At 42.4% G+C, this 72,089-nt stretch overlaps 1 protein-coding gene and 1 non-coding gene across 2 annotated transcripts; both read left to right on the top strand.

Annotated features, from left to right (window-relative positions):
• The first annotated feature begins 22,933 nt into the window (after positions 1 to 22,933).
• On the top strand, positions 22,934 to 23,040 carry LOC145151746 (small nucleolar RNA R71). The gene has a single exon (XR_013732303.1). It is a non-coding gene; the product is annotated as a small nucleolar RNA R71 (small nucleolar RNA).
• Positions 23,041 to 24,223: 1,183 nt separating this feature from the next.
• Positions 24,224 to 27,388, top strand: LOC145149948 (carotenoid cleavage dioxygenase 8 homolog B, chloroplastic-like). Its single transcript, XM_079075245.1, has 6 exons — positions 24,224 to 24,642; positions 25,256 to 25,999; positions 26,094 to 26,287; positions 26,428 to 26,617; positions 26,725 to 26,827; positions 26,938 to 27,388. The coding sequence occupies exons 1-6, from the start codon at positions 24,355 to 24,357 to the stop codon at positions 27,081 to 27,083; spliced, it is 1,665 nt and encodes a 554-aa protein (XP_078931371.1). The 5' UTR covers positions 24,224 to 24,354; the 3' UTR covers positions 27,084 to 27,388.
• The last annotated feature ends 44,701 nt before the right edge of the window (positions 27,389 to 72,089 follow it).

Here is a 72,089-nt window from a genome sequence, read left to right as displayed (position 1 = left end):
TCAAGCAAGTAATTCAAGGTATTCTTTCAGATCTGATTTCATATGATTAGATTCAATATATTACATTAGATCTAGTATTGCAAGTCTTGGATTCAATGCATGTTCAATTAGAGAAACCTAGATCCAAGCAATTAGGGTTTGCATGTGCACATAGGAAAGTTCTTATGGCTCAAACCCATCAGTGGTATCAGAGCTTTGATTGATTTCTATTGAATTGATGCATTGGTTGATTGCTTGTTGCTTGAAAAAAAATTCGATTTTGTGATTCTGACTGCCGTACTCGGCGAGTCCATAGAGGTACTCGGCGAGTCCATAGAGGTACTCGGCGAGTTCGAGCGTCAGAAGGAGGAAGTTTCGGGATTTCTTGCTCTTTTACTTGAGGATACTTGCCTTAACTGTTTTGGGTCATTAAAATCCGATTTTAATCATATATATGAGTATATTCTTGACCTAACAAAAGATAATTACCAATTAGTTGAATAATAATTTCCTTATATGATAATTGCTGATTATTTGAATTGAATTGGTAAATTGTTTTGCAAGTAACATTAAATAAGATCAAATTGAGATAATCTAATTAGATGATTTATATTATTTGCTATTTGATCCTTATGCTTTGAAAAAGTTCAAGACTTGTCCTCAAGCTTTGAAATTTTAAATTTTGTGATTAAAAGTTTAATTTGGATAATTTTAAATTTCAAATCCCTAGAATTTTACAAGTTTAAAATTCAACCCTATACTATTATATTATTACAAGCTTAATATATATATATATATATATATATATATATATATATATATATATATATATATATATATATATATATATATATGTATGATTTACAATGCTATTCTTACCGTTAGTAGGCCTCATTCACGAAGTCGGTCTATAAGGTAGGTATAAGGTTGCTGCCTATAAAATGGCGCTTAATGGGTGTACATTCACACCCACCGCTTGCTTGACTGGTGGAGGGTCGTTAGCCGAACGGGTAGGATAGGGCAAACCTCCTCTCATTAATAAGTATAATGAATCTATATAAAGTAACTAAACATGTTTTATAAAATTCCAAATCTTAGTTACTTTAGGAAAAGTGAATTGATGCAATCCCATGAAATTACACTTTGTACCCTTGCTAAGACATTAATGGAGCGCGTGTGGTTAACCGGCACATTAATTGGGTTCTAAGCAAAGGTGGCAAAGGGTGACTCATTGTTTGTTATAGTTCAATGGAGCGTGTGTGGTTAACCAGCACATTGAATAGGTAACTGTAACAGTGGGGGCACCTTGTACATTTGCATGGTTATTCACACCCACTTTGTGATCCTCGGCATCCCAGTCACAAACGAGAGGGGCATATCGAGATTTAAACATGTCATTGAAAGTTTCAATGAATCTCAATGAAATCTAGGAATTCACAATACATTTAAAACTTAAAGCTTATGTTTTTCATGGTGAAGAATTAGTGAATCGTCATTCACTTACCTCCAAATTATTTGCATGTTGGATTACGGCATCCCTTTTCTAATGTGTAAATAATGTTGTTGGGTCCTAGCCCTAATTTTCTTTTTGGGTGTTAATTAGGGACTTAATCTAATCAAACTTTGTTCTTTCTATTTGTAGATGTCTAACGCAAACAACACAGCTGCTAGCTCATTTCCTCTAATGAGCCTTTGTCAAAAGGTGACATTCGATGGAACGAACTTTAGCGAATGGATAAGATACATTCGCACAATCGCGCGTTACGAGGACAAAGAGTATGTTCTCGATGTGAAGCTCGAAAAGATCAATCCAGAAACTGTTACTCCTGAAGAAATGGCTGTCTTTGAGAACCATGAGCGTGATGCAACGAAGGTCCATTGCATCATGATAGCCACAATGAACTCAGAATTCCAAAAGTCCTATGAGGACATGTATCCTTATGAGATGCATCTAGACTTGATGGAGAGGTATCACCAAAGCGCGAGGCAAGAGCGCTATGAAATCATAACGAATATGATTACTGCTAAAATGGGAAGTGGAGAGTCTCTTACTGTGCACTTGCAAAAGATGCAAAGGTATGTTGATCGTCTTCGCAAGTTGAATGTCAACTTTGGGGAAGATTTGGCTATCGACATTGTTCTTCACTCCTTGCCCTCATGCTACAACCAATTTAGGATGACCTACCACATGAACAAGGAAGAGGTCACCCTAAGCAAACTCCAAGGGCTCCTGAGGACTGCTGAGAGCAACCTCAAGGACAAGTCTATTGCACCAACTCCCAATCCCACCGTTGCTCCTGTTTTGGCTATTGGACAGGGAAGGGGCAAGAAGAGGAAGGCTTTTTCAAAGAACCACCACAAAGGAAAGTCCCAAAATGGTTCCTCTTCTAGTGGGACCAAGGTTGATCCTGCTAAGCCCAACCCAAACCCAAAGGAGGCAGAGTGCCACCATTGCCACAAAATAGGGCATTGGAAGAGAAGCTGCCCGGAATATCTGCAAGCCATCAAGGATGGGAAGATCAAGCCATCTTTCGCAGGTATTTACACAATTAAATCTAATGATTCATCTCATGCTATTTCTTGGGTTCTTGATACAGGGTGTGGTTACCACATTTGTTCTGATTTACAGGGACTAGGAAGAAATAGGGATGTGGAGCTTGGAAGAATAAATCTGATCATGAGAAACAGAAGAACGTCACCTGTCACCAAGATTGGAGTGTATTCTTTAGAGCTTAGGAATGGTTTGAATTTAGAATTAAATAATTGTTGCTACTCGCCAGATATGGCAAGAAACATCATTTCTTTTCATGGTTTATTTAGACAAGGATTTAGATATTCGTTTAATAATGAGAATGGTTCGATTTATGCTTATCTAAATGGTGTTTTATATTTTGAAGCAATGCCTTGTAATGGAATTTATGAAACTGTTATGGTTGTAGATAACCTAGGAAATGATGTGTTGTGTATGGATTCTTCCAATGGTATGGATAAAGCATCCTTGTGGCATTGTCGTCTTGGACATGTCAACAAGAAGCGCATAGCCCAACTCCAAAAGGATGGAGTATTGGAGTCGTTCGACCTTAGGGAAGATGACACGTGCGAATCTTGTTTACTTGGAAAGATGACCAAGTCACCCTTCACTGGCACTTGTGCGAGGGGTGAGGGTTTATTGGATCTCATACATACAGATGTATGTGGACCCTTTAGATCCACCACAAGGGATGCAAATCGCTTCTATGTGACGTTCACAGATGATTATAGCAGATATGGGTATATCTACTTAATCAAGCACAAGTCAGAAACTTTTGAAAAGTTCAAAGAGTTTAAACAAGAAGTGGAGAATCAATTGGGCAGGAAAATCAAGATGCTTCGATCTGATCGAGGTGGAGAGTACCTAAGTCTTGAATTCCACGACTACCTCAAGGAATGTGGAATAGTTTCACAATTGACGCCACCTAGGACACCACAATTGAATGGTGTAGCTGAGAGGCGTAATCGAACCTTGCTAGACATGGTTCGTTCCATGATGATTCGTGCTTCACTACCTATCTCATTCTGGGGGTATGCCTTAGAGACTGCCGCCCATATCCTTAATTTAGTACCCACAAAGAAGGTTGCCAAAACACCTCACAAGATGTGGACAGGGAAAGCTCCCTCGTTGGCACATATCAAGGTTTGGGGCTGTGAAGTTTTCGTAAGACGAGAAACTCACGACAAGCTCGAACCTCGTAGTGAGCGATGTATATTCATCGGCTACCCACAGAAATCCTTTGGATATCTCTTCTATAGACCGAGTGACAATGTTGTCTTCGTTGCGAGGAAAGGGGTTTTCCGAGAGCGAGAACGCATAAGCCAAGGAGACAGTGGGAGGCAAGTCGATCTTGAAGAGATTCAAGAATCTAGCGATGAAGGAACCTCTAACACTGGCGCTCAACCCGAGGAGGAAACTCCAGTTGAACCAATTGACGAGTCCTTACCTCTTAGACGTTCCGAAAGAGTTAGAGTTCAACCCCAGTTTTATGGTTTTCATATTACTACCGAAGGGGACACGTATATTAGTGATGGTACACTAATAAATCTAGATGAACCTAATAGCTATGAGGAAGCCATGGCAGGCCCTGAGTCTGTGAAATGGAAAGAGGCGATGGACAGCGAGATCCAGTCCATGTATGACAACCAAGTTTGGAATTTGGTTGACAATGTACCAGGTCGTAAGACGGTCGGGTGCAAGTGGATCTTCAAGAAGAAGACCGACATGGATGGAAACGTGCACACTTATAAGGCGCGATTGGTTGTGAAGGGTTTCACTCAGACTCCTGGAGTTGACTACGACGAAACCTTCTCACCAGTTGCGAAGATAAAATCTATTAGGGTGATGCTAGCCATTGCTGCATTTCATGACTATGAAATATGGCAAATGGATGTAAAAACCGCTTTCCTTAATGGGAAGTTGGCTGAGGATGATTACATGGCTCAGCCAGAGGGTTTTGTCGATCCAAAGCATCCCAATAGAGTGTGTAAGCTTGAGAAGTCCATTTATAGGCTTAAGCAAGCGTCTCGCAGATGGAATCTTTGCTTCGATGAGAAAGTCAAAGAGTTTGGATTTGTACGAAGTGAAGATGAATCATGTGTATATGTCAAGGCCAGTGGGAGTATAGTTAGCTTTCTCATTTTGTATGTCGATGACATACTGCTCATAGGAAACAACGTCCCGACTCTGCAGGAGGTTAAGTCCTGGCTCGGGAAGTGTTTCGCTATGAAGGACCTCGGAGAGGCTTCCTATATTTTAGGAATAAGGATAGTGAGAGAACGAAGTAAGAGATTAATAGGACTTAGTCAGAATACTTACTTGGATAAGTTACTAAAACGTTTTAGTATGGAAAACTCGAAAAAGGGAGAACTACCGATACAGAGTAATGCCAAATTGAGTAAGACTCAAAGCCCGAGTACAGAAGCCGAGATAGCTGAGATGAGCCGAATACCCTATGCTTCCGCAGTTGGCTCAATCATGTACGCTATGACTTGTACTCGCCCTGATGTGGCCTTTGCTTTGAGCATGGTCAGTAGATATCAGGGGAACCCAGGTAGAGCTCATTGGATTGCAGTCAAGAATATACTTAAGTACCTTCGGAGGACCAAGGAATGGTTTTTAGTCCTCGGAGGGAGTGATGACTTAAAGGTACGAGGGTATAGTGACGCCAGCTTTCAGACCGACAGGGACAACTACCGTTCACAGTCGGGCTGGGTCTTTACCCTTAATAGGGGAGCAGTGACTTGGAAAAGTTCCAAGCAAGAAACAGTAGCTGATTCAACGTGCGAATCAGAGTACATTGCAGCGAGCGAAGCGTCAAAGGAGGCTATGTGGTTGAAGAACTTCATTGGTGATCTTGGAGTTGTGCCTACCATAAAGGAGCCTATGGAAATTTTCTGTGATAATGAAGGAGCGGTTGCCTTGACCAAGGAACCGAGGGATCATGGTAGATCTCGACATATCGACAGAAAATATCATTTTATTAGACATCGAGTAGAAGAAGGACACCTCGTGGTAAAGAGGGTATCGTCAGAGGATAACCCAGCAGATCCGCTTACGAAGGGACTTAGCAGGGTTAAGCATTTGCAGCACGCTAGGAGCATTGGACTAAAGGACGATATTAGTTTAGATTAGATAGTTTGGAAACGTGTAATAGATAAATGTAATTGACATTTGATGATTAAATAAAGGAGTATTATTTATAAGTAAAGCTACTGTCTTATGTTAATTGTTTAAGTATTGTTTCATTTTGCATGTTTTGACTTCCTGAGTAATTAATTATTTGATAATAATCGAATTATTCGAATAGTCCACAGTCGTTCATATGTTGGAAGTAGGTATGAATGAAGACTGTCATGAATTGGTGTGTAGATTGTCTAAAGTGTATTAGACATTGCAAAGATTTGCTGCAACGTTCATGAGTGCTTATGAACTTGATTTGAGCATTGGAATAAACCCGCACTTGTTGGAATCACTTCATGGAATTTATCACGAGTGATCACAAGATGGTAATATCATATAGTCTTAAAACCTAGATATATGGTTTATTGTTTGTTAATTGGTTATGCATTGATAATACGCAAACGCATCAATAACTTGATGTTATAAAACGTATTGTTGTGTGTAATTTGATTAGTGGATAATAAATGCATATAAGTCGAAGTTTATCTGTTCCTTTTATCCTAAGAGGGTAAAAGCGATATCAGGGCCCCTCGATGATTTGATTTGACTTATGTGCCGGGCCTGGTTAGAACTAAATTGATGTGTTCGATTAAGTTCTATGTCAAATGAATCTGAGATCGAGAAACAAATTGCAGGACAATAAGTATGACCATGTTCCATGTAATTGTCCGCACGATATCTAGAACAGAGGATTATACGATCCCTTATCTAAAGGACAGGATACTGATAATATCAGAGTTTGACAGCGTCTTTGAGAGCTACGATTGCTAATCGGATTATATTTGCATATATAGTTACTAGACTTATCCAAGTGGGAGACTGTTGGATTAGTGTCTAAGGCTATAACTATATTTGGTAAGTACTTGACCTGGTTATGCATGGTCCTTTTGGGTTGCCTTCACCATAGCAACTTGACAGGATGATTTGTTAAGAGAGAAGAGATATTATTGTTAATATATTATGAGAATAATATATTGAGGAAATAATAATATTATTATTTGATTAATATAAGTCATATATTAATTGAGAATTAATTTGGTGACTTAAAGAGGTTAATTGAATAAAAGGGCATAAACTGTCAAATGTGTGATAGTTGTATTTTGGGCTATGTATCCTTATGGATATTAGGGTGAACGAAATTTAGGGGATTGGGAACCTTAAATTCGTCCAAGCCTTGTATCTAGAAGGATCTTGGATTGCTTAGGGCCTAAGTCATCCAATTAGGGTTAAAGGAGAAACACTAATAGCTCATAGTATAAATAGGACCCCTGGGATGGAGAAATCGACACTCTTGCAAGCCAAGGAACCCTAGGGCCGATTTCTATCCCTTCTCCCTCTCTCTCAAGATCATCTTCTTGCTATTTGGTGTTTGTAAGCCATTAGAGGAGTGACAATTGTGACTCTAAGCTCCAAGAAGAAGAAGTATCAAGCAAGTAATTCAAGGTATTCTTTCAGATCTGATTTCATATGATTAGATTCAATATATTACATTGGATCTAGTATTGCAAGTCTTGGATTCAATGCATGTTCAATTAGAGAAACCTAGATCCAAGCAATTAGGGTTTGCATGTGCACATAGGAAAGTTCTTATGGCTCAAACCCATCACCTTGTTCAGCTCCCGATAATCTATACACATCCGATGCGACCCGTCCTTCTTCTTTACAAACAGAATCGGGGCTCCCCAGGGTGAACTGCTCGGTCTAATAAAACCCTTGTCCAAAAGCTCCTGCAGCTGTGTAGACAACTCCTGCATCTCAGGAGGAGCCAACCGATACGGTGCCTTGGCTATCGGAGCCGCACCAGGGACTAGGTCGATCCTGAACTCCACCTGTCGCTCCGGAGGTATCCCAGGCAACTCCTCGGGGAACACGTCCGCAAACTCTCGTACCACAGGTACATCATCCACCGTAGTCCTACCCGTTTTCCGGGTATCCATAACATACGTAACATAACCTGCGCAACCCTGTTGCAGGTAACGTCTAGCTCTCACTGCTGAACATATAGCTGGTCCTCGCTGCGGCCTCTCGCCCGAAATTACCAGCTCTCCCCCACTTGGGGTCTTGACCCGCACCAACTGTTGCGCGCAGTCGATCACTGCCCCCATTGGGGCTTAGCCAATCCATACCAATAATAACCTTGTTCCCTCGCAAAGGTATGGGAACCAGATCCACCAGGTAGCGCTCCTCGAATAATCTCAACACACAATCTCGGAATACCGTCGATGCTCGCACTGATCGGTCATCCGCAATCTCTACCTCTATAGGGCAATCCAACATGCCCGACGACTCAGAAAACTTCTTGCTAAGCGCAAGAGAAACAAACGATCGGGTAGCGCCCGAATCAAACAACACCTGAACCGGGATGCCGTTCACATGGAACGATCCTAAACAGAGCACATATCAATAACATAAACATCATAAAAATAAATCAGAGGTAAAGAATCATACCCGTCACCACATCAGGTGCAGCGCATGCCTCCTCGGCTGTCAGCTGAAATGCTCGGCTCCGCACCACTGGAGCCTCTGCCTTGACCTTCCGGCCATCTGTAACCCGCGCCGTCCCTGAGACCGGCGCCGCTGCTGGCGCTGCTGTCAATCTCGGGCAATTGGCCCTTTTGTGGCCCCTCTGATTGCAATGGAAGCAAATCAGGTCTGTCATCTGTACCGCAGGGGCGGGGGCAGTACAATCCCTACCAAAATGCCCGACCTTGCCGCACTTATAGCAGCCCGAACCCGGCCCAGTGCGACAAGCTCCCTCGTGTGACCGACCGCATTTCCCACAGCGGTCCCGTCCAGACTGGCCCTTCGGCCTACCATCAGATCCCTTGGGCTTCTTCCCCGAAGCCCCAGTCGTCAATCCCTCCACTGCCTTCCTCTTCTGGATGTGCTCCAGATCAATCTCCCTCTCCCTAGCCCTGGCAATCATGGAATCCAAGGTAGGGCAAGCTGAAAAACTAACATGCTCCCGAATGTCATCTCGTAGCATGTCGTGGTAGCGGGTCCTCCTCATATCCTCATCTCCCGCATACTGGGGCACCAGCAATGCCCTCTCCCGGAACTTGGCGGTGATCTCCGCCACAGTCTCCGTAGTCTGCCTCATATCCAAGAACTCCCTGGCCAGCCGCTGAAGCTCCACAGCTGGCACAAACTCCACCCTGAATCTGGTCACAAAGTCTGACCATGTCATAGCCTCAACAGCCGAGGCTCCCAATGAGTCACCAACAGACTCCCACCAATCTCTAGCCCTGTCTCGCAAGCATCCTGCTGCATATCTCACCTTCGACCCCTCTGGGCAGAAGCTCGTCAGCTGCGCAGACTCAATGTCTGCGATCCATCTCCTCACAGCAATGGGGTCTTTCACCCCATGGAAATCCGACGCACCACTCCCACGAAAGTCCTTGAAGGACAGTGTGCGCGTACCCACCTGGCTAGACGCCATATCACTCCTGAATGCTCGGAGGCGATCCTCCATCAGCTCAACAATCCCCTCCTTGATCGACTCGAAGATGATAGGGGTCGACTCAAGGATGCCTCTCGTGATCTCAGACGCGATGAACTCACGCAGCCCGTCATCGACCTGCTCGGATCCTGCACCCGAGCCTGATCCCGATCCTGATCCGGAACCTCCTGCTCCATGACGTGTGGTCACCATGCTGAAAATACACACATAAATGTCAGGATCATATATATCCCCGAGAGATCTAACACACTCTCCAAGGTTCCTGGTTCCGTCTAGGCCCTCCTTGATTCGGGTACAGGTCCTCTGCTTTCAGTAGTACGGGCCCATACTACCTTCCACATCTACCTGTACTTTCCTCAAGGATTGCTTCGACTTCACCAAATCCCTTTTACCGATACCCTTTCCACTGACCTCATCCTAGGCTTCCCTAGGGCACTCTCCGACCTACCCTCCGCCATCAGCTGCACTAGGAGTCCCTACTACCTCTCCCTAACTAACTTGCAGATACTGTTACATATCCACTCCTTAGTTAGTTGTAAATAGTCAGGACCCCCATAGCACAAAGCAAGCATCATTCGTGCATCGAGTAACCAAATCAGGCATAACCTATTCAGGCCATCCTACTGCTGACTAAACAGTCCTAGCATACAGCTCATACAACAGGCATATAAGGCATCCTCCTAGATCCTTAGCCCTAACTAGCATGCAATTATCAGAATCATATATCAGGAACACAAGGCATCTTCCTAAATCCTTAGTCTTATTCTAGCATGCAGTTTCCTGAATCAAAATCATATAGTATAACATAACAAGTATGGGTATCTTGGGGAAAACTTACTTGAGCCCGGCCGGTCGCATGCATCACACACCTTGTCTTTCTTAAAATCCTTCCGTTTAGATTTTTAGAAAACCATTTATTGCAAAAATATCTTAGCCCCTCAGTTTGAGTCCAGACACCCCCGAGGGTGTGTCCGAATCCCTCAAACCAGGGCTCTGATACCAACTTGTAACATCCCAAAAATCAAGCCCAAAAATTTCATTTTTCATTAGTTAGCTCATAAAAAATTCATTAGAAAACATTGTATAAACACGTCACTTCATAAAACCAAGTATCATGTTTGAAACCCACAACATAAACAAATATCATATCAGAGTACAATCCCAAAAAACACCGTGCGGAAAATCAGATGTGTGTGTGATGTCATGCTACGCCGCCGGCTCCTTCCCCTTAGACGACGAGGTACCTGAAACCAAAACTGAAACCGTAAGCATTAAGCTTAGTGAGTTCCCCCATCATACCACATACCACACAAGTCCTCGGTATCTTTCAACCGGTAATCATTCATCGGTATCTTTTAACCGGTAATCGTCATCGGTATCTTTCAACCGGTAACCATTCATCGGTATCTTTCAACCGGTAACTATTCATCGGTATCTTTCAACCGGTAACTGGGGACTATTCCACCCCCTACCACTAGCATACAATCAACAAAGTATAAGCATACAGTCAGGCATATCCGGGTACTGACCTACCCCTTGGTCCTAAGGACCACTATCAGGGAAACTATCCCTATCATGCACGCAACATATCATACAGATATAACTCATAACCAACACATAACAAGAACAAGATAATTATCACAGAGACAATCATCTTCTAGATACTCCTCATTGGTGGGCCGGCATTGTGGCCTTAGACCCACCCCTACTGGAAGGTAACTCACCTCGAAAAGTAGCTGCTGAAAGTCTGCTCGCTAGACGTCTGACTGCTGCACCGGTAATCCTCCGGCTATAAATCCATAAACATAGATTAGACACTCATAAATACCCTTAGGTCAAATGACTGACCTACCCCTAGTCCAAGGTCAACTCCTTGGTCAAAGTCAACTTCCAGTTGACTGGACTCGCCGAGTCATAGCACAGACTCGCCGAGTCCCTCTCCTACTATCCCAGTACTAACTCATCAAGTCCCTCTTCCCACTCACTAAGTCACCCTTAACTCACTACTTGGGACTATTAGACCGACTCGCGATCCGACTCGCCGAGTCCGAGAACAACTTGCCGAGTCCCTACGAGCAGATCTCCTACTCGCTTCCAAATCCTCACCAGAGCATCCATCTTGAGGATTTGGGTTTCTGGGACTATTGCTGCTCGATAAATTGCTAATTCCGCGTGCAGCTACGAAGGGTTGGACCTTCTACACTTAAACCCCTCTTAACTCAGTAACAGTTCATATGACTCGCCGAGTTGAAGAACAACTCGTCGAGTCCCAGGCAATCTTCATAGGACTCGCCGAGTGGTTCATCCAACTCGTCGAGTCTAAGACCATCTTCATAGAACTCGCCGAGTGCACTTTGGCACTCGCCGAGTCCCTTCAACCCTCCTCCCACACAGACCAAATCTGAGACATGCAACGGTTCCAAACCATAGATCTAAGCTCCTAGGGCATGCTTATCACGTAAAGTTGCAAACTTTACATGCATGCATGGCCCTATGAGCTCCAAAAGGCAATTCCAAGCTCTTTATGAGGTCAAACACTCAATAGGGGCCTCCATCACTTCAACCATAGAGACTTTACACTTCTAAGATGTCCATAAGGTCTAGATCTGCAGTCCTTTCAGAACATAGAGCATAAACACATGGAGTTTGAGGTTTTATGACTTGAAAACCACAAATTAGGGACAAAAAGGGAATCTAATGAACTAGTGATCAAGGTAGGAAATTTTCTACCTGAATGGAAGCTTCCCACAGTGTAGATTTCGGATCTACTTCCCCTCCTTGCACCCTACAACCTCCTCTTTCTTCTTCTAAGCTCCAAACTTCCTTCACAAAGCCAAAAATCACTCACAAGAACAATATGGGGGCTAGGGTTTCGCTCTACAGCTCTCTGGAAGTGTTAGGGACAAGGGAGGCCGAGTTAGAGTGTTTAAATAGGGTGCACACTCATGAATTAGGGTTTTTGTCCAAACAGCAGCTACTCGCCGAGTCCGGGACCCGACTCGGCGAGTCCACGACTTAAACCCCGTGCCCCTTCCCGCTTCTACTCGGCGAGTCGAGCCTTTGACTCACCGAGTCCAAGGCCAAAATGCAAAATACACAAAGATTTAAATAAAAGAATACGTACCAAGAACCAGGTGCTACACTAGGGGTAGGTACGATGATGGATGATCATTAGTCTTAGAGTATGGGTTTTGAGATTAGACCTATGGGTTCTCGGTTTTGGGGGTTTATTGATGGAGTTAGTTGTAGTTCCAGTTTTTGAGAAGTTTCCTAGTTAGAGTTGTTTTCACTGGGAGTGGGGCCTTACAGTTAGGGTGAGGAGGATAGTGATTTCGGTTGAATATTTTCAATTCATTAGTTTGTTTGTTGATATTTGTGGGTTTTCGAGTAATCTCTCGACTTCTCTGTATAGATGTCTTGATTTTAGAATGGTTAGAGGAAGCTTATGGAGGATGTTGGTATTGAGTTCGGAGATTCTAACTGATGTTCATAAAGTATACCTATCAACTTTTAAATTTATAACCTAACAAAACTTAACTAACTATGAACTTATAGGCAGTATAGCTAGTAGGTTAATAAAATAGTAAGTAAGTCGGGTGTCGATCACAAGGAGCGGTATTTAGTTAATAAAATAACTACTAAAAGTTAAACTAAGAAAAAAAACTAGTAGTAGGGGGTTTTAACTGATTTTACAAGTTCGGATTAACTTAATTAAAATACTCAACTAATTACTAAAGTAAACAACTAGAAAGACGATTTTAAATCAAGAATAAAGGATACTTTCGTTTAGTTTTGAATCCCTCCTGTTTTCTATGGATGATATCAAGACAATGGATTAATTATGTTAGTTACCAAATAAAAGTTACTAGTCATCATGAACAGACTAACTAGCATAAGTCAATTCAATAACTTTAACTCCAATGATCATGCAAGTTAAGGACACTAAATTGATTTTAAAGATAATTTGGACTCTGAATGTTAGAATCTACAGACTACTATTCTATAGTCAAGTCAAGTAATCAAGAAAATATTATGATCAAATACTACTCTCTGACACAGTTAAGTAACTAACTTATCACTTATACTATGATATGACTAATCTCTAGCTTTAGCAATTTAATGATCATAAATAACAAGGTAAATAAAGTTCATGAAATTAACTGTAGTTTAACTACATAATCTTGATACAAGACAATAAAGATAGAAACTTCAACAATCTAGGTTAAGATTTATCAAACAATATTTAAAGAAAAAACTAACTTCATGAACCCATCAAATAAGGTATCAACACATAGTATTCAAAAGTTCATCTAATCTAAACGAAAGAAAGGGTTACTAGCCCATAATAATGACTAGAAAACACATAAACAAAAGGCAAACTAGGTTAAATGTGATTAAACTAGGCAAACCAAATGAATATGTTTGAATCTTTGCTCCAATCTCTTTATCCTTTAATCTCTAATCGACTTTTTCCATCCTAGGGGTCTTGGAAGGGTTTTTCTTCGTCAATTGTTGCATCCCTCTGGCCTCTCACCTCTTGAAACGACCTAATATCCAAATTATATATATACTTGCCTAAAATCTTGTCACCACGTTGTGGTGATTAGGCACCACGTCATGGTCTTCTTAGATATACCGTATTCTCCAAGTCAACTCAATGATCGCGAAGTTTCCATTTACCACACGTGGTGGTTGGATTTAACATTTTGGCCTAAAGTCGAAAGTCGTCCGAAATTTTGCCTAGTTTTCAAATCATTTTGAATCTCCTAAATCGAAGTTACGTGTCACGATATATGGCAAAATCCTGACGATGAGTCAAGCTGTCCAACAACATCCTTTTTGTGTCTTTTTTAGCTCCTCTTCGTCCAAGTATCCAAATTTTGTCGTTATCAGTCCTTTTCTATGAACCAAATTATAGCTTACAATGTATTAAAATATTGTCTAGAAATGTGTCTAAATATGGCACCATCAAAACCCTAGCTACCAACATCATACAAGACAATCTATTTTGAGCCTCGTCATTACATCAAGACTGCAACGCATGTATTTGTGTCTAAATTTTCCTAAGAACTTCTGCAATCTTGAATACTCACAATATTTATAAACACTTCCCCATTTCTTTTGAACAACATTCATTTTATGCACCCCTCTGAATATATCCTTAGAAAACTTTCTTAACCTCAAGGTATTTTTGGTTAAGCACCCACACATACATATGTAAAAATAACATAGAAAAAAAATTATAATAAAATTAACTTGGCAAATTGTCTTATTCTCGAGTCTTCGATTTTTGAACATTTCTTCATATTTCTTGATCTTGTTAGCTTTGTAGACTCTCATTCTCCCAAACTTTTGCAACTTTTTTTTTCTTTTCTATTTTTTTTTCTTTTCTCACTTTTTTCACTCAAAACTTAAAATCCATATATATATATATATATATATATATATATATATATATATATATATATATATATATATATATATATATGCTTAAGCAAGGAAACTTAACTTCAACCTTTATTGGTTAAACGTATTAGTCTAAAGTGTAATGACTAAATAAGTTATTCTGGATACATTTCTGGTACACGATGCTAAACGTATTATTTCCCTCAAACTAAGCAATGTCATGTTTTTATTCCATTATTTCACTAGGATAGGGAAGCTACAAATACACTAGAACATATATTGGCTCAAATAAACAATGAACCTCACATCGAATCATCCCGCACAACACTAGTAACCTAGGTCCCAACTCAATAATATAACGATTTTTAAACTAGATTCAATTTTAGATTATAATTTCAAATCTTTCTCATAATTTTTAAATACTAGTCATTTTTCCAATTTTCATCAGTATGCTTAAATTTTTATATTTAACCTCCTACCCCACACTTAATTGATGCAATGTCCCCATTACATGCTTAAGCAATAAAATAACATAAAATTAAAGAGGAGAAATTGGAACAGACTCCCTTGCGATAATAGTGGTGAGATCGAATCTTGAAACATGTGTGTTAGGTCATAAATTGTGGTTTATACTTTGCTTTTCATAAGCTATTAGATTTCTCGGTCTAGGACCGAAAACACCTTGTTTTGGTGTTGTTTGGGCCGAAATCACATGTGATTTTGGTTAGGCTTAATATTGTTTTGTTTGGGTTTTGGGCTTGGGCTTGGTTATTAGGTCTAGGTATAAATAGTGTCATTTGAGCGTTGTGAGCAGTGTGGGACATGTTTGGGGGCTGCCATAAGCCAAGACAGAGATCTAGAGTGAAATAGAGAGAAAACTATGTGTAATCGGAATCTTGTGTACCAGATGATTAATCAATATATCGTGTGCATTGAACATTCATTTTGTGTTCTTATTCATCTTATATCTTGCATTATACACTTTTATTGGGATTCCGCACCATCAAAGTGAATCCGATTGATACGTAGGAGAATTCGGGACTTACAAGTGGTATCAGAGCAAGGAGCGGTAGCAATCCGGTTATTGCAAGATATTTTTAAGAGTTTTTCTCGGAGATTCTTGGTGTTTTTAATTTATTTTTGACGATTTTTTGCCCATTGTTCGTCGTGTTCTTCATATTTTTTAGTATTTGATCGATTATGGCATTAAAAGTTGAAAATTTTGTGTTTTTGGCAAGTTTTGGGGTGTCTTAGGTCAAAAGTTGCGAGATTTCGGCGGCCAGCTTCGGATTCGGTCAAAACCCTAGCAAATCTCGGAGCCAGCAGCGTTTGCGGTCGGATTCACAAGATCTCGGTCCGAAGTCCTCGGCCTCGCAAGTTCTCGGTCCGCTGTTCCCAATCTACACGGTTCTCGGTCTCACAGGTTTACGGTCTCGCGTATTCGGTCAGCAGCGGTTCTCGGTGCGAGATTTCTCGGCCAACATTAGAAGCTTTTCGGTGCGAGACTTCTCAGTCAACATTAGAAGCCTCGCATGTTTGGTCTAAAAATCACGTTTTCGGTATTAAAGCCTCATTTTCGATGTTAAAGCTTCGCATTTGATCAAAAAGTCTCGTATTTCGTCAAATACTCCCGTTTTTGGACAAATACTCTCGTTTTTGGTCTTGAAATTTCATTTTCAATCTAGAAATTTTTGTTTTCGGTCAAAGTTATTTTTTTGGACAAAGCGTTTGACTTTCAACTTTGACTTTTAGTTTTGACTTTTCAAGTTTGACTTTCAAGTTTGACTTTTCTTGGTTTCACAATCAGATCTATTTTTGGTAAATTATTCTTTTTGGTGAATAATGAGTTCATCAATCACAAAAGAGGTCAATGAAACTTCCTGTTCTTAAGCATGTAGTGATACAATTAAACTTCTTCGTGATCAAATTGATATATTACGTAGAGACAATGAGGACCTTAGGTATGAAGGATACACTCTCAGGAAGGGCCAAAAACCTTTAAAAAAAATCAATTAGAGGCTAAAACCAAGGACTTTAGAAAACTTCAAGAAGAATACAGCACAAAGTGTGTACGTTATGATTATGCTCAACAAAAGATTTCCACTCTAACTGTCGAGCTTGACACATTGAAAAATAAGTTTGAAAATGGTGACTTTAATTTTAAAAAGTTTGATGTGTCAAGTAAGAAAGTTGAGTCCATGATAGAAAAACAGTTAAAATTCAAAGATAATCAGAATAAGGGTCTAGGGTATCACAGTGTTCCACCTCCCTTCAATGATAACTATACCCCACCCCTTGAAACCAATGAGGTAGAGATACCTGCTCAATATGGCCATCCCCCTGTACCAGTTTCAGTTAAGACTGAGCAATCTGGCCCAACTGAGAATATTGAGGTGAATTATACTAATTCTTCTACTTCATATGCAGGTAAAGTAGTGGAAGATGAGAACAAGGAGAACATAAATAATTCTAGTTGTGTTAATTCTGCTGATTGTCAAACCAATGTCTCTTTGAACTCTGAATCCTTTGCTTCTAATTCTATTACTTCTAATAAACCTGCTATTGATAAATACAGGCCACCAAAACAAGCGAAACAGACTGCTTGTTGTAAGTGTCTTTGTAGGAACAATCAGAGACAAAGCATGGGCACGTTACCAGGGACATGCATAAACAACTTCTACGTGAAGAAACATACATGTTTCCACTGTGGAACACCTGGACACATTGCCATAAATTGTCTAAATCGTGCATATATCCCCTTCTATGCACAAGGTTGGCAGAATATGCCAAGAGGGAGATCTTCCAAAAGAAATCCTTCGAGTTCACAATCACGCAATGATGACTGGAACGCTATGAAGGGCGAGAATCAATCTCCCAAGGACAAGAAGGGAATGTCCGACAAGAAGCCAAATTGAAGAGATGGTTCCGTTAGACAAAGATCGGTTAGGTCGAAGTTATCCCGGCAGTCTGTTTCAAGTTCTAAAGCAAGTGCTGAGGCATCCATCCGATCAAACAAGAAATGGGTTAAACCCGACTACAGATGGGTACCAAAGGTTCATACTCCCAAATCATCTAATGATTCTAACATTTCTTCATCTTCTGTGTGTGACAAACAAGATATGTCATGGGAGAGAGTACCTTGTGCAGATGATAATGGTCAACCCAACTTCAAAATGGACTGGGTTCGAAAAGGCAACTAATCCCATACTATGTGATGGAGCAGCTATTGAGGAATATCATCTCAGACTTAATTTTGTTGATAGTGGTTGTTCCAGGCACATGATAGGAGACATCTCTCATCTGTACGACATTCATAATCTTCATTGAGAGCATATGACCTTTGCGCGAAGGAAGAAAGAAGAGGATCACGAATGGGGATTGTACTTAACGGTGTGAAGAATTTTTGAATCTGTTTCGGAATTGAAACACAACTAAGGTTAAATGTGTTGATGTATATGTGTGTTGTTCTCAGATCATCTGAATGCAGCTTAAATTGTTGAATTACGGTTTAAGTTTTCTTCTCGATACTTCTAAGTTTTTCATAAAATGATTCGTTTTGAAGACAATTTTTTAAATTTGCGCATTTATTTTGTTTCCTTTCTTCCCCATGCACAAATTAAAGAGGAGAAATCAAAATATAAAAATATTATAAAAATCAAAAATACAAAAATATGTTTTCTTTCGTAAGTATTCTTGGGAACTGATATGAAGTTTAGTAATATGATATGTGTGTAATGAACTAAAGCTGAATTGTTTAGACTATGTATACAATGTGCTGGTAGGCACGAAGGATGCAAAATTAAAGGACTAGACACAACTGACAATGAAACGACTAGACAATGTTAACTCATTTGCACTTAGATAGATTCATGTGGACTGACCATACGACGCTTGGATAGATTGAGCAGTGAGATAAACAAGGGAGCATGTGAGATACATTAAAGTTACTTATCATCTAGAACTGTGGCTCAACATTTCTTCGGCGTATGGATTTATGTCCTTAATTATGGTGTTGATAGGGTGACTGGGGGGTTCTGATAAAGTAGGTTGGTATGAAATTGTTTTGCTTCCTTATCCTCTCTGTCAGTCATATGTTGTCCCCTTTGCGTGATCGGAAGATTCGACCTGGGACGCAACATATGCACCTCTATTTCTATACATCTCTATCTATTCTTCTTTCTATCTATCTATGCCAGTTATATGCTGCCCCCTTTGCATGATTGGAAGACATCCGACCTGGGGCACAGCATACGCACCTCTCTATATCTCTAACCCTTTATCTATGTCCGTCATATGTTGTCCCTCTGCGTGATTGGAAGACATCCGACCTGGGATACAACATATGCAACTCTATATCTATATTCTCTCTCAAATAATTGAGCACTCACCTAAAGTAAAGAGCTCTTTGGAATTCCTTAATTGCTAGGGTATGTCGTGAAATGGGGAACACGTTCTAGTGCACTTAAAAATGAATTAACTAAAGGTTGTCTGTAGATCTCGCTGCTGAATTTAAGTGGACAACAATATCCTTGGTCGTTGTCAGCAAAATGGTCTATTTAGGAATATAGGTGCAATGTCTTGTCACTTATAATCTGTCCAACTTACAAATATCATTTGTGTTTAAGTGGACCACAATATTGGTGATTGACCCAAGCTAAACATGCAGGTGTGTGCTGATAAACGATATTGAATTGCTTGATAACTTTGATCCCAAAATTTTCTGTTTTGTATATTTTGTATCTTATTTTTGTTTTTGTTAAATTTGTTCATATTTTTCCTCTATGCACAAATTTAGGGGGAGAATTAAAAAAAAAATTGAAAAAATCATAAAATTTAAAATTATAAATATATGTTTATTTCTGTTTTATTTCCTATTCAGAAATTTAAAAAAATCCAAAAATATTTTATTTTTGTTTTGAGTGTATTTTTAATTTTATTTTTATTTCTTAGTTATTTCTATTGTGTGCTAAGTTTATTTTCACTTTTATTTTTTATCTCAAAGTTTTGTTTGTCTTAAAAAGCGAATTCAAAAAGAAGAAGAGACTCATGGAGACTGTATCGGAATTTTCTGAGAAAGGAAAAGAAACTTGGAAAGGAGTTGATGGTCATTACACTTCACTCTATTTTCACAATGAATTGAAGGATTGAAACTGTACAAATTTTCAGTTAGGTAGTATCTTTCTAAGAACTGTCGTATTTAAGGAATTAAAAGTCTTAAACTGTACAATTGTCATGGCACCAGGGCGATGCACCTCACAAGGCACGATTATCGCTGAATGTCTCGCCAAGGGCCAAGTTAACTTGTTAACTTGAAAAACTGTATTGAGATATTTGATCTAGGATATACAGGGGCTAACATTTGTAGGCCATGAGTAGTTCTCCGATACTCAACAAATCGCAGTGCGTTCCTCCGTGTTCACACGGATACTGCGAGTAGTCTCCATCCGAGCCAAGGTTGGGTCCTTGAACAACTATGGTGAGAATGGTCTTTATGATTCTGTGATCCACATGGACTTTTTAGTCATGATTACTTTTCAAGGCACAACAGTGATCGTTAAAGAATACTCATTCTAAGAAACAAGAAGCAAGGTGAAGTTGTACTTGAAGTTATATGATAGATCTCATTGAAGCCTCCTCAATCAATTTGTTGCTATGTATGAACTTGCTAAAGTGATCCAGAAGAATTGGTCTCTCTGTTATTATCTCTATAGTATTTCAAAGCTACAAGTGCTGATTTTACAAGAACCTTACAAGAAGCCTTGCACCCACTGTCGTTCAATGTCAAAATTTTTGAAGGAAGTCCAACTGTTCAAGATAAAGTCATTCATGCAGAAATTCATATGTTCATCTTGAAGTTGTGAAGAAATCGAAGTTAAAAGCTGAAGCAAAGAACAAAGCGAAGACTATAGTGAAAAGAAAGCAATAAAACAAGGGGGAGATTGTTATGACTAAATTATGGTTTATTCTTTGAGAAAATAAAGCTATAAACCAAGGGGATATTGTTAGGTCATATATTGTGGTTTATACTTTTCTTTTCATAAGCTATTAGAGTTCTCAGTCTAGGACCGAAAATACCATGTTTTGGTGTTGTTTGGGCCGAGATCACATGTGATTTCGGTTAGGCTTAATATTGTTTTGTTTGGGTTTTGGGCTTGGGCTTGGTTATAAGTTCTAGGTATAAATAGTGTCATTTGAGCCTTGCAAGCAGTGTGGGACGTTTTGGGGGCTGCCATAAGCCAAGAACGAGATCTAGAGTGAAATAGAGAGAAAACCATGTGTAATCGGAATCTTGTGTATGGTACGATTAATCAATATATCGTGTGCATTGAAGATTCATTTTGTGTTCTTATCCATCTTATATCTTGCTTTATACAATTTGATTGGGATTCCGCACCATCAAAGTGAATCCGATTGATACGTAGGAGAATTCGGGACTTACAATGTGTGGTTGACATCTCGTATAATTTGCTAGAAAAATAGTACTTCTAAGTCTTCTTCTTGTAAATAAAATGGGCCAGGTATAAATAAACCAAAGAACCATCTTCTAGAAGTGTGCTGACCCTCAGCCACGACGTGGGAAAGCAACACCACATCACGATGCCACATCGTGGGTATTGGTCTGATGGAATTGAGTCGTGATAAAAACAAATGCCACGGTGTGGAGGTGATGCCCGCGTCGTGGTGACTTCTCTGAATTTCATTAAGAGCCAAAATTATACATCATTTCTTCTTAATGGCTTAGGACCATTCCCGGCCTTTTCTTTCTGTAAAATTCCTTCAAAACTATTCTTGTTATCAGGTAGTTACCCCACACTAATTTAAAAATATGGTCTTCAATTGTAATCTTCAAAAATCTCATGAGTTTTTCCAATTAAGCTCTTTCACTGCTTCACTTCCGTTCAACACTACAAAATAAGATTAAAAACTAGAGACACATGATCATTCAGTTAAAATAAAATAAAAACAAAAACTAAAAATAAATCAAAAAGAAAAGAAAATGCAAACTCTTAAAAATCAGGTTGCCTCCCGATAAGCTCTTCTTTTTGAGGAGTCGTGAGTCGTACTCCTTCCCACTCTACGTTGCGTCAGGTGGAAGTGTAACCTCCCCGTTCTCCACCATCTAGAACCTTTCTCGTTTGTAGGCAACCCTTCTATTTAATACCTTTTGTGAGCTTTCTGGCATTTTCTGGGTGACATCTTCATTATGCTTCCTCTTGGGTTCTTTCTTCATTTATGTGTCTTTAGCTTTTCTCTTGTATCTTTCCAGTTTTTTTCTTGTCAAAATGAGACTCATCACTCTCTTCTTCTTTTTCTTCAACTTTCTTGGTGACTTTTCCTGGAGGTCTTGTAAAAGAAAACACATTGAAAATCATAGGCGTTGAAAATGGAGGTTTCCAATGATTTTCTTCTTTTTACGATTGCTCTTTGGGTAAAGGTCGTCCCTTTCTTCCCATGCTTCTTCTTTAACGCCTTCAAATTCATCATCCTCTAGGAACTTTTTATGTTCTTGCATCACCAGATTGGCATTGGCATGAGATGGGTAAGGGAGAGGTGGTCGATACGACTCAGTAACTGAGAAATCATAATTTTCTTTTATCTCCCATGACGTGGCACTATTGCCTCCACGTCGTTTCGACTGGGCAACTTCATGACACTCTTCTTCTTCTTTCATATTCACATCGAGTGACAGATTAAACTGTTCTTCCATTGAATTAAGGACCTCCATATTCACCAATTCGTCTTCTTCTTCATAAACAACCATGACTTGAGATATTGGTATTAGCTCGGTTTTTTTGGAAGGTTTATCCAATAGCTTTTCTTGCACAAGCTTTGTTAATTCCCCGAATGGTGTGTGGATGCTCAAAATAGATTCTTGGTTTTCTCTAAGTGTTGCATCTGTAGCATCATTTCGTTTTTCTCTAGCTTCCATAAATCTAAGTAGCATTGACTCTAGAGCAATTATTTTCTCGGATGGAACTTGTTCTATTTGGTACAGATCTAGCTTTAGTTGTTGAATTTCTTTTGTATCTTGATCTCTCTTGTACTCCACTTCACAATCCCTTGTAGAACGGGGTCCCCCACAAGCTCTGCATCTATCTTGAATTACTCCTCCCATTTTTGTGATCCTTTCTTGCATCGCGTCGAGCTTTGAAATTATTGAACTGATGGACTCTTGACCTCTATCTTTACTTGATTTTCCTCTAGTGAAATCCTCTTTTGGGTTGTGATACTCTCTTGAATGCTTAGGAAATTCGTCAATCAAACCTTTTTTTGATGTCGGATTCTGCTTTGTCATGGGCCCTTGAGAGTCTAGAAGTTGGCGAGTGCACACATTGAGTGCATCATAAATTATCGAGATTTCTTGTTGCACATTGAAGTCATGTTGAGGGCAATGTCGTAAGAATCTCTTGTAACACGCCCAAGCTTCGTATAACGACTCCCCTTCTAATTGTTGAAAATGTTGTATGTTTCTTTTAAGCTTCGCCATTTTTGAAGGAGTGGTAAACTAGTTTATGAACTCAGTCTTAAAATCAGCCCATGTCGTGATTGCTCCAAACGGAAATGATTTTAAACATTCTTTTTCTTCACCCTTTAGTGTGACTGGAAAAAGTTGAAGCATTACTGCATCTTTACACACGTTTGGTGCATGAAAATAATTAGAAATTTCCACCACCTCTTCTATATGCTCATAAGCATCCTCGTGCTCCTTTCCCATAAAAAGGAAGTTTCTTTAGCATGCCAACAATGTCCCCCGGAAGTTGAAAACTTGTCGTGGTTGGGATTTTTGGTTGATATAGACCTTATCTATTGTCGTTCCTCATATTTCGCTTGTATTCTTCCATTGCTATTGTCGTGATGTCCCCCATAATTTCTGCTAAAATAAAACTAGAAAACACGCATAAAACGAACAAAAAAGAAATAAAATCAAGTAAACTAAATAAAAACTAACAAAACTTAATTCGATCATTATTCTATGTATACACATTACTAGAAATATAAAGGAGTACAGCACCGATCAAAGCACTAAAACGCTAGACGAAAACTAAAGGAACCTCAAAGCTTGCCTTCGTATTCATAACAAACAAGTATAGATAATTATCCTAATATACACAAAATGCTTCTTACTATTGATCATTTGATTAAATTTAAAGTTATATATTAAAATGCTAGCAGTTTAATATATAGCTTTTAGTTGCTTCAATATATAGTTGGAAGTACTTAGTTATTAAGTAGCCTTCAAAACCTTCCTACACGATATGCACGAATATATACATATCACACCGGTATATTCATTTGCCGAAAGGATAATTCAAGTACAACGGTTTGACATTAGCTTCTAATTTACTATTTTATTTCTTCGAACTGCGAAGCATTTTATTGCATTATAACCGAATACTAGCAAGATGCTAGTGTTAGAGCCTTGGTTATGTACGTAATTTAGCTAATTATGCTAACTACTTATTTATATAGGTTAACTATTTAGCAAAACATAAATAAACAAACAACAAAGGACCACGATACAACTTTTGTGTTTTCCAATTAAGGTTTTCTCTTATTCATCGAAGCAATCTTGTCATTATTAAATTCTATTTTTATCTTTAATACTTGTATATAAGCAATATTAATTGTTGAGTCTTGTCTACTAGTTAAAAAGAATTGTTCATTCAAGATACCAATATGAGCTTCCTCACTAAGTGTGCATGTATACAAACTCCTATATATACCCTTCATACCACGCTATGTTTACCCACATATTTTATACCATTCCTACTTATAGCACACCTCTTTCTTTCCTATGACTTCCTCCTTTCCATTTTCACCCACCAGAAACTATGGTCTGCCGTCATGCATGGTTTCCAACCATGCTAGTGATGGTTGTTCCTTTGGGCAACCTAGTTTCCCTAAGAATAAGAAGAGTAGGGAGTTAAATATTGTGAGTGTAGCAACTGATCTGCCTATGGTTGTTCAATCACCGTTGTGGAAGGAGGTGGCCCAGGAGCGGAAGTTGGCGGCATGGACTAGCATCCAGCAAGAACGGTGGGAAGGAGAACTTTGTGTCAACGGAGAGATACCACAATGGCTGGTATGTGTTGTGTTTGTTGCAAGATGTGTCAAATTTTTAATAATGATTCATTGATTGATTGTGTGCAATTTGTTAGTGCAAATCTTTGCGTAGCAATTGTAGTGCACCACTTCGACACCCATGATACTCTTTGAGTAATATTATAATCTCGTACCCGATCCTTTTAAAGGAAAACACAATTATGAATACGATATAATTATGTCTCTTGTCATTTAAAAATTGATAAAAATTTATATATATATATAAAAAATTAATTGAGCTTGTCATGTCGGTAACGAGAAAATTGCAATTTATGTGTTTGTAAGTGTATTTTGTTATAATCATTTGAAGTTTTAACAATTTGTTTGATTAATTAATAAGGTTATCATATTTTATATCAAATAAAAGTTATATCATTTAATGTTCTATTCTTTTGCGTACACTAATGTTGGACAAAAGATTTACAAGAAGATTCCGTTTCTATGTGCTTACATTTTTATATTCTACGTAATTAATTTGTTTCCACTTGCCACCAATTGTTTTGTCTTTCTGTTTGTCTGCTACAATCAAACTTTTTTACTATCTGAAATCCATTAATTTTAATATTTATATTCTTTGATGGTAAACCATGCAGAATGGGACCTATTTGAGGAACGGACCAGGGTTATGGGACATCGGAGACTACAACTTCCGCCACCTCTTCGATGGTTACGCCACCCTCGTCGGCCTCCACTTTCAGAACGGCCACCTCATGATGGGTCACCGGCAAATTGAATCCGATGCATATAAAGCCGCAAGAAAAAGCAACAAGCTTTGTTACCGTGAATTTTCTGAAGTCCCGAAACATGACAACTTCCTAGCATATATCGGAGATTTGGCCAATCTATTTTCCGGAGCATCGCTAACTGATAATGCCAATACTGGTGTTGTTCAGTTAGGAGATGGCCGAGTGGTTTGTCTCACTGAAACAATTAAAGGGTCCATTGTGATCGACCCCAGTAACTTAGATACGTTAGGGAAGTTTGAGTACAGTGACTCGTTGGGTGGGTTAGTCCACTCTGCACATCCTATCGTGACTCAGTCGGAGTTTTTGACCTTGTTGCCGGATCTATTGAACCCTGGTTATTTGGTGGCAAGGATGGAGCCAGGAACAAATGAAAGGAAGGTGATTGGTCGGGTTGATTGTCGTGGTGGCCCATCTCCGGGATGGGTCCATTCTTTTCCGGTGACTGAACATTATGTGATAGTGCCGGAGATGCCATTGAGGTATTGTGCACAGAACTTGTTAAGAGCCGAACCCACACCATTGTACAAGTTTGAGTGGCACCCTGAGTCCAAAGCGTTTATGCACGTTATGTGTAAAGCTAGTGGCAAATTGGTAAGATCGAATTCCTGTATATATATTAAGAAAACGAAACGTTTTGCATGGTGTAGCAATAAATTTCTAAAAGACCTTGTTGTGATTTTTGAAGGTGGCAAGTGTTGAAGTTCCTTTATTTGTGACATTTCACTTCATCAACGCTTATGAAGAGACAGATGAAGATGGAAGGGTAATTGGAGTTGTAGCCGATTGTTGTGAACATAATGCTGATACTACTATTCTTGACAATCTCCGGCTTCAAAACCTTCGATCATGGTCTGGCGAGGATGTTCTACCCGATGCTAGGTACATACATATAATTACAAATAGGCTTATGCACATGACATTAGTTAGTCATTTTTGACATATATATCATTAAACATCCATCTATTTTTGCTTTTATTGAAGTGTGTGGTTGAATTACATATATGCGTGTATAATTGCAGGGTCGGGCGTTTTAAAATACCATTTGATGGGAGCTCGAATGGTGAATTGGTAGAAGCTCTAAACCCTGATGAACATGGAAGGGGGATGGATATGTGCAGCATCAATCCGGCTTATTTAGGGAAGAAATACAGATATGCGTATGCTTGTGGTGCTCAACGGCCTTGTAATTTCCCCAATACCCTCACCAAGGTACAGTTTTCCATTAAATTTTGTTTGTTTATACGTTGTTAAAACTTATGTGAAAGAATTCAATAAATTGGTAACATTTTTTTTTTTTTTTTTGCAATTTTTTACAGATAGACTTAGAAAAGAAAAAAGCAAAGAACTGGTACGATGAAGGCGCAGTGCCCTCTGAACCTTTTTTCGTTGCAAGACCTGGTGCAACAAAAGAAGATGATGGTAAGTCACTATGTTTAATTATATAGTTCACATCAACATCAAACCATGATGAAGATAATTAAAATGAGTCTTTTTATGCTCTTAATAAATACTAATGATCATGTGAGCAGGGGTCGTGATTTCGATGATAAGTGATAAAAATGGTGAAGGGTACGCATTAATATTAGACGCATCAACATTTGAAGAAATCGCAAGAGCAAAGTTCCCTTATGGGCTCCCATATGGACTTCATGGATGTTGGGTTCCCAAGTGTTAAGAAGGAAATACCGGAAAAAAAATGCGTATCTATAAGAACGGCATTTTTTTTTACATCTTATTCGCCTATTTTGTACGTAGGCATGCATACCTTGTTCAAAAGTATAATTATATGTCATAGTTAGTGTACATAATGATCATATATGTTATATAGGAAATTTGTAACATGTTTGCGTTTGTGTAGATTAGTTTCTTGTATTATAAATTTTGTCCATAAAATTATGTATCTCGCTGTGAATTTGTATACTGGGAGCTACTCTTTTAGAATTTGATAAGAATTAGCCAGCTATAAATTTATACCTTTATATATTTTAAGAGGGTGTTTGGAATTGTTTATGTAAAATAGAGTAAATTACACGAATTGTCCCTGGTTAAAGTGTTAAAGTGCACGTTTAGTCCATATTTTTAAATTTTAACTCGGACTGTTGCTATAATGTTTTTTCTCACTCGGACCATCCGACAGACATGAAAGTACTATTTTTCTCTTATCTATTTCTTTTTAGATTTCTTTTTTTGTTTCTTTATTATTTAATAGCTTTTTTGATATTTTTTTTATTTCTTTATTATTTAATAAAGATATTAACGAGAAAAAGCCCACCCTCTTTTGACTTTCAAGAACCACACCTGAACCCGTACTATATCTTATCGCAATCTTTGAATCATCATTGCCGGCATCACCAGCGGCATCACCGGCCTTCCCCACTCTTTCCTCTCTCTCTAGTCAAAGTGAAGAACATCTACAACCGTGAAATGAAATCTACTCTGCGGAATCTGCAACTTGCTCGACTGGAATCCCGACTAAATCTACTCCATGGACCTGCAACTCTGTCGGCAACCACATCTCCTCTATTTTTTGGATCAACTTCTGATCTGCTTGCTTCTGTAACTACAAACTTTGTTGTTGTAGTGTAAAAAAGGGCTGTTCTTGTCGTACCCTAGATCACAGATCTGAACCCTAGACGTAAAAGATTTGTTGCCTGGGATAGCCTCCAGTTGGAAAAGAGAATGAGGAGGAGCGCTTGTGATCTAGGATGTCAGGTTTGGTGTTGGATCTCGATAGGGGTTTGGGTGGTTGTTCGAGAATGGTGAGAAAGAGGGAGACGGTGGCGGAGGACGGTGTCTTCAATGGTTGCAGAGCACTGATGGTGTAGTGGTGGTGAAGCGCCGATAGGAGAAGAGGTGTCAGCCGGTTTAGGTAGAATGATAGATGGGCGGAGGGAGAAAGATGTAGGGAAAAAGGCAAAAAAAAAAAATATTGGTTCTGTGATGGTGGTTTCCGATAGGAGAAGGGGTGGCAGTCGGCTAATGCGGCGCCGACGATATCGCCGGAGATGGAGAAGAAGAAGTTGAGCGTGAGAGAGTGTATCTAGAAGGCGAGCTGGTGGGGTGGTATTAGGGACTATTTTATTTTCTAGAGAAATCATAATTAATAAAATATAATAGTTAAATTATAAACAAATAAAAAATGAAAGAAAAAGAAATAGAAAACGGTATTATAGTCATATCATCTTTGTGGGGACGAAACGCTGCAAATTTTAAAAATATAAGGGGCGTTCTGAATTAATTTTTGAAAATAATGATTAAAGTGTAATTTGATATTTGGACGAGCGACAATTAGTGTAATTTACTCTTTAAAATAATTTTTATCCTTTTTAGTAAAGTGGTTATTAATTTTGTGTGAAAATTGACTTTCATAAACAAGTATTTGAATTAATTTATTACATAATAAATTGATAGTTATTTTTGTGTTTGACAAATTGTGTTTATATATGTAATAAAAAATAACTTACTGAAAACTCTTTAAATAATTCAATAGGCAAAAAGGAAGTAACTTATTATTTTAGTCGATAAATACTTATAGAATTTTACTATATAAAAACTAACAACTACTTATTACCACAGTAATACAATAAACATTTCAAATAAACAAACACAAATACTCTTTAAATCAGCGGCTTATTAGTGTGTGTGCACACACATACACATAAACAGTTATCATAAATTATGTGATAAGTATAATCATCAACGCTCTTTGGACAAAGATTTTTGGAAATGGAAAAGAGATGATAGATTCAAACGTATAAAGAATCATAATGAATCGTGTATGCTTGATATGGAGTATTGATAGGAATATGTGGGTTTGTTGGGTGTAGTGGATGATTAACAGTTATTATCACCATGAGAACCATCAAGGTCACAACCATGACATCCATTTATTAAGCAATAACTACACTAAAGATTACAAAGCTAAATAGTGTCTCAAATATTCGCATATAAAAATAAACATGAATTGATTCTTTTGCCCACTTTGTCACACGTCACAGAAGGAACAATGATAGATGGACTTGCAAGGCTATTGCATGCAGGAAAGGCAACAAAATCCTCCAAAGCGGAATCTTTACATTGGTAGGCATTCACTTATTCCTCTTAGTAGATAAGGTGGTACTAGAAATGTTTTGTCCTTAATTTCGTTATGCACGAAAGAGAACTCCCTCATGTGATTTAACGATTATGCCTACCCATCGTCGTTATTGTTTAGGTTAACACCATTTGGTATATTTTCTAGGTTCTTCGTACTAACTGGCATTGATCACGTCGCAATTAAACCCAACATAATAATAAAATATATTATTAAAATCAAATTCCTAAAAATGGATGTTGAGATTTAAATATCTATCATTATCTTTTGATTATTTCTTGTTAAAAAAGATTATCGTTATCTTAGTATACATGGCTTCCTTATCAGATAAGGATTCCTTAATTATAAAAGGATCACATTGTAATCGTTTTCCAATAATGCAATTCCAATTTGATCTCGATTTTATTATGGTATCCGAGCATTACCTTACCTGGGAATACAATAATAGTGTTCGTTAATAATGGCATTCGGAGACAAGCCGGAGTCCTCCACAGGAGGAGACAAGTCGGTTCTAGACATATCTTCGCCCTACTTCCTCACAAGTTCTAATCACCCGGGACAAAAATTTGTTGGAGAAAACCTCCTACGAGATGGGAATTATAATGATTGGGAAAACGAGATGACTAATGCTCTTTTTTCCAATGACAAGATAGGGTTCGTCGATGGAACCCTACTCATGCCACAGGAAGATTCTGCAGACTTAACCAACTGGAGGAGATGCAATATGATGGTGCGAGGATGGCTCGTGAGCTCCATGGAGAAAGAAATAAAGAGCAGTGTGAATTACGTTGTAACAGCTCGTGACATTTGGTTAGATCTGAAGGAGAGGTTTGGAAAAGAAAATGCTCCACGAGCATATGAACTTCGACGTGCAGCCACTAGCATACAACAAAACAACTTGAGTGTTTCCTCCTATTACACGAAGTTAAGAGGTGTGTGAGAAGAAATTCAATCTATCAACGAAATTCCATTGTGTTCATGTACTGGGTGCAAGTGTGAAATTAATAAAGAGGTCACCAAACTTCGTGATAAGGAACATTTATATGACTTCCTTATGGGATTGAATGAAGAATTAATGCAGTAAGAACTCAAATCCTCAGTAGCAGCCCACTTCCCACTCTCAATACCGCATATCACCTTGTCAGCCAAGACGAACAACAACGAAAAATCGGTATTGCACAAAATACTAATTCAGAATCCTCAGCATTTCAAGCAGCGGGAAAATACAATCATTGTCAATCTAATAAAACTAGTTCACAATTGAAAACTAAACAAGATAATTGCAACAAAACCGTTAGGAATGAAGACAAATGGTGAACACTTTGTCAAAAATCAGGACATGTGGTAGATGACTGTTTTGAGATAATTGGCTATCCAGAGTGGTGGAACACAAAAACCACAAACGTGAGAAACCAAACAGGAAAACAAGGGACGCAAGCTAAGGTTGTTGCTGTACGTTACAGAAGATGTCGGTCACCAAACGATCACAAAGGAAGAGTATGCCAACCTTGTAAAAATGATAAAGGCTGCCAAAACAGTTGATGATCATCCCAACGCTAACATGAGTGGTAAGATTAATTCCAAAGCCTACATGACTGGTAAGAATGAAAACCAAACGTCTTGGATTATCGATTCAGGGGCTAATGACCATATTATGCCTCATAAAGATTGGTTAAAAGCTGTCAAAACCAATTGACATAACTCTTCAGTCACCATTCCTAATGGTGCATCTGTACCAATTAAACATGTTGGAAACAGTCACTTGCCAAACGGGTTTGATCTAAAAAACGTGTTGAATATTCCAAATTTTAACTATAACTTCTTATCTGTGAGTAGGCTTGCAAATGATTTGAACTGCTCGCTAAATTTCTTACCAAAAACTTGTTACATTCAGGACTTATGTTTGAGGAACTTGATTCAGACGGGTAAGGAACATGGAGGACTGTATTACTTGGACTCGTTCAAAGAGAGCAAGGTGGCAGTAGCAGTTTTGAGCAAAGAGATAGTATCGCACAAAAGATTAGGTCATGATTCAGAGGGAGTTTTACGAAAATTACAACAAGTAGATGTAGGTAATTGTAACCAGTTTTGTGACTCTTACCTTAGAGCAAAACAAACCAAACTTTTGTTTCCTATTAGTTTTTCCAATACTTATGAGATTTTTGATTTAATACATGTTGACATTTGGGGTCCATATAGAAATGCTACTTTGAATGGAGAACGTTATTTCTTGTCTATAGTAGATGATTATAGTAGAGGATTTTGGGTTTATTTGATGAAAGAAAAGTCTAAAGCCAACTATTTTTTGAAATCCTTTTGCAACATGATAACCACGCAATTTGATAAGAAAGTGAAAAGGATACGCACTGACAATGGTTTGGAATTCAACTCAAGAGTTATGCTTGAATTCTATAAGGAACGTGGCATAATTTTGGAAACATCTTGTGTTCCTATACACCGGAACAAAACGGCGTGGTAGAACGAAAACATAGACACCTTTTGTAAATGGGTCGTGCACTACGATTTCAAGCATCTCTACCGATTGAATTTTGGGGAGATTGTGTCTTGACTGCATCATACATCATTAATAGGCTGCCCACGAAGGTTCTTGAAAGCAAGACTCCATATGAAATGCTTCTTGGAAAAATTCCTTCATATAACCATCTCAAGGTATTTGGTTGTCTCGCTTATGTACATGACAGTGTGGGGAAGCGAGACAAATTTGGTGAGAGGGGAAAACCTTGTGTCTTTTTGGGCTATCCAATGGGCCAAAAGGGATACAAATTCTTCAACATAAAGGAAGAGAAAACCTACATCATTTGCAATGCCACCTTCATTGAACATATTTTCCCGTTTGGAAATGATTACAAGATCAACAAGAATGTGGATGACGCAAGTTTTTCAGAAAATATAAACGAAATGCAAAAGGAAGTCGATGATTTGGATGAAGGATTACAAACTTTCGAGAAGCAAGTCGAACCTGAAGTTTAGATTGAGACCATTGATGGACCGTCTAACTCAAATAATGGATCTGATCGTGATGATGACAACCAAAATCATGATCAGGATGTCGTTACGAATCATGAAGAGACATATTTTTTGTCTCGTTACAGAGCTCCAAACCAGATTGATCAAACACCTCAACAAGAAAATTGGCGAAGTACCATGACCAAAAGCAAACCGAAACATCTCAAAGAGTTTGTCACAGACCTGTCACCATTTCTTGATCATCACTCCAACGTTCCTACATCGGACTCCACTACTGTTCCCACATCAGGTTCCTCCACTTCCTCCACGGTAAATTCGATCTCTAATTTTATCTCCTATAATAAATTATCTAAACCTCATCAAACTTATCTTGCGGCCATCACGTCTGATGATGAGCCTAAAAATTTTTTGCAAGCTGTTACAGATCCAAATTGGCGTGAAGCTATGTGCAAAGAAATCCACGCCATTGAAGAAAATGGAACTTGGATTCTTACCTCACTGCCACCAGGAAAGAAACATATTGAATCAAAATGGGTATACAAGATTAAATATAAACCAGATGGCCAAGTTGAGCGCTACAAAGCACGACTAGTGGCTAAAGGATATATGCAGATTAAAGGAATAGATTTTCATGAGACGTTTGCACTGGTTGAAAAGTTGGTAACAGTTCGATGTGCTTTGGCGGTCGCCTCTAAAAGGCAATGGTTGGTTCACCAAATGGATGTAAACAATGCATATTTACATGGTGACTTAGATGAGGAAGTCTACATGATAATTTGTCACACCACCAGCTACCGGCGGAAACATCGAGGTACGCGACGTAAATCAGTGATCACAGTTATTGAACATACATTGAACATTACAAATATAATCTCCTATTATTACCGAAATATAAATTACATTGACAAGGCCACTGCTAAATCGAGACACACGCCTAACAATTCGGCTTTTACAAAGGTATAATAAAACAATGGAAAGTCTTCTATGAAAATCTTTCCAACCTGTTAATAAACCTGAGAATACATGCATTAAGATACGTCAACAAAATTGTTGGTGAGTTCTACAGGTTTTGACATAAAATATTTTTATAACCAAAAGTGTTTTATAAAATTTATCTGGTGACCCAGCTTTTATAAATATGTACTTTTCTATCAAAAGAATAAAATAATTGAGTTATAAAAATGTATTTGGACTCATTTATAAATACCATATGTTCAAATCTATAAGTACAAAGTTTGGTAAAATAAACATAAGTAAAACAAACTTATATCAAACTTTACGGTTCCCATGACCAAAATGCATTTTATATAAGGATTTTGAATACCAATTTATATAAAGTAAAGTCATATCACCATTTGTGAAATCATAAAATGTCAATTTTTACTCCAGAAACCTTGTACAAGCGTTCATATAGTTTGTATGTAAAAAAAATAAGTTTCGAATTTATAAACTTTGTAAAATCGTGTCGTAGTATTAATTGAGTGTTATCTTACTTAACTTGGGAACTGACACTTAAAAATTGGGGCGAACTCATCCCACATAACTATGGTGTTTTCGCATAAAAACAAAGGGTTTATATAGATAACTTATTTGTTGTAAGTTATTAAACCTTAATCAGTCGTGTCATAATATTAATTAAGTGTTATACAACTTAATTTCTGGTATTGACACTTATCGTTTTGAGTCATGACCTATCCAACTACATACAATCTCTTTCAACTAGTATAGGTGAATAAAAACCCCGTATAAACCCAATATCGATTCTATACGGTAAAAAGGCAAATCTGGGATCTATAATGAGTTCAAAATCGAATTGTGACGAACACATCTGCACCAACACTGAAAGTTTGTGAATGAAACGCCAGCGCCCATGCTCGACTCTTCAGTCGATGGTTGTAGCTAGCAACCGATAGCGGGATGTCAACCCGTATAAGTATGTGATCCAGAGCTTATACTCGACGTTCCTCGTTCCATACGATGTCACACCCCGAAACCGTTGGCGGAAACATTCCGGGGCGGAGGACGTCATGTATAGCATCACAACCAATGAATAACAGCAATCATAGCAACACAACCATTACAGTGAATATTTGTATAAAAACGTTTACATCGGTTTGAAACTCAGTTTGAAATACATCCAATAGTTTTGCAAAATAAAAGCTTAAGACTCTAAATGCTTTGATTCCTCGAAAATCCCGCAAGTACCTGTCTACTGATTTCCTGAGAATACAAGCAGTTTGAAAAATATCAGCATAAAGCTGGTGAGTTCATAAGCAGTAATTTGTAATGAAAAACTTGTTGATGAGCGAGCCGCAATGTTTGTATAATCTCAAGAAAATCCGATATTTTCTTTAGTGAAAAACGTAGTGTTATCGATTTCGTATACAACCATGAATGTTCGTTTCTGAAAAATCGTAGTGATATGCAAAATACTACTTCATGTGACTAGCTAAAGCTAATCATGAAGTATATGTATTTAAATGTAAAACCGTAGCATAAATGATTCGGTTTTGAAAACCCTGGCTCGGCCAGTATGCATAGTGTGTTTAGTTCTACTTGGTATAAATAAAACTATTGAAGAAAACCAGGTTGGTAAACTATCTGTGATTTATACATAATGTGAGTCGTATAACCATGCTTGATATGACTAGTGACCTTTCCAACGTTCTTCGGGCGTTGATGTTAAATGACATTTGTACATCTTAGGCGTGCCCGCCAAACTGTAGCTAACAGTCCAGATGTGGGATTGTCAGTCCCGAATAGATCTATTCACAAACCTCACGCTCTCCCTCCAGGAGACTCTGGTTATACAGTGGTAGGATTTATCCCTGTACACCTAAGGTTACAGTAGTGAAGTAGCGCCTCACAGTATCGTACAATCTAGTTTACAAGTAATGCAGTAGCGTTCTATCGTAGTGAAAATCCGAGTGTATACCGCGTATATTAATAAATTACAGTTATGTAAATCATGATAAAGCAATGATATGAACTGTAAACGGTTTCTGTTCCAGTGCGTATGTTTAGTAGAGAAAATTTGCATGTCTGATAAGTTTTTAGAGAGATCCCAAACTATACCGATTATAGTTTACATGTATAACGTAGCGAATAGCGTATCCGTAAAAACTAAGCAACTTTTGTAAAAACGTCCCTTATGCTCGACATGGTACAAAAGGGAATTTAAGTATGAAATTTGCATAAGTTTTATGTGTATTCCGGAAAAACATTTATGTTTAATTTGTGAGAAAACATTTATGTTTAGCTTGTATTCCCCCCCTGAAAACATTAAAAATGCGGAAAAATGTAGGGGTATGAACTCACAGTTCTTGTTGTGAAATTGTTGACTGAGATGAAGATCCTCGAGTTGTTGCACGCGACACTTAACGGAATCCTATTATCAAATAAATACGTATATACATCTAAATTAGCGATTTCGTTAGATAAAGTGTCGGAAAACACTTGAACTTGGTTGAGGAATGTTACCGAGACTTGCTTGAATCGAAGGAATGGGTTTACTGCCTTAGAACACGAGTTTACGGTTTCTGAGAATGGGTTTACGGTTTCTGCAGTTGAGTTTACGGTTTCAGCAGATGGCTGAGTTTACGGTCGTAAACTCAAGAACTAAGTTTACGGTCTTTGAAGCTCGAACCGTAAACTCAGAAAACGAGGTTTTGAATGCTGATTTCGATGCGAGGAGTGATTCCAGACGTTCCAAAGTGCTCCAAACGCTGTTTTTCGACGTTTCCCGGAGTTTAAATGCGTTTTAAGGAGTTTACGGTTGAAGAATCTTAGAGAGAGAGAAGGAGAGAATGTGGCCAGAATGTTCTAACGAGGGTGGGGGTATCATATTTATAGGGGTGAGGTGGGGGGTTCACTCGTCACCGACCGTAAACAGGTTTACGGTTGTAAACGAGTTTACGGCCGTAAACACGTTTACGGTCGTAATCCCATTTAGACCAAAAATGTTGATTTCTCGAGATTTTCGGGTTTTCGCGCGATTTTTGGTTCCGACTCGTAAATAATTTAATTAAGTATAACTAGATTATTTTATTTAAACCAAAATTTTGACGGAAGGTTAACGGATCTGAAATTTTATTAACGGAAATGCATAACAGGAAACGGAAAAAGTTTCGGGTTGTCACATCATCCCCCCGTTAGAGGGAATTTCGTCCCGAAATTTTGAACCTAGAATACAAATCATGGATTTGGAAAGAGATGCGGATATTTCTGCTTCATCTGGTCTTCGCGCTCCCAAGTGAATTCAGGTCCTCGCTTGGCATTCCAGCGAACCTTCACTATCGGGATGCGACTTTGCTTTGTTCGTTTGATCTCTCTGTCCATGATTTCGACCGGTTCTTCCACAAAGTTAAGGTTCTCGTTGATTTCAATCTCGTCGAGTGGAAACACAAGTGTCTCATCGGACTGACACTTCTTTAAGTTCGATACGTGGAAAACAGGATGAATGTTGCTGAGTTCTCGCGGTAACTGAAGTTTGTACGCTACAGGACCGATCTTAGCAAGGATCTCGAATGGTCCAATGTACCTTGGGTTTAGCTTTCCACGCTTTCCGAAGCGTATCATGCCTTTCCAGGGTGAGACCTTCAGGAGGACGAGGTCGCCAACCTGGAACTCCAAGGGTTTAAGTCTCTTATCGGCGTAGCTCTTTTGTCTATCTCGTGAGGCTTTCAGTCGTTCCCGGATTTATACAATCTTCTCAGTTGTCTCTCGGATGATCTCAGGACCAGTGAGAGTACTGTCGGAGATTTGACCCCTGGCTAGCTGCGTGTCGCCCACCTCAGCCCAGCACAGAGGGGATCTGCACTTGCGGCCATAGAGGGCTTCAAACGGCGCAGTCTTGATGCTGGTATGATAGCTGTTGTTGTAGGAAAACTCCACCAAAGGAAGATAAGTGTCCCATGACGCGCCAAAGTCAATGACGCAGGCTCTCAACATATCTTCCAAGGTCTGGATTGTTCTCTCACTCTGTCCATCGGTCTGCGGATGATAAGTCGTGCTCATATCCAACTTAGTTCCAAGAGCCTTCTGCAAAGACTGCCAGAACCTCGATGTAAACCTGCTGTCCCGATCGGAGATAATGGATGCAGGTACACCATGAAGGCGAACTATTTCTTGAAGTTAGATCCGTGTGAGTCTCTCCATCTTGAAGTTTTCCTTGATTGGCAGGAAGTGAGCGGACTTCGTCAATCGATCGACAATTACCCAGATGGCGTCGCGCCCATTAGGAGTTCTGGGTAACTTGGTGATAAAATCCATGGTTATCATTTCCCACTTCCACTCAGGTACTTCGGGCTGCTGAAGTAGACCTGAGGGCCTTTGATATTCGACCTTCACCTTGGCGCAAGTCAGGCACTTGCCCACGAAGGTAGCAATCTCTGCTTTCATGTTTGGCCACCAATAGAGTTGTTTGAAATCCAGATACATCTTATCCGAACCTGGGTGAACGGAGTATTTAGTTTTGTGAGCCTCATTCATGACAACCTCTCTGTAACCACCGAACTTTGGGGTCCAGATTCGGTTCATGAAATAGTATACTCCGTCTCCTTTGACCTCTAAGTTTTTGTCCATTCCCCGTAAAGTTTCATCTGACACGTTCTCGGGTTTTAAAGCTTCCAGTTGGGCCTCCTTGATTTGCGCGGATAGATGGGAATGGATGTTCATTGTTAGTGCCTTCACCTTACGCCCTGAATACTCTTTTCGACTGAGGGCGTCTGCTACCACGTTGGCCTTACCGGGATGGTAGCGAATTTCGCACTCGTAGTCACTGAGTAGCTCGACCCATCGTCGCTGTCTCATGTTTAACTCCTTCTGATTAAAGATGTGCTGCAGGCTCTTATGGTCGGTGAAGATAGTGCACTTGGTTCCGTAAAGATAATGTTTCCAGATCTTTAACGCAAAGATCACTGCTCCCAACTCTAAATCGTGAGTTGTGTAATTGACTTCATATGTCTTTAACTGTCTTGAGGCATAGGCGATGACCTTTCCTCTTTGCATGAGAACACATCCTAGGCCCTGATTGGATGCATCACAGTAGACCACGAAGTCTTCTGTCCCTTCGGGCAGGGACAAGATAGGTGCGCTGCATAGGGCCTGCTTCAATGTTTGAAACGCAGTGTCTTGCTTGGCTCCCCAACTGAAGGTTACACCCTTCTGAGTCAGGGTTGTTAAAGGCTTAGCGATTCTGGAAAAATTATGGATGAACCTGCGATAATAGCCCGCGAGACCCAAGAATTGCCGGATTTCTATGGGTGTCTTTGGTGCAGACCAGTTCTCAATCGCCTTGATCTTGGAAGGGTCCACGTGTATTCCTTCCTTGCTAATCATGTGACCAAGGAAATTCACCTTCCTAATCCATAATTCGCACTTCGAAAACTTCGCGTACAGCTTTTCTGCCCTTAACTTTTCCAACACCTGCCTTAAGTGCTGTTTGTGGTCGTCCTCACTTCGCGAATAGACAAGTATGTCATCAATGAACACAATCACAAACTTGTCTAAGAAAGGACGGCACACCCGATTCATCAAGTCCATGAATGTTGCCGGTGCGTTAGTCAGACCAAAGGGCATTACTACAAACTCGTAGTGTCCATAGCGAGTTCGGAATGCTGTTTTAGGCACATCATTCTCATGAACTCACAATTGATGGTACCCTGATCTTAGATCGATTTTTGAGAAATAACTGGCTCCCTGAAGTTAGTCGAAAAGATCATCGACTCTGGGTAAGGGATATCGGTTCTTGATGGTAAGCTTATTCAGCTCTCGGTAGTCAATGCACATCCGAAAGGATCCATCTTTCTTTTTCACAAATAAGATCGGAGCTCCCCATGGTGAGGAACTCGGCCTTATGAATCCTTTGCTAATCAGCTCATTGAGCTGACTGGATAATTCTTGCATTTCCGCTGGCGCTAAACAGTATGAGGATTTAGCTACAGGAGTAGCTCCGGGGATCAAGTCGATACGAAATTCAACTTGACGCTCGGGAGGGATTCCTGGGAGATCTTCAGGGAAGACATCAGGAAAGTTACAGACTTCGGGGATGCTCTCGAGGTCTTTAACTTTTCGCGCTTCGTCGACAACATGAGCTAGGAATGCATGGCACTCCCTCCGCAGATACTTCTGAGCTTTGATGCACGAAATGATATGGAGGTTCGAACTGAGCTTATCACCATAAATCATAAGGGTCTCGCTAGAAGGAAGATTGAGACGAATAGCTTTCTCGAAGCAAAGAATATCAGCATGATTGGAGCTTAACCAATCCATGCCGATAATGACGTCGAAACTCTTGATGAACACAAGCATAAGGTCGATGGAAAAAGAATAATTATCTAGGGTAAGAGTGCAGCCTATGAATATATCGTTAGTGCTCTCCTTCTTTCCGTTAGCCATCTTGACGGTAAACGTTTTGGTTAGAGGTTGGGATTTACACTTGATTAAATGCTTGAATGAATGACTAACAAAACTCCTCTCCGCACCAGAGTCGAAGAGAATGCATGCATAAGAGTTGTCAAGGAGGAACGTACCCGAAACCACTGTAGGATCAGCAACTGCTTCATTCTGACCCATAGCCAAAACTCTCCCTGTATTGCCACCAGTCGTTGCCTTGGGGCAGTTTCTCTTGTAGTGCCCAACCTCTCCACATCCATAGCAAGTTTGACCAGCGCCCGCTCCCGGAGCCTGGTTGGTTGGTTGAACCGGTGTCTTGCAGTACCGAACTGTGTGTCCCTTCTTCCCACAGTTGCTGCAGATCAACTCGCGACAGGGTCCGTGATGATGGAAGTTACACTTGTTGTACAGAGGTAGCTTCCCAGCATAACCACCGGTAGGAGATTGAGTGGTTGGAACAGCAGTGGGAGCAGCAGAAGGAGCAGTAACAGCATGAACTGCCACTATTTTCTGTTTCTTGGAGGACTCCTGCGAAGACTGACCCTTTCGTTTGATACCAGACTTCTTCTTCTTCCCACCGCTTTCCTTTTGTGGCTCAGAGACAGCTGCCACCTCATCCAGATCGATTCCATGATCGATCAGAGTCTGTGCCAGATCCTTGGCGCTTTCAAACGTAGTTGGCCTAGCAGCCAAGACATTTCCTTTGGTGGGTTGCGTCAGTCCCCAGATGTACCTCTCGATTTTCTTGCTTTCCGGAGTGACCATTCTCGGACAGAGAAGCGCCAGATCACAGAATCTAGCAGTGTAAGTAGCGATGTTGGAACCCTTCATCTTCAAGTTCCAGAGTTCGTGTTCCAGTTTTTGCACTTCGCCCCTTGGGCAGTACTCAGCGAGCATGAGTTCCTTCAGTCGTTCCCAACCCATGGCATTAGCCACTGGCAGGGTTAGGGTTTTGACTCGACCATTCCACCAGGTCAAAGCTCTGTCGGTGAAGGTGCAAGCGGCGAACTTCACTTTGTTTGCTTCGGAACAGACGCAGATTTCGAAGATGGATTCGATTTTCTCGAACCATCGAGTCAGGGCGATAACACCTCCATTTCCATCGAAGGACTTGGGTTTCGCAGTCATGAAGTCCTTGTAGGAACACTCTTTCTGATGTCCCTGACTTCCATCTTGTCTCTGGGGGTCGGTCCCACCTCCAGCTCCACTAGCGTTCACTTGTGCCATTGCTGCAGTCACGGCGGCGATAACTGCTGCCTGGAACATGACAGGGTCGAATTGAGGAGGTGGTGGTGGTGGTGGAGTGTCGTTGTTCCTTCTGGTGGGTCTTGGTCGGGGAGGCATCTTGTTCTAGAAACAACCAGGAAGAAGAGGATGGTAAGTCCTCGAGATATAAAAACAAAATATATCTCATCCTGATAATGAAAGTATTCTACCGAGCGATAATCATAGAAAGGTTACTAATGCAAGTAAGTTTATCGCTTAAGGAAGGAAAGGTAGCAATACTTAGAGTGAATCTGCGTACTAAGTTTGGCTCTAGCGAAAATACTCCTATAGTATTTTATGAGAGATGATTTTTGGTAAGTTTTAGGCCTGCTGTAGCACCACAGTCACTCCCAAACACATGTTGGTCATGTCTCGACTGAATATAGTTGATCAGGCTATATTCACGCTAGACATGATTACATAACTGCCCAGGTTTAACCGCAGCGTTCCAGCATCCGAAATACTTTTGTTCAATTCTACTAGCGACACGAATCCTGTTATGTATGCATGCTCGTATACTTTTATAACAAAAAAAAATACTCTATATTTTGAAAGTATACTTTTAGAGTAGATCACTTAGGCCCCTTAGTGTTTATAGTTGTATACCACGTAAGGTTGGGTATACTAGTTCGCTATAAACATGGGCTCTGATATCAATTTGTCACACCCCGAAATCGTTGGCGGAAACATTCCGAGGCAGAGGACGTCATGTATAGCATCACAACCAATGAATAACAGCAATCGTAGCAACACAACCATTACAGTGAATATTTGTATAAAAACGTTTACATCGGTTTGAAACTCAGTTTGAAATACATCCAATAGTTTTGCAAAATAAAAGCTTAAGACTCTAAATGCTTTGATTCCTCGAAAATCCCGCAAGTACCTGTCTAGTGATTTCCTGAGAATACAAGCAGTTTGAAAAATATCAGCATAAATCTGGTGAGTTCATAAGCAGTAATTTGTAATGAAAAACTTGTGGATGAGCGAGCCGCAATGTTTGTATAATCTCAAGAAAATCCGATATTTTCTTTAGTGAAAAACGTAGTGTTATCGATTTCGTATACAACCATGAATGTTCGTTTCTGAAAAATCGTAGTGATATGCAAAATACTACTTCATGTGACTAGCTAAAGCTAATCATGAAGTATATGTATTTAAATGTAAAACCGTAGCATAAATGATTCGGTTTTGAAAACCCTGGCTCGGCCAGTATGCATAGTGTGTTTAGTTCTACTTGGTATAAATAAAACTATTGAAGAAAACCAGGTTGGTAAACTATCTGTGATTTATACATAATGTGAGTCGTATAACCATGCTTGATATGACTAGTGACCTTTCCAACGTTCTTCGGGCGTTGATGTTAAATGACATTTGTACATCTTAGGCGTGCCCGCCAAACTGTAGCTAACAGTCCAGATGTGGGATTGTCAGTCCCGAATAAATCTATTCACAAACCTCACGCTCTCCCTCCAGGAGACTCTGGTTATACAGTGGTAGGATTTATCCCTGTACACCTAAGGTTACAGTAGTGAAGTAGCGCCTCACAGTATCGTACAATCTAGTTTACAAGTAATGCAGTAGCGTTCTATCGTAGTGAAAATCCGAGTGTATACCGCGTATATTAATAAATTACAGTTATGTAAATCATGATAAAGCAATGATATGAACTGTAAACGGTTTCTGTTCCAGTGCGTATGTTTAGTAGAGAAAATTTCCATGTCTGATAAGTTTTTAGAGAGATCCCAAACTATACCGATTATAGTTTACATGTATAACGTAGCGAATAGCGTATCCGTAAAAACTAAGCAACTTTTGTGAAAACGTCCCTTATGCTCGACATGGTACAAAAGGGAATTTAAGTATGAAATTTGCATAAGTTTTATGTGTATTCCGGAAAAACATTTATGTTTAATTTGATAGAAAACATTTATGTTTAGCTTGTATTCCCCCCCTGAAAACATTAAAAATGCGGAAAAATATAGGGGTATGAACTCACAGTTCTTGTTGTGAAATTGTTGATTGAGATGAAGATCCTCGAGTTGTTGCACGCGACACTTAACGGAATCCTATTATTAAATAAATACGTATATACATCTAAATTAGCGATTTCGTTAGATAAAGTGTCGGAAAACACTTGAATTTGGTTGAGGAATGTTACCGAGACTTGCTTGAATCGAAGGAATGGGTTTACTGCCTTAGAACACGAGTTTACGGTTTCTGAGGATGGGTTTACGGTTTCTGCAGTTGAGTTTACGGTTTCAGCAGATGGCTGAGTTTACGGTCTTTGAAGCTCGAACCGTAAACTCGGAAAACGAGGTTTTGAATGCTGATTTCGATGCGAGGAGTGATTCTAGACGTTCCAAAGTGCTCCAAACGGTGTTTTTCGACGTTTTCCGGAGTTTAAATGCGTTTTAAGGAGTTTACGGTTGAAGAATCTTAGAGAGAGAGAAGGAGAGAATGTGGCCAGAATGTTCTAATGAGGGTGGGGGTATCATATTTATAGGGGTGAGGTGGGGGGTCCACTCGCCACCGACCGTAAACAGGTTTACGGTTGTAAACGAGTTTACGGCCGTAAACACGTTTACGGTCGTAATCCCATTTAGACCAAAAATGTTGATTTCTCGAGATTTTCGGGTTTTCGCGCGATTTTTGGTTCCGACTCGTAAATAATTTAATTAAGTATAACTAGATTATTTTATTTAAACCAAAATTTTGACGGAAGGTTAACGGATCTGAAATTTTATTAACGGAAATGCATAACAGGAAACGGAAAAAGTTTCGGGTTGTCACATACGAATTAGCGGTTATGATACAAATGGTGTATTTCTAAGATGTACGGTCTTAGTGTGGATACAAACAGTGTTGTAAAACTCGGCCTACTCAGCCAAGTACTCGAAATCGGCACTCCACCGAGGCGAGTTATTTGAACTCGGCAAAAAAATTCGGATTAAGTCAAACTCGGTTAAAAATTGGTCAACCTCGGTCAAAATTTGGTATTACTCGGTCGAAAATCAGGCCTACTCGGTATTACTCGGGCCTACTCGGTCAACAAATTCAAACTCGGCCAACTCGGCAAAGGGTCAAAATTGTCATAAAAAGAGAAAAAAAAATCCAGAATTTCAAGATTAATATGTATAATACACTCAATGATTTATTATTTAACACACACATGTGATTATTACAACATATATATATATATATATATATATATATATATATATATATATATATATATATATATATATATATATATATATCTTAAATTTTCAATAATTATTCACGAAATGAGACAATTGTGTGTATTTCAGGTTTTATGTATTCACATGTATCTAATTTTGTTATATATTTCAATCAAATTATGATTTTAACTTATGATTTTGACATATATAATTTTCCTAAAAATATTTCTACATGAATTACCGAATTCGAATACTCCCCGAGTACTCGCTACTTGACAGTCGGCCGAGCAGGTACCGAGTAGCGAGTTCTAAAACCTTGGATACAAACATAGCCCGTGCAGCTTAGGAAATGATCCTAACTCATAAATCTTTTAGAAACAAACGTAACTCATATGGAACGTCATGTGGGTGTGATGGATCCTAACAATATGTCTAGGCATGCTAATCCTAAACTTTCTGATACAAGACTCTTGAATACTTATAATTCTTTGATGTTTAGGAATGATTTTGATTTAAGTCTTTTAGTATTTGAGATTCGTAAGACTTTAAGGATTACCAAATTTCCATTGTCTGCTATGACAAAATTTGGGAAGCATAATGGCCGCTTTTATAACGTTTTCCAGGTTTCAACCAACGTGAAACCAACCATTGTTATAATATTCGATATGTTGCAAAATTAATACGATACTGTAACACCCCAGTTTTCAGGTATTTTCAAATTCATCCATTGGTTTTAAATTATGTCATTTTGGTCTTTGGATTGGAAGGAAGTAGCCATGAGAAGCCCTAGTGGCAAAATTGTAATTTTGAAGCAGGAGGAGTATGCTAATCGTACATGTGGGTACGCTAAGCGTACTAGGGTGCGCCCTAGTACGCTGGGCATACACATATGTAAGCTGCGCGTACTCATGTCCGAATGAGACCATAAATTTTAGGGTTTGAGGGGTATTTAAGCATCCTTATGTCTCATTTACCCCCACCTTTTCAGCCTCCAACGCCTTTGAGTCGTTTTTGGCAAACACTAGTCCCTTAAGAGTGTATTTGAGCTAAAAAAGTGTGTTATTGGTGTGCTTAAGGAAGAAGGAGTTGCATCAAGGAGCTTAGAAGTTGAAGTAAGCTTGTGGATCTTGGATCATTACATTCTTGGGAAGCTCCATAAGGTAAACAGTCCTCACCATGATGCTTTGTTTCTTTGGATATCATTTTGGTAACTTTATGTTGTTCTTCTTGTCTTAAAAGTCCCATTTTTATGCATGTTTGGTTTTGGACGTTTTGGGTTGTCCTTTCAGACCCTAGGAAGGGTCCTAAGCCATAAAAATGAGGTCCATTAGCTAGTTTAGCTCCATGCTTCTTGTAGAAGGTCTTAATGGATTAAGACCTTGCATTAAGGACTTTTTGAATGTGAAATGTAACGACCCAATTTTTCAAGGAAATTTTTCATTTTTAATTAACCAAACACATTTCCATAATCAAGAAATCCCAAAACAATTGTTTCAAATCCATATTCATCACAACTTCATTTTTTTCAAATATCAGAGTGTCCCATAAAGTTGCCTGAGAGAGAGTGCACGCCGCGCCATCAAGCTTTGCCCTTTCCCTTGGACTCAGACGATCCTGAAACAAATCCACAAACTGTAAGCGAACGCTTAGTGAGTCCCCTAAAGCATATCACACACAAAACTACATAACACATATCGAATTAGCCATACACTTCACAAATCACAAAAGTCATGCATTTGACAAATAGGGAAGCCCTGGAAACCCTCCCGGGTCTTATACCAAATGCCACGGGAACCCCCACGTGGTCTTTATCTGCCATGGGAACCCCCACATGGTCTTCCTGCCTTGGGAACCCCCACAAGGTCTTCCTGCCTTGGGAACCCCCACAAGGTCTTCCTGCCTTGGGAACCCCCACAAGGTCTTCCTACCATACAAAACATAATGCAACTATACAAGCAAATATTTTACGATGCTATGGAAACCCTCCAAGGTCTTACACCAAAAGCCACAGGAACCCTCACATGGTCTTCCATGCAAATAACATACTATCATATCGCACATTCAATCAATAACCGTATCTCCGAAAATGGGCCGGCCTTGGTGCCTTAGACCCATTGATATGGTGAGAAGACTCACCTCTCACAGGCTGATCCGACAAACTGCAGTCAGATATATCCCACGCTGCTCCTCCCAAACTGTCTATATTCAATGAATAAATAACTCAGCATAATCCCATAAATACCCCCAGGGTCAACCCTGGTCAAGGTCAAAGTCTATAGTCAAGGTCAACAGTCCATATTGACCTTGACTCGTCGAGTACAATCGTTCACTCGTCGGGTTCCCTGCTTAACTCATCGACTCGCCGAGTCACCCAAGGGACTCGTCGAGTTCCTTGGTGTTTACGGTCGTAAACCACCAACCGCATACTCCTGACCGTACACCCCTGACCGTACACCCCTGACCGTGAACCCTTGGCCGTGAACCCTTTCGACTCACCAAGTCTTTTGCACGACTCGTCGAGTCCCTATTAGTCCATTGTGTTTACGGCCTCTTCCAGTGGGAATCAAGGTCCCAAAATTCAGATCTATACTCTACTAGTGTGGAATACACGTAAATTTGAAAACTTTACGTACATGCAAGGCCTCACATGGCCATAATCACCAAAACTAACCTTCAACAAGGTTTCCATGAATGGGGAGGGAATGAGCTCAATAAAAGATGCAATTTTATGATATTTGGGGCCTAAGAGGGTCCAGATCTGGAACCATATCCTTGTGATAGGTCCAGATCTAAGCTTGCTTCCATTTCCTCAAAGTTGGTCACAACTCTCAAATAGAATTTATGCTTAAGGTGACAGATTCATACCTCAAATTAATGCCCAAGACGAACTAGATTCTATATCTAGTGTTTTCCCCTTGATACTTCTTCTTCAAGCTTGGAATCCTCCCCAAAATCTCAAGGTTAAGCTCCCAATTGATCTTACTTCACTCACAAGAGGGTGTGCGCCGTAAACGTTCTTCTAAGGTGCTAAGGGAGGCTACTGGGACGGATAATGATGTTTATATAGGGGCAAACCCCAAAATTAGGGTTTTCTTTAAACAGCTCGGACTCGCCGAGTCACCTCCGTCCCGCGTTCCAGATACCCGACTCTACTCGACGAGTTGGTCCTCCAACTCGCCGAGTCCATGCATGAACCTCTCCAACTTGTCAACTTTCCATCCAATACTTGAATCGGGTGTTACAAGTCTCCCCCACTTGAACTAGACTTCGTCCTCGAAGTCTGCTGACCCAAATAAATCATGGTAATACTCTTGCATCTCCTCTTCCGGTTCCCAAGTACACTCGGAACCCTTCCGATGTTGCCATTGCACTTTCACCAGTCTTACTTCCTTATTTCGAAGAACCTTCGTCTTCTTATCCAATATGGAAACGGGCTTCTCGATGTAGTTCAAGCTCTCATCCACCTGGATATCACCCAACGAGACAACCGCAGCCTCGTCGGTGACACGCTTCCGATGTTACGACACATGGAACGTGTTGTGAATCTGGCTAAGCTCCTCTGGCAGATCCAAGCAATATGCCACTTTGTCTACTCGGGATGTGATCCTGAACGGGCCTATATACTGAGGCCCCAGCTTGCCCCTCTTTCGAAACCTGGTGATCCCTTTCCAGGGCGACACCTTCAGCAACACGAAATCCCCCACCTGAAACTCAAGATCTGATCGCCATCGGTCGGCATAGCTTTTCTGACGGCTCTGCGCGACCCGAAATCGGTCGCGCACCTGCTGAATCAACCTAGTAGTTTTGAGCACTACTTCAATGCTTCCCATGACCCGGTATCCAACCTCATCCCAACAAACCGGGGTCCTACACCTCCGACCATATAACATCTCAAACGAAGCTCGATCGATACTGGCATGATAGCTGTTATTATACGAAAATCCTACCAGTGGGAGATACGTATCCCAACTCCCTCCAAAATCCAACACGCATGCCCGCAACATATCCTCCAGTGTCTGGATCGTTCTCTCACTCTGACCGTCGGTCTGGGGGTGGTACGCCGTGCTAAAATGTAGCTGAGTGCCCAACTCCTCGTGGAATTTCTTCCAGAACCTGGATGTGAACCGAACATCACGATCAGAGACTACCGACACAGGAACCCCATGTATAGCCACTACCTCACGCACGTAAATATCCGCCAACTTCTCAGCGGATATACTTTCTGATATCGGAATGAAATGGGCACTCTTCGTTAGTCTATCCACAATCACCCATATGGCATCCACACCCCTCGACGTCCTTGGCAACTTCGTAATGAAGTCCATCGTGATCTCCTCCCACTTCCACATGGGAATGAGTAGCGGCTGGACCGTACCATGAGGCCGCTGATGCTCGGCCTTGACCTTCCTGCAGGTCAAGCACCGCTCTACAAACCATGCAATTTCCCGCTTCATGCATGGCCACCAATAACTCAGCCTCAAGTCCCTATACATTTTTGTAGCTCCTGGATGTATAGAGAACTTGGACTTATGCGCTTCCTCTAATATCTTCTGTCTCACTCCCCCGGTCACCGGTACCCACACCCGGCCACACTGCGTCAAGAGACCACGACTATCCTTAACAACCGGAGGATATTGTCCTCGGATCCTCTCTACCTTCCGATTCTCTTTCTTCACTACCTCAACCTGAGCCTCTTTGATCATCTCCAACAATGGAGAGATCACCGTCATCCTCAAACACACACTTCCAATCGCGGAACCTGCCGTCTTACGGCTCAAGGCATCGGCCACTACGTTGGCCTTCCCTGGGTGGTATAGAATCTCGCAATCATAGTCTTTTAGCACGTCCAACCACCTTCTTTGTCGCATGTTGAGGTTCTGTTGGTCCATCAAATACTTCAGACTCTTGGTCGGTGTAAATGGTACACCGTACTCCATACAAGTAATGCCTCCAAATCTTGAGGGAAAACACCACTGCCCCCAGTTCCAGATCGTGAGCAGGGTAATTTGCCTCATGCGGCTTCAACTGCCGCGAGGCATATGCTATCACGTGTCCTCTCTGCATCAGTACCGCACCTAACCCTGAAATCGATGTGTCACAGTACACCACCAGATTGTCTAATCCCTCTGGTAGAACAAGGATCGGAGCCTCACACAAGTCCCGCCTCAAGGTCTCGAAGGCCAACTGCTGATCCGCACCCCACCGAAACGTCACATTCTTCTTGGTCAGATGGATCAATGGCACCGCAATCTTGGAGAAGTCCTGGATAAATCTCCGATAATAACCCGCTAAATCCAAGAAGCTACAAATCTCTGATGCATTCTTCGGTACTTCCCACCGCATCACAGCCTCAACCTTGGCTGGATCAAACGAAATACCCTCCTGGTTGATGATATGCCCCAAGAATTGTACCTCTCGCAGCTAGAAATCACACTTGGAGAACTTGGCATACAGCTTCTCTGCCCTTAGGGTCTCCAGCACCTCCCTTAAGTGTTGTTGTTGCTGCTCCCTGGTCTTAGAATAGACCAGGATATCATCAATGAAAACAATCACCGACCGATCCAGCATCGGTCTACACACCCTATTCATAAGGTCCATGAACGCTACTGGGGCATTGGTGAGCCCAAACGGCATCACTACAAACCCATAATGCCCATACCGAGTCCTAAAAGCCGTCTTCGGTATATCCTCATCCCGAATCCTCATTTGATGGTATCCCGACCGAAGATCAATCTTGGAAAACCAAGACGCACCCTGCAGCTGATCGAACAAATCATCGATCCTTGGCAACGGATAATGGTTCTTCACCGTTAGCTTGTTTAGTTCCCTATAATCGATACACATCCTGTGGGATCCATCCTTCTTTTTCACGAAAAGGATCGGTGCTCCCCACGGAGAACTACTCGGACGAATGAACCCTCGGTCTAACAGCTCCTGAAGCTGTGTAGATAACTCTTGCATCTCAGGTGGTGCCAACCGATATGGTGCCTTTGCTATTGGAGCGGCACCCGGCACCAAATCGATGCGAAATTCCACCTGCCTCTCCGGAGGTACCCCTGGTAACTCTTCGGGGAAAACATCCCAAAAGTCCTGAATAATGGGCACACTGCCTACATCCTTCACGATCTCTACCCTTGTATCCGAGATATATGCCAGAAATCCCGTACAACCCTACTGCAGGAACCTCCTATCCCTTGCAGCCGAACAGAGGGTCGGCCCCTGTGATGCCCTATCACCATGTATCACCAGTTCTCCTGCTCGTGGGGTTCGAACCCTCACCAACTGATGCTCGCAGTCAATCATGACCCCGTTGGCCCCCAACCAATCCATTCCGATAATCACCTTCAGCCCTCGCAACGGTATCAGGACTAGGTCGACTCGAAATCTCTCACTAGGTACATTCAGGACACATTCCCGATACACCCTCGTAGCACTAACGGTGCGGTCATCTGCAATCTCCACCTCGAGCGGGGAATCCAAAGTTCCCGGCGCTTCCCGGAACTTCTTGCTAAGAGTAAGAGATACGAACGATCGAGTTGCACCCGAATCAAACAATACATGAGCAGACATACCATTGACCAAAAAGGTCCCTATATAAGCATTTAGTATACATAAGTGAAACAACTACATAGAGTAGGGAGGAATGAATACGTACCAGCCACAACGTTTGGCGCTGCCCGTGCCTCTTCGGTGGTCAGCTGAAATGCACGGCTCCTCACTGTCGGAGCTTCCACCTTAGCAGGGCGACCATCGGTAATCCTCATTATGGCGGGCGCGGGCGCCGCCACTGCTCCCCCTCGTCCCTGCAACCTCGGACAATCGGCCTTTTTATGGCCAGTTTGGTTGTAGTGGAAACATATCAGGCCCTTCTTGGGGCAGTCCCTGCTTACGTGGTCCGGCTGACCACACGTATAACACACCGGGTTCGACCCCCAGCAAGCTCCCCCATGGGATCTCCCACACTTGGCACACCGTCCACGGCCCTGCTGGCCCTTACTTGATGTATCTGAGTCCTTAGGCTTCTTAGCCTGTCCTACTGCTGCCTGAGCCTGCTCATGCTTCCGCTTCATGCGGGACTCCAGCTCCATTTCCCGTTCCCAGGCCTTCTCCACCATTTCATTCAGGGTCTTACACCCTGTAAAGCTCACAAACTCCCGAATATCGTCCCTCAGCATGGAATGATATCGGGTCCGCCTCATTTCCTCGTCGGTAGCCTATTGCGGAATCAACAAAGCTCGTTCCCGAAACTTGGCGGTGATTTCCGCCACAATCTCGGTGGTCTGCTTCAAATCATGAAACTCTCGCACTAAACGTTGCACCTCAATGGGCGGTGCAAACTCCAGATCAAATTGCCGAACAGACTCGGCCCACGTCATCTCAGCCACACCGGCTGGTCCCACCTGTCTAGTAACCTCGCCCTACCAATCCCGAGCTCTGCCTCTCAGCATACAAGAAGCAAACCCAACCTTTGCCACATCCGGGAAAGAAATCGTGCGCTGGGCGTTTTCGATATCCGCCACCCAGCGTCGACTGACAATGGGGTCCCTGACCCCGAAAAACTCTGGCGCCCCACACGCCTTGAACTCCCGGAACGAGGGAGTTCGGGCCCCCAACTGTCCCGTAGCAATCTCAGTCCTGAATGATCTGAGTCTCTCCTCCATGATCTCCATTATGCCTTCCTCGACCGTCCCAAAGATGACTAGGGTAGCGTCAAGGATGCCCCTGGTAACCTCGGCTGCAATAAGCTCGCACAGCCTCTCATCTATGCCGTCTGTAGTGTCACCCGATCCATTCCCGGATCCAGATCCCGATCCTGATCCTCCCGTCCCGAAACGTGTCGCTACCATGCTGAACTGGAATATCATAAATCATAACGATCAGGATTTTCATAAAACGGATCTCTCCACACCGGTCCTCCTTGAAGTCGTCAGATCTAACATTGGCTTGGGTACAGGTCCTGTGCTTTCAGTAGTACGGGCCCAATACTACCTTCCACACCTACATGTACCTTTCCCCAAGGCTCGACCTGATAACTCCAATTCGTCCCAAATAAACCGTATACCACCAACCACCGCATAACCCAAATCTTAGACTGTTCTAAGATTTTCTCTACCCACATCAAATAGACCAATCATAACAGGTTGCCTTTATGCATGCAAATTATACACAGAAGAGGATCAAATAGACTTTCAAATAAAAGATTCTACCCTAGGACCACAACCAAACAAGGAACATGAAATAAGGCCAAATCGATCATTCTAAGGCTATAAGCTCCCAACCGTATATAATTTTAAAAGCATACACATAGCAAATTCCATACGATCATCCAAGTTCAAATATCAAAATAGCATGACTAGCATATTGGGGATATACTTACTTGGCTCGGCTGATCACGCGCGTTGCACTCTCATCTTTTCCTTCTTTCAAAAGCTTTTTATGTTATTCTTGAAAACAAATTTACCCTTTCCTTAGTTTGAGTCCTGACACACCTGAGAGTATGCCCGAATCCCTCAAACCAAGGCTCTGATAACAACTTGTAACGACCCAATTTTTCAAGGAAATTTTTCATTTTTAATTAATCAAACACATTTCCATAAATCAAGAAATCCCAAAACAATTGTTTCAAATCCATATTCATTACAACTTTATTTTTTTCAAATATCAGAGTGTCCCATAAAGTTTCCTGAGAGAGAGAGTACACACCGCGCCATCAAGCTTTACCCTTGCCCTTGGACTCAGACGATCCTCAAACAAATCCATAAACTGTAAGCGAACGCTTAGTGAGTCCCCCGGAGCATATCCCACACGCAACCACATAACACATATCGAATTAGCCATACGCTTCACAAATCATAAAAGTCATGCATTCGACAAATAGGGAAGCCCTGGAAACCCTCTCGGGTCTTATACCAAATGCCACGGGAACCCCCATGTGGTCTTTATCTGCCATAGGAACCCCCACATGGTCTTCCTGCCTTGGGAACCCGCACAAGGTCTTCCTGCCTTGGGAACCCCCACAAGGTCTTCCTACCTTGGGAACCCCCACAAGGTCTTCCTACCATACAAAACATAATGCAACTATACAAGCAAATATTTTAGGATGCCATGGAAACCCTCCAAGGTCTTACACCAAAAGCCACGGGAACCCCCACGTGGTCTTCCATGCAAATAACATACTATCATATCGCACATTCAATCAATAACTGTATCTCCTAAAATGGGCCAGCCTTGGTGCCTTAGACCCATTGATATGGTGAGAAGACTCACCTCTTACAGGCTGATCCGGCAAACTGCAGTCAGATATATCCCACGCTGCTCCTCCCAAACTGTCTATATTCAATGAATAAATAACTCAGCATAATCCCATAAATACCCCCAGGGTCAACCCTGGTCAAGTTCAAAGTGTATAGTCAAGGTCAACAGTCCATATTGACCTTGACTCGTCGAGTACAATCGTTCACTCGTCGGGTTCCCTGCTTAACTCATCAACTCGCCGAGTCACCCAAGGGACTCGTCGAGTTCCTTGGTGTTTACGGTCGTAAACCACCAACCACACACTCCTGACCGTACACCCCTGACCATACACCCCTGACCGTGAACCCTTGGCCGTGAACCCTTTCGACTCACCGAGTCTTTTGCACGACTCGTCGAGTCCCTATTAGTCCATTGTGTTTACGGCCTCTTCCAGTGGGAATCAAGGTCCCAAACTTCAGATCTATACTCTACTAGTGTGGAATACACGTAAATTTGAAAACTTTACGTGCATGCAAGGCCTCACATGGCCATAATCACCAAAACTAACCTTCAACAAGGTTTCCATGCATGGGGACGGAATGAGCTCAATAAAGATGCAACTTTAAGATATTTGGGGCCTAAGAAGGTCCAGATCTGGAATCATATCCTTGTGATAGGTCCAGATCTAAGCTTGCTTCCATTTCCTCAAAGTTGGTCACAACTCTCAAATAGAATTTATGCTTAAGGTGACAGATTCATACCTCAAATCAATGCCTAAGACGAACTAGATGCTAGATCTAGTGTTTTCCCCTTGATACTTCTTCTTCAAGCTTGGAATCCTCCCCAAAATCTCAAGGTTAAGCTCCCAATTGATCTTACTTCACTCACAAGAGGGTGTACGGTCGTAAACGTTCTTCTACGGTGCTAATAGAGGCTATTGGGACGGATAATGATGTTTATATAGGGGGCAAACCCCAAAATTAGGGTTTTCTTTAAACAGCTCGGACTCGCCGAGTCACCTCCGTCCCGCGTTCTAGATACCCGACTCTACTCGACGAGTTGGTCCTCCAACTCGCCGAGTCCATGCATGAACCTCTCCAACTTGTCAACTTTCCAGCCAATACCTGAATCGGGTGTTACATGAAAAGTCATAAAGTTAGGAACTTTATAACCCTAGTATGCCTCTGGACCTTGGATCTTAAGTATGAGCTTAAGTGCTAAATCCCTTAAGCACTTAATGAAGAAGTTGGGTCTGCGAGGGTACGCCTCATGTAGCTTGGTGTATGCCCCGTTTACCCGGTCAGCCACCCCGATGGTGGTTCTCTGTGAAGCCTCGTGTACGTTGAGCGTACCTCCGGAGTACGCCCTACGTACTCGTATGGATCATCCCATGTTGAGTTAACTTGGTTGGGTTGACTCGGTGGGTTTATGGACTTTGACCAGTTGACTTTGAGCTTGACCAAGTTTGACTATGTTTGACCAAGTTTGACTTTTGAGGGTATTTTGGGATTTTGATGGAATTGGTCACTTGGTGGATGTAGGCATTGAGTAGAGAGCTGAGATTCAGAGTCTGGCCTTATCAGTTATGTTCAGCTTGTGAGGTGAGTTGTCCTCACTGTACTTAGGGTCGAAGGCACCAATGTCGGCCCTTCAGGATTGTTATCCTGGTTTATCATATGATTGAGTATTGTAGTCATATGCTTAATTTGTATCCTGGTAGATAGGATGATGCTATGCTTAGTGATTTGTGAGATCTGTCTGATTACTATTGGCTAGTTATTTGCATGATTGTCTGTTATGTATATATGTGTCGACACGGTGTATGTGTGTAACACCCAATTTTTTATCAAGACAACTTTTTGAATTTCAAAACATACTTTCCACCACATAAAAATCACAAAATCATAATAAATCTCTGTATCATCACAAAACATGTCCCAAGATCTCATATAAATTAATCCTCTCTCGTGTGTACGAATCATGCCGGCGCCTTTCCGCGATCCTCACTAGTACCTGAAACACATCACACATCAACTGTAAGCATAAAAGCTTAGTGAGTTCCCCAATATACCACATACCACACATACGCCACTCGAGGCTACAATACGACCCTCCGGTCCGATGTGTCTCAGCGGGACCCTCCAGTCCCGTAGCTCGTTGGACCCTTTGGTCCGGTCATAGCTCGTTGGACCCTTCGGTCCGGTCTGTATCGTTGGACCCTTCGGTCCGGTCTGTATCGTTGGACCCTCCGGTCCGGTCTATATCGTTGGACTCTCCGGTCCGGTCTATATCGTTGGACCTTCCGATCCGGTCTATACAAAACATAGCATACATATAACACAATGCACATAATCTCATACATACACATAGCATAAAAGACCCTCTGGTCTACACATAAATACAACTCTAGGTAATGTATAGTGAGAAGACTCACCTCGGATGTCTCGGATAATATCCCGCCCGTGTATATACTGATCTAGCCTCTGCCTATACACATAACATAATCATCTCAATCAATCATGACTCTCTAGGCTAGACTAGACTCTCACATGTCCTCTAAGAAGGCTAAAAGGCTATTTTACCCTTCAAACAGTCCACAAGTTCCATTGTTGACCAAACCCAAAAAGTCAACAAAAGTCAACGGTCAACCCTTGACCAGACTCGTCGAGTGCACAAATGTGACTCGGCGAGTTCAATCGTGAACTCGAGTCCTCTATCCCCCTTCTGACTCACTGAGTCATTCCCCCAATTCGGCAAGTCACTCACTGTGTGATTCACGGGAAACCCTAACCCTACTCGCCGAGTCTGCCCTTGGACTCGGCGAGTTCATGTCATGCACAAACTCAATTGACCTCCTGAGGTCAGATCTGTTCCTTAGAACCATAGATCTGACCTTCCCAAGCCTGATAATCACGTAAAGCTTGGATCTTGACACTCATGTGACGCCTAGGAGGCTTTACTTGGTGATTTAGCCCCAAAAACAACAACCTGAGCTCATTGCCTCCATAGCTCAACATAAAGCAAGCTGGAATAAGCTCTTTAGACCACTATGGGTCCAGATCCGAAGTCTCAAAGTGAATAGGGGCCATATTCTCACAACTCCTTCCAATAAAAGACATAAAAACTCTACATCTATGGATTCCTTCAACAAAACAGATAAAGGGGCGACATAATACCTCAAAGATGAAGTCTTTTGCTCGAAATCCCCAGATGCACAACCTCCTTGGTCCCCTCCAAGCTGGAATCACCTCCTTCTTGTAAGAATCAATCACAAAGATCAAGAAATGGCTCCTTTCCTCTCACAAACGCTCTAGCTCTTTTAGGGTTTCTCTCTAGGGTTTGGTAGCCGCAAGTGACGGCCCTAAGGGCCTTTAAATAGGTCCCAAACCCAAGAAATTAGGGTTTCATTAAACAGCATGGACTCGCCGAGTCCACGTATGGACTCGCCGAGTCCAGTCATTAATCCAGTCTAACAATGCGCGGCTCTACTCGGCGAGTCTAAGCACCTACTCGCCGAGTCCCTCTCCAAAACTCAAAAATAATTAGATAAATACAGTACCTAGAAATCCGGATGTTACAATTCTCCCCCACTAGAATCAGACTTCGCCCTCGAAGTCTCTCTCAGCAAATAACTCTGGGTACTGTTCACGTATCTCTAACTCCGGCTCCCAAGTCAGCTCGGACCCCTTCCGATGTTGCCACTGGACCTGAACCAATGACACCTCCTTGTTTCTCAAAACCTTGATCCTCCTATCCCGAATCGCGATTGGCCTCTCAATATAGTTCAGGCTCGCATCCACCTGAATGTCCTCAAGGGGAACCACTGCCGACTCATCGGCGATACACTTCCTCAACTGAGATACGTGGAAGGTATAATGAATCTGACTCAACTCCGCAGGTAGTTCCAAACGATACGCTACTCTGCCCAGCCTGGCGATCACCCTGAAAGGACCAATATACTGAGGCCCCAACTTGTCTCTCTTCCTGAATCGGATCACTCCTTTCCAAGGAGATACCTTCAGGAGGACGAAGTCACCAACCTGAAATTCGAGCTCGGACCGTCGTCTATCCGTATAACTCTTCTGACGGCTCTGGGCCGTCAGTAACCTCTGCCTGACCTGCTGAATCTGCTCGGTCGTCTGAAGCACAATCTCCGTACTACCCATCACACGTTGCCCGACCTCACCCCAGCAAATGGGAGTCCGACACCTCCTCCCATACAACAGCTCAAAGGGTGGCATACCGATGCTCGAATGATGGTTGTTGTTGTAGGAAAACTCTGCCAAGGGTAAATATGTGTCCCAACTCCCTCCAAAGTCCAATACACATGACCGAAGCATGTCCTCGAGCGTCTGAATCGTCCGCTCACTCTGCCCGTCTGTCTGTGGGTGGTATGCGGTACTAAAATGCAGCCTCGTACCCAACTCCTCATGAAACTTCTTCCAGAATCTGGAAGTGAAATGCACATCTCGATCTGAGACGATCGAGATCGGCACTCCATGCCGTGATACCACCTCCCTCACGTACAACTCTGCCAACCTCTCAGCGGAAGAGCTCTCACTGATAGCAAGGAAGTGAGCGCTCTTCGTCAACCTATCCACAATCACCCAAATTGCATCGACGCCCCTAGTAGTCCTCGACAATTTGATGATAAAATCCATGGTAATCTGTTCCCATTTCCATTCGGGAACCTCCAACGGCTGCAATTTACCATGCGGTCTCTGGTGCTCGGCCTTAACTCTGCGACAGGTCAAGCACCTCTCTACGAACCATGCAACATCCCTCTTCATACAGGGCCACCAATACTCTCTCTTCAGGTCCAAATACATCTTAGTGGCCCCGAGATGGATCGAGAACCTCGATCTATGCGCCTCCTCCATCCAGATGGTACGCGTTCCACCCACGAACGGCACCTAAATCCGACCCTGAAAGGTCATAAGTCCTCGACCATCGGTAACGAACTCTGATACCTGTCCGATAACCCGCTCTCTCTTCTGGTTCTCCGACCTAATGGCCTCAGCCTGCGCCCCTCGAATGGTGTCCAACACCGGAGTCATCACTGTCAATCTCATACAAACATCTCGTATCGGGGCACTCTCTGCCCTGCGACTCAGGGCATCAGCTACAACATTAGCTTTGCCCGGGTGGTACAGGATCTCGCAATCATAGTCCTTCACCACATCTAACCATCTCCTCTGACGCATGTTCAGGTTGGGCTGATCCATCAAACACTTCAAGCTCTTATGGTCTGTATATATGGTACACCGAACCCCGTACAGGTAGTGACGCCAGATCTTCAGGGCGAACACTACTGCCCCCAGCTCCAGATCGTGGGTGGGATACCTCGCCTCGTGAGGCTTCAGCTGTCTCGATGCGTATGCTATCACATGCCCTCTCTGCATTAGCACCGCTCCCAGCCCCGATATCGATGCGTCACAATACACCACAAAGTCCTCCATTCCCTCCGGAAGGGATAACACCGGGGCTTCGCACAGTCTCTGGCGAAGTGTCTCGAAGGAGGCCTGCTGCTCTGGGCCCCATGAAAAAGCAACACCCTTCCGGGTCAATCTGGTGAGTGGCACGGCGATCTCGGAGAAATCCCTGATAAATCTCCTATAATAGCCGGCCAACCCGAGGAAACTCCTGATCTCGGTGGGGGATCTCGGCACCTCCCAACTCATCACTGCCTCAATCTTGGCCGGATCGACCAAAATCCCATTCTGGTTAACGAGGTGCCCTAGGAACCGGACCTCTCGTAACCAGAAATCACACTTGGAGAATTTGGCATAAAGCCTCTCCGATCTCAAAACTCCAAGTAACTCTCTCAAATGCTCCTCATGCTGCTCTCTGGATCTCGAATACACCAATATGTCATCGATGAACACGATCACCGAACGATCCAACATCGGTCTGCATACTCTGTTCATGAGATCCATGAATGTCGCCGGTGCATTGGTGAGCCCGAAAGGCATCACCACGAACTCGTAATGCCCGTAACGAGTCCTGAATGCTGTCTTCTGGATATCCTCATCTCGTACTCTTATCTGATGATATCCAGACCTCAAGTCGATCTTGGAAAACCAAGACGCTCCCTGCAACTGATCGAATAAATCATCGATCCTCGGTAAGGGGTAACGGTTTTTGACCGTCAGTTTGTTCAGTTCCCGGTAATCAATGCACATCCGGTGTGAACCATCCTTTTTCTTGACAAAAAGGATCGACGCTCCCCACGGCGAGCTACTCGGCCGTATAAACCCCTTCCCCAGCAGCTCCTGAAGCTGCGAGGATAACTCCTGCATCTCTGGTGGCGCAAGGCGATAGGGCGCCTTGGCGATAGGCGCTGCCCCCGGAACCAAGTCAATACGGAACTCTACCTGCCTCTCGGGAGGTACACCCGGCAACTCCTCGGGGAAAACATCCAGGAACTCACGTACTATCAGAACCTCATCGACCGACCTCGGTCTCTCTGCATCTACTCTCGTATCCACCACATAAGCCACAAACCCACTACAGCCCTGCTGTAGACTCTGCCTTACTCTAGCGGCCGAACAAAATGCTGAGCCAGAACGGGTACCCTCGCCGTACACCGTAAGTACTCCCCCACTGGGGTCTCGTATCGTCACCAACTGTCGCTCGCAGTCTATCACAGCCCCAAATCGGCTCAACCAATCCATGCCTACTATGACACATACGTCCCCCATAGCAATCGGGACCAGATCTATCGGGAACTCGACACCGAAGATCTCGAGTACACATCCTCGAATCACATCAGTAGCATACACTGTTCGCTAGTCGGCTATAGAAACTCGTAGAGGTCGACTCAACGCCTCTCGTTGAACACTGATGTACCTCTCGTAGAGGTCGACTCAACGCCTCTCGCACCCGAGTCAAACAACACCAAAGCAGGTACAGAACACACAAGAAATGTACCTATGCATACCTCAGAATAAGCATAATATCACAAACTCAATATAAACAGAGGAAAGAATACATACCAGCTACCACATCGGGTGCTGCGCGGACCTCCTCCGCTGTCAACTGGAAGGCTCTCCCGCGAGCCTTCGGCGCCTCGGCCTTCGCCGGCCGACTCTCTGTAGCTCGAACAGCAGGCGCAGATCCCTACGCTGATCTCTGCAGTAGCTGTGGGCACTCGGCCTTCCGATGGCCGGTCTGGTTGCAATGAAAGCAAACCGTGAATCCCTTGGGGCAGTCCCTCGCATAATGCCCCTCCTTCCCACACTTATAACACACCCCAGCTCTGCATGTCCCCTCGTGGCTCTTGCCGCACTTTCCACAAATGCGGCCCTTCGGACCCCCAGATCTCGAATCAGCGGGCTTTGCCCGCTTGGCTGCCGGCTGAGACTGTGCCGGTCACCGATCCACCCTCTGAGACTCGGCCTCCTCCCTGGCCTGCGTCTCCAGCTCAATCTCCCTCTTCCGGGCATTTGCCTGGAGCTCAGCAAATGTCCGGTAATTCGAGTTCGACACGAACTCCCGTATATCCCTCCTCAAAACACCCAAGTACCGGCTCATACGTGCCTGCTCAGTAGACACCTGCTCAGGGCAGAACATCGCCCTCTCATGAAACTTCCGGGTAACCACAGTAACCGAATCAGTACCCTGTTTGAGGGTCAAGAACTCCTGAGCCAATCGCTCCCTCTCCACCGGAGGAACATACTCATCTCGAAACATCGTGGTGAACCTCTCCCAGGTCACCGCAGTCAGCTCTGCAGTAGTGAAGTCTGCCGTCACAAACTTCCACCAGTCCTTCGCTCCCAAGCGAAGCTGGTTCAGCGCAAACCGAACCCTCAGATGCTCTGGACACGAGCAGGTATAGAAACAACCCTCAACATCGGTAATCCATCTCATAGCAGCAATCGGATCCTGCGTCCCATCAAACTCTGGTGGCTTCGTGTTGCTGAACTCTCTGTACAGCAACGAGTCACCCCCCTGCGGCCTGGCAGCAGCAACGGCTGCGGTGGCCGCAGCAACAGCTGCATCAGTAAGAGCGGCGTACCGCTCATCAAAAGCCTCCATCATCATGGTCTTGATAGACCCGAACATCTCTGGAATCTCAGCGCGGATGGCAGCAGCCACCTCATCATGAATCATCTGGCGGAGCTCCTCATCGCTCACAACCCCCTCGCTAGTCCCTGGCCGGTGGCACGTCCCAACCATGATGTCTCTCTGATATACAACACAAGATATCAGAGACTCGCTCGAGTATACTCGCACTCGATAACTCAACCATACTTGCTCCTTAGTACCTAATGGATTCTTACTTAGGGTGCGCGCTGCTCCGGTGTCTTCAGTAGTACGGGCCCTATACTACCATCCACACCGCATCAGCATTCACTCTATGTCCTCCTCCTTGGATCCCAGATCACAAGTATACAATATCTCACTGGCATAGGTTACCCTTCGGTAGGCCTCTCAACAGCTCCTTACTGCTACCTATTCGCTCTCAAGCATCACATAGCAGCAAAATCATTTCTAGGCTAAGGCATCACAAATCAGGCCACTCTAGTCCTAATATGATTACCTAGCCTACTCTAGCATGCATAATATCTCATAATATCTCATAACACATAAGGTAAGGGTATTTTGGGAAATCATCGTTCGGGCGCTGGCTGATCGTACACACTGCTCTGCTCTGCTCTTTCAAAACATTCTACTCTTTAATAAAATTTTGTGAATTTTATTTTGAAATTCTCTCAAATCCTCAGTTTGAGTTCAGATACGCCCGAAGGTGCACCCGAATCCCTCAAACCAAGGCTCTGATACCAACTTGTAACACCCAATTTTTTTCAAGACAACTTTTTGAATTTCAAAACATACTTTCCACCACATAAAAATCACAAAATCATAATAAATCTCTGTATCATCACAAAACATGTCCCAAGATCTCATATAAATAAATCCTCTCTCGTGTGTACGAATCATGCCGGCGCCTTTCCGCGATCCTCACTAGTACCTGAAACACATCACACATCAACTGTAAGCATAAAAGCTTAGTGAGTTCCCCAATATAACACATACCACACATACGCCACTCGAGGCTACAATACGACCCTCCGGTCCGATGTGTCTCAGCGGGACCCTCCAGTCCCGTAGCTCGTTGGACCCTTTGGTCCGGTCATAGCTCGTTGGACCCTTCGGTCCGGTCTGTATCGTTGGACCCTTCGGTCCGGTGTATATCGTTGGACCCTTCGGTCCGGTCTATATCGTTGGACCCTCCGGTCCGGTCTATATCATTGGACCCTCCGGTCCGGTCTATACAAAACATAGCATACATATAACATAATGCACATAATCTCATACATATACATAGCATAAAAGACCCTCTGGTCTACACATAAATACCACTCTAGGTAATGTATAGTGAGAAGACTCACCTCGGATGTCTCGGATAATATCCCGCCCGTGTATATACTGATCTAGCCTCTGCCTATACACATAACATAATCATCTCAATCAATCACGACTCTCTAGGCTAGACTAGACTCTCACATGTCCTCTAAGAAGGCTAAAAGGCTATTTTACCCTTCAAACAGTCCACAAGTTCCATTGTTGACCAAACCCAAAAAGTCAACAAAAGTCAACGGTCAACCCTTGACCAGACTCGCCGAGTGCACAAATGTGACTCGGCGAGTTCAGTCGTGAACTCGAGTCCTCTATCCCCCTTCTGACTCACTGAGTCATTCCCCCAATTCGGCAAGTCACTCACTGTGTGATTCACGGGAAACCCTAACCCTACTCGCCGAGTCTGCCCTTGGACTCGGCGAGTTCATGTCATGCACAAACTCAATTGACCTCCTGAGGTCAGATCTGTTCCTTAGAACCATAGATCTGACCTTCCCAAGCCTGATAATCACGTAAAGCTTGGATCTTGACACTCATGTGACGCCTAGGAGGCTTTACTTGGTGATTTAGCCCCAAAAAGAACAACCTGAGCTCATTGCCTCCATAGCTCAACATAAAGCAAGCTGGAATAAGCTCTTTAGACCACTATGGGTCCAGATCCGAAGTCTCAAAGTGAATAGGGGCCATATTCTCACAACTCCTTCCAATAAAAGACATAAAAACTCTACATCTATGGATTCCTTCAACAAAACAGATAAAGGGGCGACATAATACCTCAAAGATGAAGTCTTTTGCTCGAAATCCCCAGATGCACAACCTCCTTGGTCCCCTCCAAGCTGGAATCACCTCCTTCTTGTAAGAATCAATCACAAAGATCAAGAAATGGCTCATTTCCTCTTACAAACGCTCTAGCTCTTTTAGGGTTTCTCTCTGGGGTTTGGTAGCCGCAAGTGACGGCCCTAAGGGCCTTTAAATAGGTCCCAAACCCAAGAAATTAGGGTTTCATTAAACAGCGTGGACTCGCCGAGTCCACGTATGGACTCGCCGAGTCCAGTCATTAATCCAGTCTAACAATGCGCGGCTCTACTCGGCGAGTCTAAGCGCCTACTCGCCGAATCCCTCTCCAAAACTCAAAAATGATTAGATAAATACAGTACCTAGAAATCCGGATGTTACAATGTATGATTGGGTTGAGGCAGTCCTGCTTTGTGCTGAAGGCCAATAGACCCAGGGCAGTCAGGATAGACTAAAGGCCCGTGAGGCGGACCAGTTAGGCCGAAGGCCCGGAGAACAGTCCAGATAGGCTGAAGGCCCGGTGATGCGGTCCAGTCATACTGAAGGTTCTATATGCATGTTGTTTGTTGTTATTGTTATGATTATGTGTTGTTTTGGTACTTTGGGGAAACTCACTAAACGTCGGGCTTACAGTTTTGGATTATGTTTCAGGTACTGCAGAGGATCGAGAAAAGGCGAAGGCGTGATCGTGCACCTCATCGTGTTTGTTTTTTGTGATTTTGGGAAAACTCTTATATTAGATATGTTTTTAAAACTATTTTATAAACAATGATGCATTTTGGGTTGTTTAAAAAGTTTAAATTTTGCATGAATTTTACGGATGTTACAAGTTGGTATCAAAACCTTGGATTGAGTGAATTGGAGGAACACCCGTGTGAATCTAGTCTCAAACTAAGGAAAAAGAATTTTAAAACATTTTTTTAAATGGTTTTAAAAATAATCAAGGAGGATGCAAGGTGTACGATCAGCCGGAGCCAGTAAGTGACCCCAAATTACCACACTGTTATTTGATATGGTGATATGTTAGAACAGCATGCTAGTGTTAGGCTAGAGATCTTCAGGAACTTGCATGATAGAATTTCCTGGTTATATGATGTTTGATAGCCTAGGGTTTTTCCTTATATGAAATTGACATCATTACTGTACTTGCTTAGTGTATGCATTATGGTCATGCATAACTAAGATCCTATAGCCTGAGAATGTTTAGTTTGGCCTTATTTCCTGCTCTTGTTTGATGAAGGGCTTAGGGTAGGATCAGATATTCGAATGTCTATAGGGTCCAATTTTATGTATGGCTAGCATACACGAGTGTTGCAGGGTTGGTGGAAGTTTCATGGATGAGTTGTGAAGGGTTAGTCGGCCAATCTCGTGTTGTTTAGTCTTCCTCTAGGGAGTGAGGATGGAGGAAATGAGTATGCTAGTAAGTATTGTTAGGGCTGTTGTGATGATCCTCTGAGACAAATAAGGGTAGGTGTGGAAGGTATTATGGGCCCGTACTACTGAAAGCACAGGACACGTACACGTAACAGGGAAGTCACAACCCCCTAGGGTTGTGTTGGGAGTTGGTTCCCCTGTTGATATGTGTATTATATGATAACTTCCTGATTTATTTTCAGTATGGTGGTGACGAGACGTTTCGAGACAGGATCCGGGTCTAGATTAGGAGCTGGCAGCCAGGATGGGCCAACTGTGACTGAGGACCGCATTAGAGAGATTATCCATGAGGAGGTTGTGACTATTGTCTGGGGGAAGATACCAGAGCTTTTTGGGTTTATCAAGACCGTGATGATGGAGTTCTTTGACGACAGATATGCTGCTTTGTCAAAGGTTGCTATTGCTACAGCCAATGGAGCTGTCGCGACTGCAGGGATTGGTGTCGGGAAAGTTTTTCAGTATCAGGACTTCAATAATACGAAGCCCCAGACTTTTGATGGAGTTCGGGACCCGATCATAGCTATGAGGTGGCTATCTGATGTTGAGGGATGATTTTTCACCTGCTCCTGCCCAGCTGGCCAGAAGGTCAGGTGTGCTCTGAACCTCCTGAGGTCTGGAGCAAAGGATTGATGGAGACTTTTTACGGGATCGTATTCTACTTATTAGAGAGTTACGGTGTCTTGGGAGCAGTTCTCTGAGATGTTTCGTACCAGATATGTATCGCGAGTGGAGCGTGAGAGGTTTGGCCCAGGAGTTTTTGGACCTGAGGCAGGGGGCTGAGTCGATGATAGAGATCACCAGGATGTTCACAGAGAGGGCCATGTTTTGCCTTGAGTTTGCTTCCGAGCAAGCTCAGATGACCCGTTACTTGAGTATGCTCAAGACGGCTATCCGGCAGTTTGTTTCCACACAACGCTATGATAACTTGTTGGATATGCAGGAGTCCACCCGATGGCGTGAGATTGAGTTAGAGTTACAGACGAGGGGCAGAGACCAGCCCCTGTGCTGTCGCAGCCAGCGCCGAAGCGGTTCAAGACCGCTGATTCTAGGTCTGGAGGTCAGAGAGGCCACACTTATGGGAAGTGCGACAAGTTTCATGAGGGGGCCTGTCGATCATGTAGTGTGTGCCACAAATGTGGCAAGGAGGGCCACTATGCGAGGGATTTCCGCCAGTTGGCTCCAGCTCCGAGTACCCGGATTTGCTATCATTGTGATCAGGTTGGCCATGTGAAGTTCAGCTGTCCATTGCTCGCTGCCAAGCCGGCGCAGGCCCTAGTGCCAGCTACCTTGTGGATCATAGATGGTCGTCATGGGAGAGTGGAGCCCCCGAGGGCTCGAGGTCGCTCTTTTCAGCTCACTGCTGAGGATGCCAGAGCAGCTCCAGATATGGTGACTGGTATGTTTCTATCCACTATCTTATTGATTATGTTTTATGTTATGCTTATATATGTGCCTCTGTTAGGTACGTTTCTAGTGAACTCTTTGCCTGCTCTAGTGTTGTTTGACTCGGGTGAGAGTTGGTCTTTTGTTTCTCGATTGTTCAGTAGGGAGTTTGACATGCCGATTGGGGAGTTGGAGTGTCCGTTGCAAGTTTCTATCGCCAACCAACATGTGGTTTCTGCATCATCAGTGTATCAGGGTTGTGTTCTGGAGATCTTCGGGGTGCCTTATCTTATCGATTTGATCCCTATCCCCATGGGGGATGTCTACGTGATTGTAGGTATGGATTGGTTGAGCCGTTTCAGTGCTATGATTGATTGTAAGGGTCAGCACATGGTAGTTCGAACCCCAAGTGGGGGAGAACTGGTTATCTATGGAGAGCGCACCAGGATGGGTTCAGGGTTTTGTTCTGCAGCCAAGGTTCGGCAGTATATTCATCATGGGTGTGTGGGCTACTTGGCTTATGTGTTGGATACGCGTGTTGGGATCAGACTTCAGTTTCGGAGATCCCAGTTGTGAGGGAATTTGCAGATGTGTTTCTGGAGGAGTTACCCGAAGTGCCTCCCGAGAGGCAGGTCGAGTTCAGGATCGACCTTGTGCCAGGTGCGGCCCCGATTGACAAGGCACCGTACCGCTTGGCACCGCCTGAGATGTAGGAGATATCATCTCAGCTTCAGGAGTTGCTATGGAAGCAGTTCTCCGTAGGGAGCGTCGAGTTTGTTTGTCAAGAAGAAGGATGGTTCACACCGGATGTGCATTGATTACCGGGAGTTGAACAACTTGATGGTGAAGAACTGTTATCCCCTCCCGCGGATCGACGACCTCTTTGATCAGTTGCAGGGTGCATCTTGGTTCTCCAAGATAGATCTGAGGTTTGGTTATCATCAGGTCAGAGTGAGAGAGGAGGACGTGGAGAAGACCGTGTTCCGGACTCGTTTTGGACATTATAAGTTTGTGGTGATGCCATTTGGGCTCACCAATGCGCCTGCAGTATTAATGGATTTGATGAATCGAGTATGCAGTTCAATGCTCGATCGTTCGGTGATTATGTTCATTGATGATATCTTGGTATATTCCAAGACCAGAGAGCAGCATGAGGAGCATCTTTGCGAGCTTCATGTGGTTTTGAGGCGAGAACGGCTTTATGCTAAGCTCTCGAAGTGCGATTTTTGGTTACGAGAGGTTCAATTCCTTGGCATCTTGTTAACCCGGATGGGATATTGGTCGATCCGGCCAAGATCGAGGTCGTGATGCAGTGGGAGGTTCCGAAATCTCCCTCGGATATCAGGAGTTTCTTGGGTTTGGCAGGGTACTACTGGAGATTCATTCAGGATTTCTCTAAGATTACAATACCCCTCACTCTTCTGACGAGGAAGGGGGTGGATTTCCGATAGGGATCTGGGCAGCAGTCAGCCTTTGAGACCCTTCGGCATAGATTATATGAGGCCCCGGTTTTGACCCTCCTAGAGGGAATTGAGGATTTTGTGGTATTCTGTGATGCGTCAATCACTGGTTTGGGGGCGGTCCTCATGCAGAGAGGACGGGTGATAGCTTATGCTTCGCGGTAGCTAAAGCCACACGAGACGCGATATCCCACTCATGATCTGGAGTTGGGGCAGTGGTTTTTGCCCTCTAGATTTTGAGGCACTATCTTTATGGGGTCCATTGTACTATCTACAAGGATCACAATAGTCTAAGGTATATTATGGATCAGCCGAACCTGAACATGAGGCAGTGCATGTGGCTGGACGTAGTCAACGATTATGATTGTGAGATCCTTTACCATCCGGGTAAAGCGAATGTGGTGGCGGATGCCTTGAGCCGCAAGTCTCCTGGGTCTTCAGATGGAGTATCGTGTATGAGGATATCAATGGATTCCCCGCTTTTGGGATTGATTAGGGAGGCTCAGGTCGAGGGTGTTCGAAAAGAGAATTGGAAGAAAGAGAGGATCGGGGGTGAGATCCGGATGGTCATGGGTTGTTGAACCGATGTGGTCGGGTTTGGGTTCCGATGTCTTGTGGGGTTAGATAGATTGTATCGGAGGAGGCTCATAACTCACGTTTTTCTATCCATCCGGGGGCCACCAAGATGTACCGGGATCTGAGATTGAGCTATTGGTGGCCGTGTATGAAGAGCGAGATCGCCTGGTACGTGGAGAGGTGCATGACCTGCAGGATGGTCAAGGCTGAGCATCAGAGGCCGCATGGCAAGCTGCAGCCTCTGGAGGTCCCCATATGGAAATGGGAACAAATTTCGATGGATTTTATCACCAAGTTTCCGAAGACGGCAAAGGGTTTTGATGTTATATAGGTCATCATGTATCGATTGACCAAGAGTGCCCACTTTCTGGCGATCCAGGACAATTCTTTGGCCGAGAAATTGGCCGATGTGTATGTTCGTGAGATCGTTGCTTGCCATGGGGTTTCGGTCTTCATTGTCTCAGACCGTGATTTTTGGTTCACCTCTTGTTTTTGGCAGAAGTTCCATGAGGAACTAGGTATGAGGTTGCACTTCATCACTGGTTATCATTCGCAGACCGACGGCCAGAGTGAGTGGACGATACAGACCCTTGAGGATATGTTGAGGGCCTATGTTATCGATCTAAGTGGGAGTTAGGGCTCCTACTTGCCTCTTCCGGAGTTCTCCTACAACAACAGTTTTCACTCCAGCATTTGTGCTCCGCCTTTTGAGCTCTTGTATGAGCGGAGATGTCGTACCCCGATTTGCTGGGGCGATGTTGGTCATAGGGTTATGGGTCGGACCAAGGTGGTCCTTCAGACTACAGAGATGATTCAGTAGATCAGGCAGAGATTGCAGACTGCTCAGAGTCGGCAGAAGAGTTATGTCGATCGGCGCCGATCCGAGTTGGAGTTTTAGGTCGGCGACATGGTGTTGCTAAAAGGCTCACCTTGGATAGGGGTGATTTGCTTCAGGAAGAGGGGGAAATTGGGTCCTCGGTATATTGGGCCATTTCGGGTTATTTCTAGGGTTGGCAAGGTTTCTTACAGATTGGATCTTCCTGGGGAGCTCATTCAGATTAATAGCACTTTCCATGTTTCGCAACTATGAAACTGCGTATTGGATGAGGATGCAGTGGTTTCCTTGGATGATATTCAGGTTGATGAGTGCATGAAATATGTTGAGAGGCTAGTAGATATTCTATAAAGGAAGGTAAAAGTCTTGCGTAGCAAGGAAGTACCTTTGGTAAAGGTACGATGGCAGTACCAGAGGGGCTCCGAGTGGACCTAGGTGCCGGAGGCTGAGATGTGAGAGCATTATCCATATTTGTTCTCTGCAGCAGAGTTCGAGGATGAAGTCTAGTTCAATTGGGGGAGAGTTGTAACACCCCAGTTTTCAGGTATTTTCAAATTCATCCCTTGGTTTTAAATTATTTCATTTTGTTCCTTAGATTGGAACGAAGTAGCCATGAGAAGCCCTAGTGGAAAGATTGTAATTTTGAATCAGGAGGAGTACGCTAAGCGTACATGTGGGTACGCTAAGCGTACTCATGTCCAAATGAAACCCTAAATTTTAGGGTTTGAGGGGTATTTAAGCATCCTTATGGCTCATTTACCCCTACCTTTTCAGCCTCCAAATCCTTTGAGTCGTTTTTGGCAAACCCTAGTCCCTTAAGAGTGTATTTCAGCTAAAAAGTGTGTTCTTGGTGTGCTTAAGGAAGGCGGAGTTGCATCAAGGAGCTTAGAAGTTGAAGCAATCTTGTGTATCTTGGATCATTACCTTCTTAGGAAGCTCCGGAAGGTAAAAATTCATCACCTTGATGTTTTGTTTGCTTGGATCTCATATTGGTAACTTTATGTTGTTCTTCTTGTCTCAAAAGTCCCATTTTTATGCATGTTTGGTTTTGGACGTTTTTGGTTGTCCTTTCAGACCCTAGGAAGGGTCCTAAGCCATAAAAATGAGGTCCATTAGCTAGTTTGGCTCCATGCTTCTTGTAGAAGGTCTTAATCGATTAAGACCTTGCATTAAGGATTTTTTGAACGTGAAAAGTCATAAAGTTAGGAACTTTATGACCCTATTATTCCTCTGGACCTTGGATCTGAAGTATGAGTTTAAGTGTTAAATCCCTTAAGCACTTAATGAAGAAGTTGGATCTGCGAGGGTACACCCCACGTAGCTTGGTGTGCGCCCCGCGTACCCGGTCAGCCACCCCGATGATGGTTCTCTATGAAGCCTCGTGTACGTTGAGCGTACCTCCGGAGTACGCCCCGTGTACTCGCATGGATCAACCCATGTTGAGTTAACTCGGTTGGGTTGACTCAGTGGGTTTATGGACTTTGACCAGTCGACTTTAAATTTGACCAAGTTTGACTTTTGAGGGTATTTTGGGTATTTTGGGATTTTGATGGAATTGGTCACTTGGTCGATGTAGGCATTGAGTAGAGATTTGAGATTCGGAGTCGGAGTCGGTCCTTATCAGTTATGTTCATCTTGTGAGGTGAGTTGTCCTCGCTGTACTTCGGGTCGAAGGCACCAATGCCGGCCCTTCGGATTGTTATCCTGGTTTATCGTATGATTGAGTATTGTAGTGATCTCCTTGATATGTATCCTGGTAGATAGGATGATGTTATGCTTAGTGATCTGTGAGATCTGTCTGATTATTGTTGGCTGGTTATTTGCATGATTGTCTGTTATGTATATATGTGTCGACACGGTGTATGTGTGGTTGGGTTGAGGCGGTCCTGCTTTGAGCTGAAGGCCAACAAACCCACGGCGGCCCGGACAGACTGAAGTCCCGTGAGGCGGACCAGTCAGGCCGAAGGCCCGGAGAACGATCCAAATAGGCTGAAGGCCCGGTGAGGAGGTCCAGTCAAATTGAAGGTTCTGTATGCATGTTGTTTGTTGTTATCGTTATGATTCTGTGTTGTGTTGGTACTTTGGGGAAACTCATTGTCACACCCCCGAACCAGACGGCGGAAACGTCCGGGGGCTTGTGCGTGACTTCATCTTGAAATATCATTACATTGAATATAAATGAAACATAACATCATCATTACCATGCATAATATAATACAACTGCCATTGTTTACATCAAGTACAATCTTTTAAATAACATGACCAAAACATTCAATGTATGATGTTTGACAGTACACAAAACAAAATTCCCTATTCTTGTTGATTCTTCTGCTTAACGAGTCCCTGAGAATACAAGTTATTTTGAAAACGTCAACATATATAATGTTGGTGAGTTCATAAGTATATTTGAGAAAATGATTTGTATAACTTTGTAATCACAAGAAAATCCTGTATTTTCTTAAAATAGTTTGGTATGTTTAATGTCTGATCTTGTATTAATGCACGTGTGTTATTGTTTAATAGAATGTCAAAAGTGATTGAAGAGAATGTATATAGAATGTCCCCGGACAACCCGATGTTGCCCGTAAAAGAATAATAGTTAATGTTGCCGTACCAACACCGAGGTGGGGTACCAGTGTGAGTAAGTTACCGAGTGATCCAATCATAACAGAAAATA

The sequence above is a fragment of the Lactuca virosa genome, chromosome 1, assembly GCF_052849685.1.
Source record: "Lactuca virosa cultivar CGN04683 chromosome 1, Lactuca_virosa_CGN04683_v6, whole genome shotgun sequence".
NCBI classification, from domain to species: domain Eukaryota; kingdom Viridiplantae; phylum Streptophyta; class Magnoliopsida; order Asterales; family Asteraceae; genus Lactuca; species Lactuca virosa.
This window is presented reverse-complemented; position numbering and strand designations above follow the sequence as displayed.

What these genes read in the sequence shown, in the direction of transcription:
- LOC145149948 (XM_079075245.1), top strand. Translation starts at nt 24,355, where the DNA reads ATGACTTCCTCCTTTCCATTTTCACCCACCAGAAACTATGGTCTGCCG. An exon ending in TCCCCAATACCCTCACCAAG is followed by an intron (nt 26,618 to 26,724) that starts GTACAGTTTTCC and finishes AATTTTTTACAG; the next exon opens with ATAGACTTAGAAAAGAAAAA. An exon ending in TGCAACAAAAGAAGATGATG is followed by an intron (nt 26,828 to 26,937) that starts GTAAGTCACTAT and finishes TCATGTGAGCAG; the next exon opens with GGGTCGTGATTTCGATGATA.